Source organism: Syngnathus scovelli, chromosome 21, assembly GCF_024217435.2.
Source record: "Syngnathus scovelli strain Florida chromosome 21, RoL_Ssco_1.2, whole genome shotgun sequence".
Taxonomy (NCBI): domain Eukaryota; kingdom Metazoa; phylum Chordata; class Actinopteri; order Syngnathiformes; family Syngnathidae; genus Syngnathus; species Syngnathus scovelli.
Window position 1 is genome coordinate 57,172 of NC_090867.1, and position 72,089 is coordinate 129,260.

At 46.9% G+C, this 72,089-nt stretch overlaps 2 long non-coding RNA genes across 3 annotated transcripts; one reads left to right on the plus strand and one right to left on the minus strand.

Moving 5' to 3' along the window:
• The first annotated feature begins 30,781 nt into the window (after positions 1-30,781).
• Positions 30,782-39,381, plus strand: LOC137839817 (uncharacterized). Of its 2 annotated transcripts, none has more exons than XR_011086108.1 (2): positions 30,782-31,624; positions 39,251-39,381. It is a non-coding gene; the product is annotated as an uncharacterized lncRNA (long non-coding RNA). The 2 variants fall into 2 exon arrangements; XR_011086107.1 differs by lacking the exon at positions 30,782-31,624 and adding an exon at positions 38,253-39,169.
• A 28,122-nt stretch (positions 39,382-67,503) lies between these two features.
• LOC125991719 (uncharacterized) lies at positions 67,504-69,756 on the minus strand. Its single transcript, XR_007489432.2, has 3 exons — positions 69,338-69,756; positions 69,115-69,191; positions 67,504-67,587 (listed from the first exon to the last, which is right to left on the minus strand). It is a non-coding gene; the product is annotated as an uncharacterized lncRNA (long non-coding RNA).
• Between the last annotated feature and the right edge of the window lie 2,333 nt (positions 69,757-72,089).

Here is a 72,089-nt window from a genome sequence, read left to right on the forward strand (position 1 = left end):
GGGCCTGCGCCCTTCAAATAATTAAATTACTTTCAGTTCTACACCAAACCAATAATCCGATTCAAACACTTCCGTTAATTTATTCAGACGAAGCAAACTTTCAAACGGATTGAAATTCACTCGTGTCTCAAATAACTACGAAAGTTATTCAATTCTCTAAAATTGTCTGATGTTACTTTTTGTCACGCCCGTGCCACTTCGCTCGGCCACACCCCTTTCGTTACCATAATGTCTGTCACCTGCTTCCTATTGTTACCCTGTGTATTTAAGCCCTGCCCGTGTGTTTCTCCCTGTGGGTGTCTACTGTTGTGTCCATTCCTGTTCGTGCCCAGTGTTCCTGTTCGTGTCATCTGGTTTTCCCTCGGTCTGTCTGAAGGCTCACGGTCAGAATTTTAATCTTGTCCAAGGGGACTTCATGTCGGTCAGTCTGTCTGTTTTGCTGGCCGTGAGTCTTCCTCCCGTCTGTGTCGTTCGTTCCCCACCTGCCTCCCTTCCAACTCCTTTTCCCTGCAATAAATCCTGGTTCAAGCTGCATTTGGTCGCCCTGGCTCAACTCATTCCTGACAGAAGACACCGACCATCACAGCGACCAGCGCTTGGACCAACCTTTGCCGGCTCCCGCAACTGCTGCATGGTCGCCAAGAAGATGAGTTCAAGCGACGCAAGATGCACGGTTGCCCCCCCCCCCAAAACAGATCCGACGGCGCGGATGTTGCGGCCGCCACTTGTTCCGGCGGCGCGGATCCAGCGGCTGTCACCGTCGGCCTTCAACGGTGCATGACGCACGGCCGCCCCCCGACCCAGTCCCGACGGCGCGGATGCTGCGGCCGCCACCAGTTCCGGCGGCGCGGATCCAGCGGCCGTCACCCAGTCGGCTTCAACGGCGCATGACGCACGGCCGCCCCCCGATCCAGTCCCGACGGCGCGGATGCTGCGGCCGCCACCAGTTCCGGCGGCGTGGATCCAGCGGCCGTCACCCAGTCGGCCTTCGGCGGTGTGTGACGTGCGGCCACCTCCCCATTTCCTCCCGGCTCTTGTTGGACAGTCTTGGACTTTTTCTTTTTTGGGACGTCGGGAGCCGTCCCTTGTGGGGGGGGTACTGTCACGCCCGTGCCACTTCGCTCGGCCACACCCCTTTCGTTACCATAATGTCTGTCACCTGCTTCCTATTGTTACCCTGTGTATTTAAGCCCTGCCCGTGTGTTTCTCCCTGTGGGTGTCTACTGTTGTGTCCATTCCTGTTCGTGCCCAGTGTTCCTGTTCGTGTCATCTGGTTTTCCCTCGGTCTGTCTGAAGGCTCACGGTCAGAATTTTAATCTTGTCCAAGGGGACTTCATGTCGGTCAGTCTGTCTGTTTTGCTGGCCGTGAGTCTTCCTCCCGTCTGTGTCGTTCGTTCCCCACCTGCCTCCCTTCCAACTCCTTTTCCCTGCAATAAATCCTGGTTCAAGCTGCATTTGGTCGCCCTGGCTCAACTCATTCCTGACAACTTTTATTTATTACGGTCCTATATTATACCATAATAACCCCCCGCACATTAATCAAATTGTCAAATCAACCCCGAACCATCGATTGTACATTCAGTACAAATCAGCGCACAACAAAGTAGATGAATATACACAACACATTTATGGAAGAAACATGAAATAGAATTACAAATCTTAATCACTCCAGAAACCGAACAATTTCACCCACTGATACCCGTGTTAATAAAATCATTCAATCTGATTTAAACACTTCCTTTAATTTATTCAGTCGAAACAACTTTCGAACGGATCGAAATTCACTCGTGGCTCAGATAACTACGGAAGTTATTTAAGTCTCTAACTTGTTCGGAGTTCCTTTTTACGCGGCCCGTCTAAAAGGGGAAGCGGGCCTGAGCCTTCGGTTGCATATTCAGTACAAATCCGCGCACAACGAAGTAAGTAATATACAAAACACATTTATTGTAGTAACATGGAATAGAATTACAAATCTCAATTACTCCAGAAACTGAACAATTTCACTCACTGATACCCGTGTTAATAAAATCATTCAATCCCAGAACAATTCGATTGCAAAACACAGTTCATAAAAAAGGGAAGAGGTAAATACCAGCTGCGTGCTATTTTTGGTGGAAGCAAAATCGAGTGATCAGTTCGATCTTGCTTCTAAAATCCAAATTAGAGAAACAGGCTGGCCACGAGGAAGCCGGCGGCCCGATGACTATTCCCCCCTCTCGCTAAAATACATAAAAACGGTCATCCTCACCGATTTCTCCTATAAAGTTGTCCAGTCCAATTTTTGGGAGTAAATCCAAGTTAATTTCAGTCCAGCGATCCTGCGTCTCACACAAAGATCTTTGGGACTTTGGAAAAAAAATCTTGAAACTCCTCCGGGCCTCTTCACGTATGAGCGCTCTTTTGGGGGAAAAAGCCCTGAAGCTGCTCCTGCAGGACCTTTTATAGACCTCTCCGTCCCCCCCCTCCCCTTTCTTTTCTCCTGTACTTTCCCTATAGGGTAAGACTGCCCAGTTTTCCCACGCCTATAGAAGGGACTGGCCAGCTTTCTCACGCCTATAGAGGGAACTGGCCAGTTTTCCCACGCCCATAGAGGGAACTGGCCAGTTTCCCCACGCTTGGTTATCTGTGGCCTTCAGCAGCTGTTTCCGCCCTGACCACGCAGTACTTTCCACCAAATGCACAGCTAGTGGTAAAACCTTTCACTTCCCCTTTTCTTCTCTTTCTGTTACATGAAAATAACTTTTTAAAGTTACGCTTCAATTAACTCTGAAATAAAAATCCAAACCCTTGACCTACTTTTCTAAACAATTTATGTCACGCCACTATTCTCATAGTGACGGGTTTCTTGATCGAATTGACAAATAATATTGCTTAAAGCGGTTACAGAATACATTTTTAGCCAAGCAAAGAAATAAAAAAATAAGAATCACATTTGTGCTTCTCCAAACAATTTATGTCACGCCCCTATTCTCATAGTGACGGGTCTCTTGATCGAATTGACAAATAATATTGCTTAAAGCGGTTACAGAATAAATTTTTAGCCAAGCAAGGAAATAAAAAAAAAATAAAAATCACATTTGTGCTTCCATGCGTGACTCACACTCTGACACCGTGTTCCTTTTTTATATCTATTTTAACCGGTTCAGCTTATTCTGGCCCCTCTTTTGGGCTCACGTTTTGGTCTGGCGCCATCTTTTGGACAAATTTGGAATTTCAGCTCTGCCAATTTATTCCTGTGAACAATCCATATTCTACCATTTGCACCATCTCTACCCCCATGTTACATGACACCCCCTCTTTGGATTGAAAACAGGTATAAATTATCCCTGATCCCCAAGAGCGACACAGCCATGTCGTCGTCTTCGTCTGAGATATTCACAACCTCAGCGGTCGTTGAAGTAGGGCAGGCCGCTGCCATGTCTCCCTGTCGGGCGATCTCTGCGAGGGCGTTGATCAGGCGCGACAACCGACCAGCAGCGTTGTCGTCGTCAGCGTGGTTCTCCACGGCGAGGGCTCTCAGCTCCGGTGGTGTTGAACCCCCTGTGGCCACACTCTTGACATCTGCATCCTCATTTTCAGCCTCGCTCCTGCGTCCTCCGTCTCGAGCCTCATCGTCGTCCTCAGACTCAGAAGGAGCTGCATCCACATCCAGCGGGCTTATCAGCCGTACGGGGCTGATGGGTGAGTCGAGGGGAGGATCGTCATTGTAGCCAGGCCCTCCATACGCACGGCTGCCGTCTGGATCCCGACGCCCCATGCAACCCTCGCATGGCTCTCTGCACCGGACGTAAGACCCATCCAGGGTCCAATGTCCAACACACCGTCCTCCTCCCCGACGCGCAGGCCGGACAAGCCCCACAGGGGCCTCGCTGGGCATCTCCATAGGTCGGTGTAATCCATATCCTGCGTTTGGGTGCGTGTAAAAGTCAGCCGAGAGAAAGCGATGAGGAGCGCTCACTCCCGTCCCGAACACACGTGCACGAGCTAATTTGTCCAGCCCGTACATCCATGGTTGGTCCGATCTCCCATTGTGAAAAGAACACCATTCGTGTCAAAATGGTAATTCGACACTGGTGGCACACCATGGCATCCAATACTTTGACTGGAAGCTTGTCCTCATTTCTCTGGGCAAATTCCAGCTCTCTTACTTCGGTGGTCAGTACAGATGGCATCATGAAGCCTACTCCCGACCACATAGTAGGCAACAGGTTGGGTGTCAAACAAATGACACAAGCTTCGTCGACCCATGTCCAGTGAAAATGTTCTGGTCCACTGGGTGTGCAACCCCGCTTGGCCAATCTCACCAGATTTAGGGCCCTTCCGGTCTGGATCCCATTTAGTGTTCTTCTTACGATGACCGCACCTTTGTGTGCGGCCATGCGCACGAAGGCCGGGATTGTTCCGTGGTCCGTTGCCATATGTTATTTGAATTACTTCTTGGCTTGATTCGGGTCAGCCGATAACGGCTTCAGCTGTTCAACTCCTTGGATACCTTTCTTCTTTAGTCGTACTGTGTTTCTATCCAAAACTTCACTAACGATGTCCGAGCAGTCGTACTTGGCCTTCACTGCCGTGTTGCTGTTCAGGTCCCTCGACTTGATCCACACCTTCTGTCCAACGCTGAACCGACACTTCTCCTTATTCTGGGACGAGCCGTCTTGGGTTCTGCCCACTTCTTGTGACACAAAGAGTCGTTGGTTCAGCTCTTCGGACGGGGAGGGCCGGCTGCTTCTGCTCCTCCCGTTCAGGTCCGCAACCAAATCAAGCAGTTTAGTACTCCACTCTTTTCCGTTAGCATTTTTTCCCAACCAGGTTTTGACCAGACCAATAGTTCTTTCTGCCACCCCATTTGCTTGTGGTGTATAAGGAGGCGAATAGACTCTGACTATTCCCCACCTACGACACCATTCGTCCACCTGGGCGTTTTTGAAATGTGTTCCATTGTCTGTTCTCAACTCTTTTGGGATTCCTAGCCACATGCACCCATCTTCCAGTGTCTTGATCACACTGTTTGCATTGGCTTTTCTCACTGCTTTCAGCCCGACGTGTCCTGACATCGAGTCTACCAGCACAACCAGGTATTTCTCACCCTTTGCGCCACTTATTCCCATGGGGCCAGCCACGTCCATACAAACCGAGCCCCACGGCACAGTACTCCTAATCGTCAATCCATCCGTGCATCGTCCTCTTCACCCTGCGTTGTATTTGTTGCACGGATTACAATCCCGCAGGACCGCACGAATCGTCCGGTCAGGGACCCAGAGTTCCAGCATCTCTAACTTTTTTCGCGTAGGCAGTGGACCCGCGTGGCCTAGTGCTTCATGCACTGCCGACACGACTTGCCTCACGCTCTCATCTGGGACCACTTTTCCGCGTGGGGTCTTGTCCCATTTTTCTGCTCCTACAACTATTATTCTTCTTTCCTGGACGTATCGATCAACTTCGTTATTACCTCTCCAATGAGCTCCTTCCTTCACACGAGATTTCTGGTGAACCACATCCAGACTCAAATTTAGCCGTAACTCGGCTATCTTTTTCCACACTTCATAGTGGGCCACTAGTTTTCCTTTCGCGCCCTCAAAGCCATTCTCTTCCCAAATGGCTAGGTCGAATTTGAGAGCTTGTGCGCAATAATGACTGTCAGTTATAAGTCTTACGCGTCCAGCGTGACTTTTTTCCGCTTCTAACAGTCCTTCCAGCACTGCCGTGGCCTCTCCTGCTTGCGCGCTGCCGGGTGTCTTTCCTTTGCGGCGGCAACGCTCCACTCCATTTTGCTTCAGAATAAAACCCCAGTGGGCATTCTGCTCTCCTTCCTTTTTTGACCCATCGGTGTATAGAGTCCATTCGTAGGGCTTCTCTTCATCCATACTCTTTTTGAGTATCGGCTTCTTTGTGGAGGTTGTAGTTGGTCCAATTTCCAAGTCGGGGTCCAGTAGGATGTCTTCCCATCTGCCCCATCGAATGTTGGTCGCTTTAGTGCTCTCGATTGTAGTCTTTCTTAGAAAACGATGCACGTTACTTCCCGTCTGGACTTTGATACCTTGTCCTTGGGCCAGGTCTTTTAAATTACTCCAGTACCTTGCCAACACTGCAAGTTCTTTCTCCTCCTGGGGGAATTTTTTCTCGACGCTGGACAGGGTGTAGGTCCACAAGGCCACCAAACCGGCACCTTCGTTGCTGACCGACACCATTGCATCATTTTCTTCGCACTGCACCTTTGCGACCAGTCTTACTGTCAAACTTCGTGGCTCAAGCCGCACGGCTTCTCGGACGGCCTGTTTCAAATTATTCAAGTTCTGATTGTCACTGTCTGACCACTGCCACTTGGTTGGTTTTTGGCCCTCCGGAGTTTTCTTCAAGCGGCCGTACAGTGGCCTTGCATGCTTCTGATAGTGAGGAACATGATCCCGCACATAATTGCACAGTCCAAGTATTCGCTGCAACTCTGTTTCTGATCTCGGGGGCGAGATCTGTTCGATTTTCTGTCGAAATCCTTCTGAGATTCCTAAGTTCTCAGTCACTTGGAATCCCAAGTAATCCACTTAGAATCGGGCTAGTTGGCATTTCTTGAGATTCAGCTTGAGACCGGCAGCGGAGACTCGTTCCACCACTTTCTGCAGCAAGTCCAAATGTTCCTCCTCTTCGTCATTTGAAACAAACACATCATCGATGTACACCGTAACATCCAAACCACTCAGAACTTGTAAAACCGCTGATTGAAACACATTTGGGGAGTTTTTGTATCCTTGTGGCAATCTTTGCCACACGTATGATTTCCCTTTGTGCGTGAATGCTGTTTTTCCTTGTGATGTTTTGGCCAGTCGTAGTGAAAAGAACCCGTTTGCTAAATCAATGCATGATTTGTATTTCTTCACTCTTAGAGTCTTTAGGGATGCCTGGGGATTCATGAGGCTCGCTCGATTAGCCACCGTCCGGCGGTTAAGAGCTTTAAAGTTTATAACTGGCCTCCATCCTCCCCCAGACGCCTCTGGTTTTTTCACTGCCTGAATTGGGCTGTTGGTCACTGGATTTGATTCTTCCCGAATGATGCCAAGCTGTAGAAGTTCCTTCACGATTGTTTCCATTTCAGCCACTGCCTCGGGATTCAAGGGATATTGTCTCACCGGTGGATGCACTCCTCCTTCAATTGTGTGGATGTATTTTGATCCAAGGTCACCACAGTCGTTCTTGAAATGCGCCACAGTTGCCTTCTCCAATATAGCGGTCAGTTTCTGCTTCCCATCTGGAGACAGGTCGCTGTTTTGGACCAATTGGATCCGGACGGAATCCACATCCACAGGTTTGTACCATTCATTCAGTGGCATGGTTTTAGTTGGACCCACTCGGACTGTTTTTGCTTTTTTGGCAAAAAATCTTCCATCCCTTTCGATGGCTTCTTTCATCCGCGTCGAGAGGCATCCCGCCTCTATCGACGGGTTTGATCCCACTATGTACTCAGTCCATTTCTGAGGCCACTTCTCTAAGCCTCCTCCATACAATATTACACATGCTGGTTCTTCATGTCGTCTTGGAGAGTCTGGATTAGACCCCTCCTTTCCGGTTCCTTTCATAGGATTTCCAGGTTCGGGATCCGATCTCCTTCCACCGCTAGCCATCTTTTCAATGAATAGCAGTTTCTCTAGTTGTAGGGTCGAGCTGTCTCCTTTCGAAGCCTTTCCGTGTGCACTCGGAACAGGGTCGATTCAGCTCTTAGTTACTCAGCGGCACCCTTTGTGTCGCCTCTACTCAGAACACCAATATGAGAACTTTTGCCTCGCTTATTGATGCTCTCAACGGCGGGATGCACTTCTTTTTCTTTTTCTTTTTTCCCCACCAGGTTTTCTACTGACAGGAAATTCTAACAAGGGTACATTCAATTGCAAATTCTAATTCAAACTTTATTGTAGCGAACAGGAAATGACGACTAATCATCAGCCCGAAGCCACTCAGCCTTTCAATTCTTGGGAACCTGTAAGTCACAGAAGGTCTCCAACAGTTAAGAATCATGTACCATACAAGCCTTAGAAGAATTATCTTGGCTGTTTTTCTTCTGCCTGGAGAGTAAGTACAGTTACTACTCCTGGTCAGCCTTTATTGTAGTCTTCAACAGCAGGAAAAAAAAAAAAAGAGAAAAGGGCAGAAAGAAGAAAAATCCTTTTGTGAGTTCAGCGGTCAAAAATCTGTAATCCTCTGATGCGTCCGGGAACAAAAATCTTTGTAATCCACACAGGTGTCCGGGAACAAGAGAATTTGTAATCCACACAGGTGTCCGGGAACAAAAAATTTGTAATCCACACAGGTGTCCGGGAACAAAAAATTTGTAATCCACATAGGTGTCCGGGAACAAAAAATTTGTAATCCACACAGGTGTCCGGGAACAAGAGAATTTGTAATCCACACAGGTGTCCGGGAAAAAAAATTGTAATCCACACAGGTGTCCGGGAACAAAAAATTTGTAATCCACACAGGTGTCCGGGAACAAAAAAAAAAAAAAAATGTAATCCACACAGGTGTCCGGGAACAAAAAAATTGTAATCCACACAAGTGTCCGGGAACAAAAAATTTGTAATCCACACAGGTGTTCGGGAACAAAAAATTTGTAATCCACACAGGTGTCCGGGAACAAAAAATTTGTAATCCACACAGGTGTCCGGTGTTAGGGTTTTCCAGGTTATCTTTATCGTAGGATTATGTTGGAATGTAGACTATAATGATTAACCAATCTTGTCTTGCTCTCACAACGTAGTAAAGTAAAGTGGTTGCTTCCTCTGCTTGAGTGACCAGCTGCAGAGGAAGCAATCAAAGTTGTTCTGTTTCCCACAACATCGTAAAACACCCCCTGCTCTGATCTTACCAGAGGCCGGGGGTTCACCAAACCTGTCCACTCTCACCCCCACTCTATTCCTCCTAATAAATATGCCCTTGCAGGAAGGAGACTTTTCAGACTTCATTCGATAATCGCTGTTCAGACAGCGACGAATGGACTCTCCACCTGCAGGTGTCTAAAAGAACTTGCTTGTCTCCTGTTTGGTTCTTGCAAAATAAGTTGGAGTGAGCAAATCTCTAACATCCGGGAACAAAAAAATTGTAATCCACACAGGTGTCCGGGAACAAGAGAATTTGTAATCCACACAGGTGTCCGGGAAAAAAAATTGTAATCCACACAGGTGTCCGGGAACAAAAAATTTGTAATCCACACAGGTGTCCGGGAACAACAACAAAAAAAAAATTGTAATCCACACAGGTGTCCGGGAACAAAAAATTTGTAATCCACACAAGTGTCCGGGAACAAAAAATTTGTAATCCACACAGGTGTCTGGGAACAAGAGAATTTGTAATCCACGCAGGTGTCCGGGAAAAAAAATTGTAATCCACACAGGTGTCCGGGAACAAAAAATTTGTAATCCACACAGGTGTCCGGGAACAAAAAAATTGTAATCCACACAAGTGTCCGGGAACAAAAAAATTGTAATCCACACAGGTGTTCGGGAACAAAAAATTTGTAATCCACACAGGTGTCCGGGAACAACAACAAAAAAAAATTGTAATCCACACAATGTGTCCAGGAACAACGAAATCTTGCAAGGGAGAAATGAAGGTTTATTATCAAAGTCAAAGTCAAAGTCAAAGTCTCCTTTACTGTCAATTCCTCCGCATGTCAAGACACACAAAGAGATCGAAATTACGTTTCTCACTATCCCAGGGTGACAAGACAGAGTTCACAACGCACATACAAGTAAACAACACAGGAAAAATAACACAATAAGTCAACATCAATGAACAATAAGCGTGATAGCACGCTAGCCGCTCCCGATGCACGGCAGACTCCGGTAAGATGACAGTCAACCAGGCCACTGTGAACATGAGCACACAGCAGGCACGCACTGTCCGGTTCGTGGATCCTATCAGGCGAACGCAACCCATCTTGTCCCGCGAACGAACGTACGCCAGGAGAATGGAAGGCACGGCTGAGCGAGCTGGGTTGGCCGCAAGCCTGGCCCGACGTCTCCGCGCTGGCCCCTCTCCCGCTGCCTCGCAGACCCGCTGCCGACGCATCCCAACAATGCTCCAGGACGGAGCAGTCCGAGCTCAGGACGCAGTCCAACCGGGGGAGGAAGAGCAGGCCAGTCCGGCGTCGCTCCATGACGAAGCAGTCCGAACGCCCTTAATCTCTCTGCACCAAAGTCCAGAATGCCATAAAACCCACTTCCGCCGATGTTGAGCAGAACATGCCCGCCGCACTAGTAGCACGACGTATCACACGAGACGAATACACACAAAACTGCCGGACAAAAACTCAGTAAACACTCACAAAACACTGAACGGGACAGAGAGTGGCCGCTGCGTGTGCACGCGCCGCCATCTTATTATAAAGTTAAATTGAGAAAAAAAAAGGAAAAGGAAGAGGGGAGACAAGTCTTCTCTTTTTATCTTTCAAAATAAAAAGGCCTCTCTTCAGTCGGTCTCCTAATTGGTTGCCTTCTCTTTGGCCTTGGTTTTGGCATGAAATCTAAAACATTTGCAGGCTCCTCGTCGACTGGTTCATCTTCTTTATGTATACCCAATATCCGTGCCCATGTACCGGTCCCTCTTTCTTTTGCAAGTTCTGCCGCATACTCTGCGTATACTACAAACATTACTTTCAGCACCCCATACAAGTACAAGCTGTGAAGGATCTCCTCCTTACTCATGCTTAAAGTAATGTGCTGAGGGGTGACGGTCACCGTTTACCATGACACAATACAGTTCTAATCCTCCCGTGCTATCAAGGTTCTTTTCTAGGAAACTCTATTCCTTAAAGAGACTGTACTTATGTCACTCAAGGCCGTTCTGACATTTATTTGTATCAGTGAGCGGAATTAAGACAGTTTCTGGGAAGAAAAAACTGAAAAACTCCACACAGGTTCGTTTTGGAGCTGTGAGCAAAACAAAAAAATAAATGTTCTTCTATTGTCTTATTTTTATTTTTTTTCTAAACTTTTAATCACAACCCCCCTCCTACTCGTTGGGCGCCAAAATGTCAAACGCACCTCTCGGATTAAGGTGCCCCCGGCTTCCCGGTAACGGGTTTGTTTTAGCCGGGTTCGGAGAGTCGTCCGTAATCTAACCACCCGAGTTAAATTAACTCCACCGGAATCAATCTAATTTCTGTACGACGCCAATCCCTCTCAAGTCACCCGAAGCTCGTGCCGAGTAACTCAATTCGAGGCAGGACTTCGAAGTGACCGCATCGTATTGATGGCTCCCCGCTAATGTTTGAAGTTCTTATTCGTTACGGATATTTTTTAGATGTCTTTGTTAAGACCTCAGGGATTCGTTTGTATAGCGCACCCAAGCACTAGTTTTGCCGAAGTAAATGTTGATACGGGTCCGTTCCACTTGGTCGCTCATGCAGCGAGCCGACCAACTTTTTTATTCGAAAGAGAATCGAATTAATAAAAGTGTGACAATAATAGCATTTAAGAAGAAAATTAATGCACTTTATATGATTAATTCTAACTTCGTACACGTAGATCTAGCACTTAACCGTCGGAGTTCTTCACCCCTCTTAATTGCTTTAAAAAGAATAACAACTTTCTTAAACCGGATAAAAATGTCGTGCTCTATTTAGATTTGCCCAATAATTACTTTAGAAGGCAAGTCTATTTTTTGATCGTGTCCCGTTTAACTTTTTGACGCGGTCCGACAAATTTAGGAACTGGGCCGCGCCCGACGGACAATCGAAATACTTTTATCCTCCTCCAACTCCAATGATTTATTTTAACCGTCGTCGTTATGCTATTTAAAAAAAAAAATGAATTTTCAACCGAATTTACTTTTAACGAAATCCACTCTTCCGAAAGTTATTTAATCCTCTAACTTGCTCGGAGTTACTTTTTACGCGGCCCGTCTAAAAGGGGAAGCGGGCCTGAGCCTTTCAAATAGTTAAATAACTTTCCGTTCTACACAAAACCAATAATCTGATTTAAACACTTCCTTTAATTTATTCAGACGAAACAACTTTCGAACGGATCGAAATTCACTTGTGGCTCAGATAACTACGGAAGTTATTTAAGTCTCTAACTTGTTCGGAGTTCCTTTTTACGCGGCCCGTCTAAAAGGGGAAGCGGGCCTGAGCCTTCGGTTGCATATTCAGTACAAATCCGCGCACAACGAAGTAAGTAATATACAAAACACATTTATTGTAGAAACATGGAATAGAATTACAAATCTCAATTACTCCAGAAACTGAACAATTTCACTCACTGATACCCGTGTTAATAAAATCATTCAATCCCAGAACAATTCGATTGCAAAACACAGTTCATAAAAAAGGGAAGAGGTAAATACCAGCTGCGTGCTATTTTTGGTGGAAGCAAAGTCGAGTGATCAGTTCGATCTTGCTTCTAAAATCCAAATTAGAGAAACAGGCTGGCCACGAGGAAGCCGGCGGCCCGATGACTATTCCCCCCTCTCGCTAAAATACATAAAAACGGTCATCCTCACCTAATTCCTCGTTTAAAGTTGTCCAGTCCAATTTTTGGGAGTAAATCCAAGTTAATTTCAGTCCAGCGATCCTGCGTCTCACACAAAGATCTTTGGGACTTTGGAAAAAAAATCTTGAAACTCCTCCGGGCCTCTTCACGTATGAGCGCTCTTTTGGGGGAAAAAGCCCTGAAGCTGCTCCTGCAGGACCTTTTATAGACCTCTCCGTCCCCCCCCCCCTCCCCTTTCTTTTCTCCTGTACTTTCCCTATAGGGTAAGACTGCCCAGTTTTCCCATGCCTATAGAAGGGACTGGCAAGCTTTCTCACGCCTATAGAGGGAACTGGCCAGTTTTCCCACGCCCATAGAGGGAACTGGCCAGTTTCCCCACGCTTGGTTATCTGTGGCCTTCAGCAGCTGTTTCCGCCCTGACCACGCAGTACTTTCCACCAAATGCACAGCTAGTGGTAAAACCTTTCACTTCCCCTTTTCTTCTCTTTCTGTTACATGAAAATAACTTTTTAAAGTTACGCTTCAATTAACTCTGAAATAAAAATCCAAACCCTTGACCTACTTTTCTAAACAATTTAAGTCACGCCACTATTCTCATAGTGACGGGTTTCTTGATCGAATTGACAAATAATATTGCTTAAAGCGGTTACAGAATACATTTTTAGCCAAGCAAAGAAATAAAAAAATAAAAATCACATTTGTGCTTCTCCAAACAATTTATGTCACGCCCCTATTCTCATAGTGACGGGTCTCTTGATCGAATTGACAAATAATATTGCTTAAAGCGGTTACAGAATAAATTTTTAGCCAAGCAAGGAAATAAAAAAATAAATAAAAATCACATTTGTGCTTCCATGCGTGACTCACACTCTGACACCGTGTTCCTTTTTTATATCTATTTTAACCGGTTCAGCTTATTCTGGCCCCTCTTTTGGTCTCACGTTTTGGTCTGGCGCCATCTTTTGGACAAATTTGGAATTTCAGCTCTGCCAATTTATTCCTGTGAACAATCCATATTCTACCATTTGCACCATCTCTACCCCCATGTTACATGACATCTCCATAGCCGTTTTTTCTGCCATTTTGACCTTGTGTGGATGTTGTTGCATCCCTTGTCTCCGATCCCTAATTAACAGACTAATTACAACTGCTATCTCTCCACCAGCTGAGACTTTCCCATTGCTCCAAAGGGATGACCTTTCGATCGACGCGGGTTCCTTCTCTAGTGGCGACCCGGTCGGCGACTCTATTGTGGTAAACCTGTCCGGTTTGTTTCTTGACCCTAGCTTTGCCGATTATGACTCAGTTTCCTCCTGAGTGTAAGTTAGTTCTTGCGAAATGTGATCCCTTGGCTGAAAATCTTTTTGAAGTGGCCATATGGGTGATGGGTTGTTCTCCGGGTACTTATGATAAGACAGGGGGGAATTGTTAGATAAATTGTATATATATGTTATCATGCGTTCCCTAATGAGTACTTATTAATAAAGTTATTGCGCAGAATGCTTGCTGTTTCTTCTTGCAGACATCACCCAGTCCACAACAAGTCAAACGATGCTGTCTGGAGCTTCCTGACCTTCTCCAAGAAAGTTGTTGATGTCTGCACATGTCATTTTGTCTATGCACTCTTTTCACATGACTACTTTGTTTCCCATTGTATTTTGTCCTTGCACACTTTTCGTTTCTCATGGGATCCTGTCTGCGACTTCTAGTTTCACATAGAATCTCGTTTCTTCTCTCATGAGACAAAGCCCACGCTTTCCCCCCCACCTATCAGGGGCTAGTCTCACATTGTAGGTAGGGCATTCCTAAATAAAAAGAGAGGAGTGTAAACAAGACCTTTAGTGTATTTTGGATTGCTGTAAGTCTGGATGCACTCCTCGCGAGAAAAGACTCAACATTCTGTCTCACTGGTTTTGTCTGCTGATCCTTTTGCTGAACCTGAACCTAACAGCCGCTGTTATTTTTTTCCTTTGTCTTGTTGCTTTGCTTTGATGGCTTTTAACTTTCGCACTTACTGGCTTTCTTTGTGGCGCCGTTGTGTGGCAGCCTTATAGGAGCCTATTGAGTTGCGCTCATGTCATCTTTGTGTCTTTTATATACCCGCTCTGTGGTATGAATATTGCTGGGGCCTGAATATCCCCACCCCCGGGATCTATAAAGTTTCAATGAATCAATGAATGAATCAATCAATCAATGAATCAATCAATGAATCAATCAATGAATCAACCAATGAACGAAAGAATCAATCAATCAATCAATCAATCAATCAATCATCTGACTTAGCTCCCACAATAGCTCCTACAAGATGTCTCTTAGCTGGCTCGTATCTTTGTTTGTTAGCCTTGGAAACTCCTCTATTTTGTTTAGCAGTGTGTCCTCAATTGCTTCTGAGAAACGGTGACACTCTTCAAACCGTTCCCAAATCATCTTTACGCCTCCAGCGGGTAGTGCATGAACCCTTTTTGTCTGTTCTGCAGATCTTGGACCTAGCCACCTTGTTAGTAGGTCGAACTCCTCTGTTTCTGATAAATTTAAGTCTTTAGTTGCGCCAATAAATGATACTTTCCATGCCCAATAGTTTTGCGGTTTGTCGTCAAATTGCAGTAAACCAACGCTGACGAGTTACCGCATTTTCACGATTAAAACCTGCACCGTAATGAAAGGCGCAGTCTCAGTTATGTGTGCCATGACTGGGTTTAACACACATAGGGCGCACCGCATCATAGGGCGCGTGTTTTATATATACAATCCACGCCCACGCTCTCAACTACGTCCGCCTTACAACGACACACACATACGCATACACATACACACACGTACACACACGTACACGCATACACGCACACAAATACACACACAAACACACACACACACACACACACACACACACACACACACACACACACACACACACACACACAGCAGTGACTCTCCAATACACATCGATACCAAATGATCAGGTGACGCTTTCCCGCCTTTTCCGGACAGTATAAAACCTTCTGACCTGGAGATGGGGGTGAGTTACATCTGCTGAAGTTCCATGTGTATTGACCGCCATTAAACAACCCAAGATTTGCCAATAAAGAACCAACCGTTACCCCACATCTTAGTTTTCCTGACCCAACAACGGACATCATCAACACGCAACAGCCGTTGGTGGAATCGAACCCGCACTTTCTTAACTGTGAAGCGGATATGCTAACCAATTCACCAACGAGCCGCCAAAGAATATAAATATTACTATATTGAGTCAAATACAAACCAGATTACAGATACAGGGGAGCCTTGGTTTTCGAGCACAATCCGTTCCAGAAGGCTGTTCGAGAAGTGAATCGTTCGAATTCCGAATCATGTTCTCTCATTACAAATAATGAAAAAAACAAAAATCCATTCCAAGAAAAAAAAAAAAAACGCCCTTTTTAAGCATTTTTTCATTCGCACATTTTTGTCCGATCACGTAACTGCAGCGTGTCGCCGACTGCACAACTGATGGTCGCATTATTGTGACAGAGCTGTCACTAAAATTTAGAATATAGTTTGAAAGTCCTGATGTACTTTCCAAAATTTAAGTGGACCTCAGTGCGCAGGGAGCTTAATTTGGTCGGATCGCGCAACTGCAACTCACCGGGCGCTCACTGTCGCATTGCTTTAGGAGCGTCTTTGTGTTTTGGGATGTTTTTACTGCTCCCACTTGCTTCCTTTGGAGGCATGATTAGAGTTGATGCAATCCTCAGAGTAACGAGAATGTACCGTATTTGCCGGTGTATTAGTCGACCTTTTTCGATCCAAAATCGACTGAAAAAAATCGACCTCGACTTATACACCGAGTCATAAAATTTAACTTCGTATTCATCACTTCAAATGTGATGGTAACCAAGGCCGTTTCTCATGCATCTCATTGTGCGTGGGTGTGCGTCCGTCAGGCTCATCAAACAGCGAGAAACTGAATCATTATAAAGCGTTTGTTGCATTAACACGCATCCTCAGCAACAATTTCAAATATTCTCACCTCAATAATGGACATCGAAAGCCAGGCAGCGACGATGACTGCTAGGGGGAAGTACTGGGTATTGAGCGAATGTGCGAGTCATCGCGCGTCAAGCAACGACAATAACTACCGGTACGTAAACATTGAATCGCCATGTCTAAATGAATGTCATTGGCACTTTGAAAATATTCGGCAAACTTGGCCAGACTTCCAGGGGAAGAGACCGAATTTTCACTTGTTCTGGCCGACCGGAGGAACCAGCCGAGGCGGACACATTACGGCGGTTGAGTCGTTGGCACTTAGAAAATATTCGCCAAACTTGGCCGGACTTGCAGGGGAAGAGGCCGAATTTTCACTTGTGGTGGCCGACACAGGGAACCAGCCGAGGCGGACACTTTACGGCGGTTGAGTCGTTCGCACTTTGAAAATATTTGCCAAACTTGGCCAGACTTCCAGGGGAAGAGGCCGAATTTTCACTTGTGGTGGCCGACATGGGGAACCAGCCGAGGCGGACACTTTACGGCGGTTGAGTCGTTGGCACTTAGAAAATATTCGCCAAACTTGGCCGGACTTCCAGGGGAAGAGGCCGAATTTTCACTTGTGGTGGCCGACACGGGGGACCAGCCGAGACGGACACTTTACGGCGGTTGAGTCGTTCGCACTTTGAAAATATTCGCCAAACTTGGCCGGACTTGCAGGGGAAGAGGCCAAATTTTCACTTGTGGTGGCCGACACGGGGAACCAGCCGAGGCGGACACTTTAAGGCGGTTGAGTCGTTCGCACTTTGAAAATATTTGCCAAACTTGGCCAGACTTCCAGGGGAAGAGGCCGAATTTTCACTTGTTCTGGCCGACATGGGGAACCAGCCGAGGCGAACTCTTTATGGCGCAAGAGCCGTTGGCACTTAGAAAATATTCGCCAAACGCTCTCGATGGGACAGAAGACGACCTTATCTGGGAGGAGGAGGAGGAAACTGAGGATAGAGAAGACCAAGAAGATGCCCTTTATGACGACAAACTAAACGAAAACGAATGGAACGAGCTTTTCGGAAATAGCGACGATAAAGACGAATTTTGAACTCGATGTACCGGCAATCACTTTATAATTATAATTTGTTGTTTCTTAACTAAAAATAAACCAGTTTCTAAGAGTGTTCATTGTTGTTAGTCTCTCTCGGCGCGTAAAATCACAGGGTCATGAAGTAAATTTAAAATGGCGTATAGATCGCTCGCTACAAACTCGCAAATTTGAACACATTTCGTCAATAAATTTCGCATATTTCTGATTGAAATTTGAAGTTTAATATAATGCAACAATTGAGCTCGACTTATACAAAGGATATATCATAAAATCGTAAATTTCCGTCGAATTTTAGGGGGTCGACTTATTCACCGAGTCGACTTATACACCAGCAAATACGTTAATAACAAACTGAGTCAATTCTGCAGAAAAGATAATTGGAATCAACCTCCCATCTATCCAAGACTTGTACCTGTCCAGGACCAGGAAACGTGCAAGTAACATCTCAACAGACCCTTCGCACCCAGGTTGCAGCCTGTTTGAACTACTCCCCTCCGGACGCCGTTATAGAGCTCTGTACACTAAAACCAGCAGACACAGAGACAGCTTCTTCCCCCAGGCTGTCGCTCTGATGAACTCACACCACTCTTAGAGTCTCAGAGTCATTACTGTGCAATAACATCCCGCTTGCCACACTTTTTTTGTCTACACTGTTTGTACTATGTGTCCTCTCTGCATCCATTGCAGCCTGGTCATCCTAGATGAGGGACCCTCCCATCGGTGGTCTCTTCTCAAGGTTTCTCATTTCCCCTAGCTGGAGTTTTGAGTTTTTCCTTGCCCTCTTGGGAGTTTAAGATCAGTTGGTGTTTGAGAATATCTTTCGTTCTTCACATGTCCTGAGTGTTGTTGTTAGTCATCCAAATGTTGAACAGAGGCTGTGATTTACCGAAGTCAAATTCCTTGTTTGGCACGCTCAAACATGGCGAATAAAAAACTCTTGAATCTTGAATCTTGGCATGCGGGTCCTCTCGGTTCATCTCGCGAGGTTCGACAACCGAATTTTGTCCCACATCCGAAGCAAAAAATTCCGGAATTTTTTGTTCAAATAACGATTTGTTCGAGAACCGGGATGTTGGAAAACAGTTGTACCACTCCAAAACAATTTAAAGCAAACCTTCGATGAGAATGGGATTTGAACCCATGCGTGCAGAGCACAATGGATTAGCAATCCATCACCTTAACCTCTCAGCCACCTCATCTTGTGTTGACAAGTCATGTTACGTACGTTGTGCCAAGATACTTTGGATGTGAAGCTTGTGAAAATCCGACGAGGATGTGATATGAAATGATGAGTGGAGAGCACAATGGAGTAGCAACCCATCGCCTAAATATCTCAGCCATCGCATCTCATGCATGAGTTGAATAGGCGACATGATATGGTATGTACGGTGTAGTATATGCCGCAAGGTAAAATGATACGATACTTTGGCTGTGTAATGAAGAAAAGGTAAGCCACAAAATAAGTGACACTGTAAACAAAGAAAAACGTTTTTTCAATGTTGTCTCACCCCAAATCTTTGGGATCTGCACAGTTGAATAGTTCCACCAACATTTTAACATCAACATTCTTTCATGGTCTGCCTGGGTGTCTTGGCTGAAGATCCTAAAGAAAAGACCCTAAACTTATTGTATGCGATTGCATATTGGTCATGATCGTATAGCGTTGTGGCCGTAGCATCACCGGAACGAATCTGGGTCATGGCGTAAGTAAATTACCTTGCTGAATTTGTCCGTTGTTCACTGTTGCCAAACAGCCTTCTGTTGAACACAGACTTCCAGACACGTCCACCTATGTTTTAACATCAACATTATTTCATAAAGTTCGTCCAAATTCATCTTGGTGAAACTCCCGCAAGTGTTCCCATCTTTTTTTAGGCCTGTCTTGCACGAGGCAGCGGTAGACACAAAATTATGATCCTGAAAGGACACGCCCAAACTGGCTATATCAATCTGAATTCATTAATCACTAAAATGCAGTCCTCAGGTCCATGTCATATTCGCTACCAATCGGAATGTAACGGAGTCAGCTAATTTACTACGTGGCTCGTTGGCCTAGCGCAGGGGTCACCAGCCTTTCTTAAACCGAGAGCTACTTCCTGGGTACTGATTATGGCAAAGGGCTACCAGTTTGAAGCACACTTCTGAAATAGCCAATTTGTTCAATTTGGCTTTCACCATGTGTTATTATTGTCATTTCCAGTTCACATGTAAGTGTGATTTTAACAAGAATAGCAAAAATACAGTCAAACCTTGGTTTTTGACAACAATCCGTTCCAGAAGGCGGTTCGAATAGCGAATCGGTCAAATTCCGAATCTATTTTTCCCATTAAAAATAATGGAAAAAAATAAATTTCGTTTCAAGACAAAAACCCACGCCTTTGTTTAAAGCATTTTTTCATTTGCGCATATTTGTCTGATCGCGCAACTGCAACGCACCGCCAAAGGCGCAACCGTAGAGCGTCGCCCACCGCGCAACTGCACCGCGCTTGTTGCAATAATGTGACAGAGCCGTCGCTGAAATTTAGAAAATATTTTTGAAGTTCTGATGGACTTTCCAAAATTTAAGTGGACCTCAGTGCGCAGGGAGCTTAATTTGGTCCAATCGCGCAACCGCAGCGCGCCAGGCGCTCGCTGTCGCATTGCTTTAAGAGCGTCTTTGTGTTTTAGGATGGCTTTACCGCTCCCACTTGCTTTCTTTGGAGGCATGATTAGGGGTTATATATTACTCAAAGTAACGAAAATACAATAACAACGAAGTCAGTCGGCATCCGGGCCACACGGTCGAGTTTTCTCGGGTCCTCCCGGCTCATCTCGCGAGGTTCGACCTCCGAATTTTTTTCGACAACCGAAGCAAAAGAATCTCAATTTTTTTTTTTCGAATTCCGATTTGTTCGAGAACCGGGACGTTCGAAAACCGAGGTTTGATTGTAAAATAAATAGATGCAGTTCACTGACAAGTGTTGCTATTTGAGATCATTTTAGAGCAGTCCTGCGGGCGACTCATGCGGTCCTCACGGGCGACCTGGTGCCCGTGGGCACCATGTTGGTGACCACTGCTCGACAGTGTAGAGCGCACGTAGAGTGCTTGGAACATAAGCACTCACAGCACAAAGCAGGTGATAAAAAGTGCAGTGGGACACCATGGAAAAATATTTAAGAGGGTTGAAAAAAACGGCAGAAAGAGACGGAGATACGAGAATTGAGAGTCACACGAAAGCTAAGGCAAGGCAATACTATGACGAAGCGTACGTAGCGCTCGGCTTCAGTGTGACTACGATGGGAGACGAGGAAAGACACCGGTGTGTTTACTGTACCTTACAATGTATGAAGCGGACAGTATGAAGCCAAATAAATTAAGGTGGCACTTATGAAGTCATTGCACCCCAATCACGCTGATAAGATGTGTCAAATGCACCTCTTTCCATAAGGTGCCCCCGGCTACCCGGTCACGGGTTTGTCTTAGCCGGGTTCGGAGATTCGTCCGTAATCTAACCACCCGAGTTAAATTAACTCCACCGGAATCAATCTAATTTCTGTACGACGCCAATCCCTCTCAAGTCACCCGAAGCTCGAGCCGAGTAACTCAATTCGAGGCAAGACTTCGAAGTGACCGCATCGTATTGATGGCTCCCCGCTAATGTTTGAAGTTCTTATTATGTTACGGATATTTTTAGATGTCTTTGTTAAGACCTCAGGGATTCGTTTGTATAGCGCACCCAAGCACTAGTTTTGCCGAAGTAAATGTTGATATGGGTCCGTTCCACTTGGTCGCTCATGCAGCGAGCCGACCAACTTTTTTATTCGAAAGAGAATCGAATTAATAAAAGTGTGACAATAATAGCATTTAAGAAGAAAATTAATGCACTTTATATTATTAATTCTAACTCCTTATATGTAGATTTTGCACTTAACTGTCGGAGTGCTTCACCCCACTTGATTGCTTTAAATAGAGTAACAACTTTCTTAAAACGAATAAAAATGTCTTACTGTATTTAGATTTTCCCCGTAATTAATTTGGAAGGCAAGTCTATTTTTCGATCGTGTCCTGTTTAACTTTTGACGCGGCCCGACAAATTTAGGAACTGGGCCGCGCCCGACGGGCAATCAAAATACTTTTATCCTTCACCAACTCTAATAATCCATTTTAACCATCGTCGTTATTTTATTTAGAGGAAGTACATTTTCAAACAAATTCACTTTTAACGAAATTCACTCTTCCCTTAAATATCTACGAAAGTTATTTAATTCTCTAATATGTTCGGAGTTACTTTTTACGCGGCCCGTCAAAAGGGGAAACGGGCCTGCGCCCTTCAAATAATTAAATTACTTTCAGTTCTACACCAACCCAATAATCCGATTTAAACACTTCCGTTAATTTATTCAGACGAAGCAAACTTTCAAACGGATTGAAATTCACTCGTGTCTCAAATAACTACGAAAGTTATTCAATTCTCTAAAATTGTCTGATGTTACTTTTATTTATTACGGTCCTATGTTATACCATAATAAACCCCCGTACATTAATCAAATCGTCAAATCAACCCCAAACCATCGATTGCACATTCAGTACAAATCAGCGCACAACGGAGTAAATAATATACAAAACACATTTATTGAAGAAACATGAAATAGAATTACAAATCTCAATTACTCCAGAAACCGAACAATTTCACTCACTGATACCCGTGTTAATAAAATAATTCAATCCCAGAACAATTCGATTGCAAAACACAGTTCATGAAAGAGGGAAAAGGTAGACACCAGCTGCGTGCTATTTTTGGTGGAAGCAAAGTCGAGTGATCAATCCGATCTTACTTCTAAAATCCAAATTAGAGAAACAGGCTGGCCTCGAGGGAGCCGGTGGCCCGATGACTATTCCCCACTCTCGCTAAAATACATAAAAGTCGTTTTCTCTCACCTAGTTTCTCCTGTAAAGTTGTCCAGTTCAATTCTTTGGAGTAAATCCAAGTTAATTTCAGACCAGCGATCCTGCGTCTCACACAAAGATCCCGGGACTCTGGAAAAAATCTTGAAACTCCTTCGGGCTTCTTCACGTATGAGCGCTCTTTGGGGGGAAAAGCCTCGTTAGCTGCCTCTGCAGGACTTTTTATAGACTTGTCTGGTACCTATATCCTCTCTATAGGGTAAGACCGCCTAGTTTCCCACGCCCTATAGAATTTGGTCAGTTTTCCCACGCTGTATAGGGTTTGGACAATTTTCCCCCGCTCGTACACCTGCTGTCCTTCAGCAGATGTTTCCGCTTTGACCACGCATTACTTTCTCCGAACCCGGCTAAGACAAACCCGTTACCGGGTAGCCGGGGGCACCTTATAGAAAGAGGTGCGTTTGACAAAACATATATACTTCATCATATCAATCAATGTGTAAATAATTTATTTATAATTTAGCTAGGTTGCTCAATGTACCTACCCAATACAATAGTAAGGTTTTTTGTACCACAGTGGAGGTTGAATGGTCAGAAAGTTAGGTATGTTCAATTTTGACATTCACACAATCATGCATAGGAGTCACAAGGTGACAGTTAACAAGATAATGACTGCAATAGGGGCCACCTACGACTGCACCGACATGAAAAAGTAGAAGCGAGAGAGCAGAGTATGGGATTACATGCTAAAACGTCTGCTATACAGTTACCGATAGGAGATTCTATCAAAAGAAGCTACATGAGAGATGGATTAGAATCCCTTTGTCTGTGTGCTCTGTGTTTGTGCGTAATCTCTGTAAAATTGTGAGTCTTTTGTCGTTCGTCTGAACTTTGTATGCCGTTTTTTGTATGTGTGCGTGCAGATGTGTGTGTGTGTGTGTGTGTGTGTGTGTGTGTGTGTGTGTGTGTGTGTGTGTGTGTGTGTGTGTGTGCGCGCACACCCTGTGTGGGTGCGGGCATGTGAGGAGAAAGAAGACATGGGTAAGACAATCTCTTTTAAACCAGGAGGCAATAAATGGGAACGCCCCTGTCATAAGTAGTCTTTGGTTAAAGGGAATCATTAGGAGGTGTTCAAACTCTTCCCGCAAACACTCCTATTTGCCAGTTAAATGGGCACTGCAATTGACTACGAGAGTTGCAAACAACAGATGAAGAGCAGTTCTTGGCAGATTATATGATCAGGATGCTCAAACTGTGTCAAAGACAAATTTACTGCCGCTTGATCTTTACTCCTCACAGGTCGACAACCCCATCAATCCAGGAGACTGGGTCTACATCAAGGTCATCAAAAGAAAGAACTGGGCCAGCCACGGCGGGGGGGGGACCATTCCAAGTCTTGCTGACTACAGCAGTGACGATCGCTGTACGACCCAGTTGGATTCACCTCAGCCACTGCAAGTTGCAGAGAGTGCTGGACCCCTAATTCGGAGTAGTGGGGCGTCTCAATGATGGTGAAGCGAACAACGATCCCCACTCCGCTAGGCGAGGGGATGTCCCGGTGTCTCTGCTAACCAGTAGCAATGGGGAGCCATATGCCAGATCGATCCTCTGCTGCGTTGTGGTTGGAGCGTGCTATGGTCTATGGACTCATCTGAACAGACCAAGTGACAATATTGACCATGGAAAACGATGGTCACACGATGAGAATTTTGAAGCCATACAAAACCAACACTTGGTACCAGTATGTAAAGGTCACTGTGAGAGCTCACACATGGGACGGGTGTTATGTGTATTCGAAACTCCCCTCTTCCTCCACACAAGGTCACTTGGAGGCCAGACCAATGAATGTCACTGAAGCGAAACGTATGGCATCCATGGGAGGAGATGGATATCAACACCGAGCTGTCACAATCACTGATGCCGACCCATCCCACAATGGACTTGCAGACTATGATGAACACTTCTGGGCAAATCTCAATGTGACTGTTAGAGGATGAACAATACCACAAGTGGCCTACACAGAGAGACCAGCTGGAGTGAATTACACATGTTACATCCAAGGTAACAGGACCCACAAATGCATTAACGACGACTGCTCTCCAGGAGGAAACTGGATGGGAGTTTTGGACACCACCGCTGTGTGCCAGGATGAGAGAGCCGTTTTCAAGGTGTAAGGGCTCTACTACCAACATGGCTGCACCATCGGACGGGACCTACTTCATCCAGAAGTTCAGAAGCACTGCCTCACCTGCATCCTGTGAGTGCACGTGCCTGTTCAGAACGGATCGTGGTTTTGTGGTCACCAGAGTTGTCCGATGCTGCCTGCCAACTGGACGTGAGTGTGTGCGCCAGTGTGAGTGACAGACCACACCTACAGACTAGAACATCATCAGCTGACGACAACGCGAGCACATATACAACTTCTTTGACGTGACAGATGTGATAATAATAACGAGACGTGGATTGCGTAGATGCTGTTCTGTTGAGCATGTTTTACGGAAACTTGTTGATTTGACCATCAAAATTGCTTTGCAAGTAATGGATACAATGATGTACTGTTTCTGTGTTTTTCTTTTTATTTAATTTTTTTATTGATAGCATTCTGGTCGCCTAAGGCAGAGGGACCGTGTGAGAATTTTTCCTGCTAATAACATCTGGCCAGCAGGTTTTTCGCTTACACAATAAGTTTGATCTGGGGTATTAAGGTAATACCTAATCTTCACTGGAAAGTGTTGCTATCATTGTTTGTTGTTTTTTTTATTTTTACTATTCTTCTTTCTTCATTATACATGTATATATGTTTTTTTTACTTGTCTTTGTTGTTTGGGGTGGCATAATCATATGATAAAACAGGAGGGAGATGTTAGGGTTTTTCAGATTATCCTTATCGTATGATTATGTTGGAATGCAACCGGTAATAAATAGCCTATCTCGTCCCATCCTCCACAAGGTCGTAAAACATCCCCTGATATGTTTTGACTAGAGGACAAGGGCTTTCTATTCAGCCTACTCATACCCCCACTCTGTTTCTCTTAATAAATATGCCCTTGCAGGGTGGAGAGTTAAGACCTCCATTCGAACATCGCTGCACGCACAGCGACGAATGGACTCTCCACCTGCAGATGTCTAAAAGGACTTACTTGTCTCCCGTGTGGTTCTTGCAAAATAAGTTGGAGTGAGCGAATCTCTAACAGTATTCACGGGCTCGGCTCGGCAAACTGAGGTTCAATTCCCTGACGCGGAGTCTATTTCTTTGTGTTTGAAAATTTCTTTTGTTGCACAGTTTTGAAGAGCAAATCAAAAGGATCATCAGACTTGTTTCCATCCAGTTTCAATCCAGGGACCTTCAGGGTGTGAGGCGAATGTGACAACCACTGTCAGGCTGGGAACAAGGCGGAGGACTCGGATGCAGAGTCGTTTCTTTCTCTGATTTATTCCAGCACACACACTGATCAAAAGTACAATTCAAAACGCCTCTTGCGAGGGAAAACACGTGGCAAAAAGTACAAACAAAAGCGTCGCACTGGGGCGAGACAAAAAGGCTATGGGGATCACGGCACTAACAAAAAGTGTCGCTCGGTGGCGAGACAAAAAGGCTATGGGGATCAAGGCACTAACAAAAAGTGTCGCTCTGTGGCGAGACAACAAGGAGGAGTCTTACTGAGAGCTCGGACGTCAAAGAATCGCTGGTGGTCGGGACGAGGCAAGATACACTGGCACAAGACAAGGGGAAGACACGGACTAAATACACACAAAAGGGCGGGGACACAGGTGCTGACAATTAGTGTCAACTACACAGGTGCACACAATCGGGATCAGGGAAGACAAGACAACCAAACACCGAGGAAGGAAACACGAACTGAAACGGAAGGGATGACAAAATAAAACAGGAAGTAAAGTTACGACACCGACGAGAAAGAAAACCGGGAAAATAAACGTGACCGCATGACATAACCCCCGCCCCCCCTAGGGCCGGATCCCAGACGGCCCAGGAGCCTCAGGGTGAGCTGCATAAAAGTCCTCAAACAGTCCCGGGTCCAAAATATAACTAGGCGGCACCCATTGCCGCTCCTCCGGCCCATAACCCTCCCAGTCTACCAGGTACTGCCAGCCCCGGCCTCTTCTGCGCACGTCCAATAGTTCTTTCACGGTGTAGGCCGTCCCACCTCCCACAGTCCGCGGAGGCGGAGGCGGCGCAGGATCTGGCACCAATGGACTGTCCACAACCGGCTTGACCTTCCCAACGTGAAAGGTGGGGTGGACTGCAAGGGACCTGGGCAAGCGGAGACGCACTGCGGCCGGGTGCACGACCTTGGCGATGGGGAACGGACCCACGAAGCGAGGCGCCAGTTTCCTGGAGTCCCCCCGGTGGGGAAGATCCTTGGCGGACAGCCAGACACGTTGACCTCGCTGGTACACGGGCGTCGGACGTCTCCTCCGGTCAGCCATCCGCTTGACCCGGTCCCCCTGTCGGACCAGCGTGGCCCGTGCCGCCGACCAGACGCGACGACAGCGGCGCACCAAGGCGTGGGCCGAGGTCACCGTCACCTCCGGCTCACTGTCAGGGAAGACTGGGGGCTGGTAGCCATACACACACTTGAATGGGGACATACCTGTAGCCGTGGTGGGCAGGGAGTTGTGGGCATACTCCACCCAGGTGAGGTTCTTGCTCCACGAGGAGGGGTTCTGGGAGACCAGGCAGCGGAGACTTGTCTCCAACTGCTGGTTGATGCGTTCCGTCTGCCCGTTTGCCTCCGGATGATAGCCTGACGTGAGACTCACGGTTGCCCCTATGAGCCTGCAAAACTCCCTCCAAAACCTGGATATGAATTGGGGCCCCCCTATCGGAAACAATGTCTTTCGGGAACCCATGAACCCGGAATATGTGGTCCATCATTACTGTGGCCGTTCGTTTAGCGGACGGGAGCTTGGGCAAGGCGATAAAGTGAGCCATCTTTGAGAATCTGTCTACCACCGTGAGTATGGTGGTTCGCCCATGCGAGGCCGGAAGCCCGGTGACGAAGTCCATGGATATCTCTGCCCACGGACGCGAACGAATGGGTAGGGGATGCAGCAACCCCATACGGGCGCCGCGGGAGTTCTTATTCCGGGCGCAGACGGGACAGGCTACAACGTATTCTTTGACGTCTGCCCTCATGGAGGGCCACCAGAATCGCTGCTGGATGACAAACAGGGTTCTGCGCATGCCCGGATGACAGGAGAGTCTGGAGGTGTGAGCCCAATGGACGACTTGGGATCGTAATTGATCGGGGACAAAAAGTCTGTTCTCCGGGCAACCACTAGTGGGTGGCTTGTTACCATTGGCCCGCTGTACCCGGCCTTCGATTGGCCAGGTCACTGCTCTCACCAGGCAATGAGGAGGCAGAATGGATTCGGGCTTCTTAATTTCTGGATCTGAGTTGTAGACACGGGAGAGGGCGTCAGGCTTGGTGTTTTTGGTTCCCGGTCTGTAAGACAGAGAAAAGTTAAAACGATTGAAAAATAGTGACCAGCGGGCTTGGCGGGAATTCAATCTCTTAGCTGACTTTATGTATTCTAAATTCTTATGGTCTGTCCAGACCAAAAAAGGCTGCTGTGCTCCCTCCAACCAATGTCTCCATTCTTCCAATGCCAGTTTTACTGCCAACAGTTCGCGATCTCCCACATCGTAATTCTGTTCGGCAGGCGTCAGCCGTCGAGACAGGAACGCGCACGGATGGAGCTTGTTGTCGCTCTTACTCCTACTCCTCGATTGGAGGCGTCCACCTCCACCACAAACTGTCGTGACGGGTCGGGAAGCGTGAGGATGGGAACGGTGCTGAAGCGGTTCTTCAGCTCCTGGAAGGCCGCCTCCGCCTCCGCCGACCAGCGGAAGGGAACCTTAGGAGACGTGAGCGCGTGCAAGGGAGCCGCCGTGGCACTGAAGCCCTTGATGAACCGCCGATAAAAATTGGCAAAGCCCAGGAATTGCTGCACCTTTCTGCGTGAGTCAGGGGTAGGCCATTCCGTTACCGCGCTAACTTTCGCCGGGTCCATCTCAACTTTGCCCGGGGCTACGATGAAACCGAGAAAAGATACGGTGTTCTTGTGGAATTCACTTTTCTCGGCCTTTACGTACAGTTGTTGTGCAAGGAGTCGTCGCAGCACCGTCTCGACGTGAAACCTATGGGTCTTCAGATCCGGGGAATAAATCAAAATATCATCCAAATATACGTACACAAAACGGTCCAAACAGTCTCTCAAAACATCATTTATCATGGCCTGAAACACAGCGGGAGCATTGGTGAGGCCAAATGGCATGACTAGGTATTCAAAGTGTCCTCGATGGGTGTTGAACCCTGTCTTCCATTCGTCCCCTTCCCGGATGCGCACTAGATGGTATGCGTTGCGCAGATCTAACTTTGTGAACACCCGGGCTTGCTGTAATTGGTCGAACACGGTCGACATCAGTGGGAGCGGATACCGGTTCTTGATTGTGATCTGATTGAGGGGACTATAGTCAATACAGGGACGTAGGGTGCCGTCCTTCTTGCCCACGAAAAAGAACCCCGCCCCCGCAGGCGACGATGATGGTCGAATCAGTCCTGCTTGCAGGGAGGAGTCTATATATTCGTTCAAGGCTTGCTTTTCAGGTCCCGAAAGAGAATAAAGCCTCCCCTTGGGTATAGTTGAACCCGGCAGGAGTTCAATGGCGCAATCATACGGACGGTGGGGAGGTAGGGAGGTAGCCTTGGCCTTGCTGAATACCTCGGCCCATTGGTGGTAACACGCAGGGACCCCGGTTAAGTCTGGGGTTTGCGCGTCTAGAGCAGGAGGCACAGCGCGCGGGTTAGACTTGATACAGGAATCATGACAGTCGGGCCCCCATCCCGTTATTTCCCCTGATCCCCAGTCTATAGCGGGGTTGTGGCGTTGAAGCCATGGATACCCGAGAATGAGAGGGTTCATTGGAGAGGTCACGACATGTAGCCGTATATTCTCCTGGTGGGGCCCAATCGACAGCGAAACAGGTTCTGTTATGTGAGTTACCTCAAAAAGTGCCTGTCCATTGAGTGCCTTAGCTTTCACGGGAGTGTTCAGCAGGTCAGTCTTTACCCCCCCATCGGTGAGCAAATGGCCAGTCTATCAAGCTTTCATCCGCTCCTGAGTCTATTAGCACTTCAAGTTCTATTTCTTTTCCCAGCTGTGTAATCCTGCCCTTGGGGAGCACTCGCCCCGGGGACAGAGCCGCAGAGAAGGCGCTTACCTTCTGGGTCCTCCTCACCGGACAAGAGAGAAGGAGGTGTCCGAGCTCACCGCAGTAGTAGCATCTTCCTTCCCGGCGTCGCCGTAACTTCTCCTCCTCTGTTAACTTAGCTCTGCCCAACTGCATCGGTTCTGGCTCCTGGCGCTGCCGATCAGGCAGCAGTAAATTTGTCTTTGACACAGTTTGAGCGTCCTGATCATATAATCTGCCAAGGACTGCTCTTCATCTGTTGTTTGCAACTCTCGTAGTTCTTATCGTTCTTATGTTCCTGTTAGCCTGCAATTGTCCAAATCAAAAATGTTTTCTTTTGACTGTCTTTCTTTTGAACCTCTAAATCTCTTGTGTTGCTAACCTATCTACACCAGAATAAAAAAAAAAATTACCACAGTATAACACCAAATGTATTCGAAAATTCATTGTCATAAAGTGTTGTATTATTACTATCTTCCACTATCTGTCCTACTCACTCCCTCCTTTTGAGGCTTGGCAACGCCCATACCTCACACCTTGACAATCTTTTTGGGAGAATGCGTTCTTTACTACATACGATTCCATCATCATTTAATTTGACTTTCTGTCCAAAACGCTTCTCAATTTCCCAGTTCACACATCTTCTACATGTGTTACTGGTTCTCCAGTTTTTTTTTTCTGTAGTTAATTATCAATCCAAAAGCTAAGTGTTTCTTTCTAACATTCAACCTGCTCAAAATCACTCTTTCATCAAAGTCGCTCTACTAATTTTCCATAGTAGTCGCCAACAAATTCAACCATTCAACCTGTAATTTCTTTTCATTCAGGCTATCATTCATCAATGTTCATTTGCATCTCACACATAGTCTCCAAAAAGGAGTCTTTCTATCACATTGGTCCCAATTCATCCAAGCTCACCACACAACATTCATATATCATTTTCAACTCAGGTTTCCTGGTAGAACAATCCACCAATTCAAAAAAAACTTAACTAAAACAAACAATTGGCAAATTAATCTGAATTTTTTCTTTGTTTTTAAATTTGAAGAACTCAATCTCTTAGATTGTTGGAAATATAACAATATATATATTATTATATTATATGTTACATATATATAACAAATATAATGATTAGTTGATGTTTTGTTTTCCCATGAATTCCAATGTTAAAAACAGGAGGGAATGTTGGAAATGATATACTTTTTATCATTGGATTCTATGTATCTACTTTTGTGTGCAAGACTCTCCGCAGTATGTGACCATCTAGCCTTGTGAAAATGATTTGGGGGCATATGGCCGGCTAATGACTGGAGTCATTAGCCACGCTATACAATAAGCCCCATAGTTAGCTAGACATGTTCAGATCATGAGATTGTCATGGGATGGCTGAAGCAGACAGAGGTCTCATTTAAGTTGAAGTCATGAGTACGACACCGGGATGTATTCCCAGGGCCACTAAAGACTACGTTTTTGTTAAGCTAATAGTCATGAGACGTCCAATACTGCTCCGTCCACGAGAGTATCCCCTTTGTTCTGTGGTAATGAGATATAACTTTGGAATGTATTTCCTGCCTGTGAACCTACCCGATCATGTACACTTGCCCAATTGTTTCTTTCTCAATAAAAAGGTCGGCAAAACTCAGAGCAAAGCGCGAATCTCAGCCACACTTGCTGTGTCTGGGATGCGCCCTTCTGCGCAGGAGAAAACGCTAAGCCAAGAAAGACCTACCGTCTCCGAGATTGATTTCAGATAAATGTTGTCAACCCAACATTTTTGGGGGCTCGTCCGGGATTTCCTGAAAATCTGCTCGCTGATCCGAAGAGTGTTGAAGACGCCGAATCCGTGCACGGCAGAGGTCCCAGGACGCCTGAAGGAAAGCCCTGGGGAACAATGTTCATCCACCAGGCCGGCGTCCGGTTCAGCACCTCTCGGCAGCGAGGATTGACGGAAACTTCAAAAGAAATCTCTCAGAGACTCGGTGAGACCTCTTTGTTGGCTGCGTGGTTGGGGTATTTTAGTCCCCAGAAAAAGGGTACCTGGGTAAGGACGGCGGAGTCCTTGTTGTGAATTCCAAGTGATAGGAATTCAGTCTACAGATGGAACTTGTAGACGGAAATACACCTCGTTGTGTTAAGAAAATTCCGCGGTGTGAATGTGTGTGAATGGTAGCACGTATGACTCGCTATTGTGCTGCATGTAACATGGTGGGAAGAAATGGCAAATTTCTGTGGAATTCCTCACCAGAAAACTGGTCAAAGCAGGAATTACCACAGAAAGTTGTTATTGCACTAAAGAAACATTCCATCTTTAGAAATCCCTATGATTTAAATGTTGAACTAAATTGATTACAATGGGGGGCCGTCAAAGTGTTACTGACAAAGTATCAGGGGATGAGAAGTATACGTTAAATAAGTTACCAAACTTGAGGCCGCAAGTATGATTGTCAGACAATGAAGCTATAGTGCGTAGGCGCACTGTTAGGCGTGGCTCAAGAAGAGGAGCCTGAGGCAGAAGCTCCTTCTGCTCCTATGCAAAACATGCATCTAATTTAAAAGACCTGAACCCCCCCCCCCCATATAATAGCAAAATATATTATGGTCAGTCAATAAGAACTCCTACCAAACAAGAAGCATGACCAAGGCTGTTAAATTTCCCCAAAGTATAAATGACGCTGATGTATGCGAATGATACAGTTGTCAAACCTTATTGAAAGGCCAGTAATGTGAGAAAAAATAAATAAAAATAGTAAAACCAGAACATCAAATAGCGGAAGACGTTTGCACAGCATTGTTTGTTGATGTTGTTTGTGCACTGTGTTTTGTTGTGGGCCTTTGTGTTGTCCTTGTGTTCTCTGTGTGTTTATGTGTCTATGTGTTAAAATTTTGAAATTGGCTAAAATAGTGTGCAAGGAAAGTTACTAGACTGGGGTCTATTCGATTTGCACTGCAAGAAAAAATAAAATAAAAAAGGAGACATTGAAACTGGAAAATGCATTTTTTGGAGAAATTGGTGTAAAGACAGGCGAAAAAGATGAATAAATATTTAGGAGATGCAACAGAATGATGTTCGAGCAGAATTGAATCAGTTGAAACATGTAGAACTTAGAGGTGAAATATGAATTTTGTAAAATTTTGCAGAAATTTTAATCAACTGTCATGCGGTCGCGTTTATTTTTCCGGGTTTCTGTCTCGTCGATGTCGTAATTTTACTTCCGGTTTTATTTTGTCGTCCCTTCCGTTTCAGTTTGTGTTTCCTTCCTCGGTGTTGGTTGTCTTGTCTTCCCTGATTCCGATTGTGTGCACCTGTGTAATTGACAATAATGGTCAGCACCTGTGTCCACGCCCTTTTGTGTGTATTTAGTCCGTGTCTTCCCCTTTTCCTGTGCCAGTGTGTCTTGCCTCGTCCCGACCACCAGCGATTCCTTGATGTCCAAGTTCTCAGTAAGACCCCTCCTCTCTGTCTCGCCACCGAGCGACACTTTTGTTTGTACTTTTTGCCGCGTGTTTTCCCTCGTAAGAGGCGTTTTGATTTGTACTTTTAGCCTTTTTTCTCGCCTCAGTGCGACGCCTTCTGTTTGTACTTTTTGCCACGCGTTTTCCCTCGCAAGAGGCGTTTTGCTTTGTACTTTTGATCAGTGTGCTTGCCGGAATAAATCCAAGAAAGAAACGACTCTGCATCCGAGTTCTTCGCCTTGTCCCCTGCCTGACAGTACACACTGGCCAGACATGGACTCGGCAGAGTCGGAGCACCTGTGCGCCGCAGTGCGCTCCCATGCCTCACTGCTCGCCCAGCACCAGAGGGAAGTGGGCGACTTGGGAGAAGAGATCCGAGGACTCGCTAAGAATCAAGAAGATTTCAGAGGAGCGGTCGCCACCCAAGTAGCAAAGCTGGGTCAGCAAATGCAGGAAGTGCTCTCGTTCTTAAACGCGGGACCAGCAGCGACCTCTAGTACACCCGTTGCTTCCCCCGTTACTCCCCTTGCAATAGCTCCCATGACTGGCGGTGCCAGACTGGCTCCTCCAGAGCGCTACTCCGGAGAACCCGGCCTTAGCCGGGCCTTTATTACAGAATGCGAGATGCATTTTGAGAGTTCCCCAGCAGATTTCCCCACCGAGCGCTCCAAGGTGGCCTACATGGTATCATACCTGACGGGAAGGGCCCGCACGTGGGCCACCGCGGAATGGGCCAGGGATTCCACCTCCTGTCGCTCTCTCCCCGCTTTCATCCAGGCCCTGCGAACGGTGTTCGATCCAATCTCCGCTGACCGAGACAAGGCTCGCCAACTCTGTCAGATAGTCCAGGGACAAGACACCGTCGGAGACTACGCCATCCGGTTCCGCACGCTGGCCGCGGTGTGCGGTTGGAACGCGGCGGCACTATATGACATCTTCCTCCGGGGCCTGTCTGGACCCATACAGGATCAGCTAATCCCCTTAGACCTTCCCACCGACCTCGACGCCCTCATCGCTCTGGCTATCCGCACTGACAATCGGCTGCAAGAGTGGAGGAAGCACCGAAGCAGCAACGCCCCCGCCTTCGTCCCAGTAGCCGGCCCTGACGTTCACCACTCCAGGCTGTACGGGGATCGGCAGCGCCAGGAGCCAGAACCGATGCAGTTGGGCAGACCTAAGTTAACAGAGGAGGAGAAGTTACGGCGGCGCCGAGAGGGAAGATGCTACTACTGCGGCGAGCTCGGACACCTCCTTCTCTCCTGTCCAGTGAGGAGGACCCTGAAGGTAAGCGCCTTCTCGGCGGCTCTGTCCCCGGGGCGAGTGCTCCCCAAGGGCAGGATCACACAGTTGGGAAGAGAAATAGAACTCGAAGTATTAATAGACTCAGGAGCAGACGAAGGCTTGATAGACTGGGCATTTGCTCGCCGGTGGGGGGTAAAGACTGAGCTACTGAACACTCCCGTGAAAGCTAAGGCACTCAATGGACAGGCACTCTTTGAGATAACTCACATAACAGAACCAGTCTCGCTGTCAATTGGTCCCCACCAGGAGAACATACGGCTACATGTCGTGACCTCTCCAATGAACCCTCTCATTCTCGGGTATCCATGGCTTCAACGCCACAACCCCGCTATAGACTGGGGATCAGGGGAAATAACGGGATGGGGGTCCGACTGTCATGATTCCTGTATCAAGTCTAACCCGCGCCCTGTGCCTCCTGCTCCAGACGCGCCAACCCCAGACTTAACCGGGGTCCCTGCGTGTTACCACCAATGGGCCGAGGTATTCAGCAAGGCCAAGGCTATCTCTCTGCCTCCCCACCGTCCGTATGATTGCGCCATTGACCTCCTGCCGGGTTCAACTATACCCAAGGGGAGGCTTTATTCTCTTTCGGGACCTGAGAAGCAAACCTTGAATGAATATATAGACTCCTCCCTGCAAGCTGGACTGATTCGACCATCGTCGTCGCCTGCGGGGGCGGGGTTCTTTTTCGTGGGCAAGAAGGACGGCACCCTACGTCCCTGCATTGATTATAGTCCCCTCAATCAGATCACCATCAAGAATCGGTATCCGCTCCCACTGATGTCGACCGTGTTCGACCAATTACAGCAAGCCCGGGTGTTCACAAAGTTAGATCTGCGCAACGCCTACCATCTGGTGCGCATCCGGGAAGGGGACGAATGGAAGACAGGGTTCAACACCCATCGAGGACATTTTGAATACCTCGTCATGCCATTTGGCCTCACCAATGCTCCCGCTGTGTTTCAGGCCATGATAAACGATGTTTTGAGAGACTGTTTGGACCGGTTTGTGTACGTATATTTGGACGATATTTTGATTTATTCCCCAGATCTGAAGACCCATAGGGTTCACGTCGAGACGGTGTTGCAACGACTCCTTGAACACCAACTATACGTAAAGGCCGAGAAAAGTGAATTCCACAAGAGCACCGTTTCTTTTCTCGGCTTCATCGTAGCCCCGGGCAAGGTTGAGATGGACCCGGCGAAAGTAAGCGCGGTAACGGAATGGCCTACCCCTGACTCACGCAGGAAGGTGCAGCAATTCCTGGGCTTTGCCAATTTTTATCGGCGGTTCATCAAGGGCTTCAGTGCCACAGCGGCTCCCTTGCACGCGCTCACGTCTCCTAAGGTTCCCTTCCACTGGTCGGCGGAGGCGGCCTTCCAGGAGCTAAAGAACCGCTTCAGCACCGCTCCCATCCTCACGCTTCCTGATCCGTCGCGGCAGTTTGTGGTGGAGGTGGACGCCTCCAATCAAGGAGTAGGTGCCATCCTTTCACAGAGAGCCAAGAGCGACAACAAGCTCCATCCGTGCGCGTTCCTGTCTCGACGGCTGACGCCAGCCGAACAGAATTATGATGTGGGGGATCGCGAACTGTTGGCAGTAAAGCTGGCATTGGAAGAATGGAGACATTGGTTAGAGGGAGCACAGCAGCCTTTTTTGGTCTGGACAGACCATAAAAATTTAGAATACATAAAGTCAGCTAAGAGACTGAATTCACGCCAAGCCCGCTGGTCACTTTTTTTCAATCGTTTTAACTTCACTCTGTCCTACAGACCGGGAACCAAGAACACCAAACCTGACGCCCTCTCCCGTGTTTTCAACTCGGATCCAGAAATTAAGAAGCCCGAAACCATCCTGCCTCCTCATTGCCTGGTTAGATCAGTGACCTGGCCTATCGAAGGCCGGGTACAGCGGGCCAATGGTAACAAGCCACCCCCTAGTGGTTGCCCTGAGAACCGACTATTTGTCCCTGCTCAATTACGATCCCAAGTCATCCATTGGGCTCACACCTCCAGACTCTCCTGCCATCCGGGCATGCGCCGAACGCTGTTTGTAATCCAGCAGCGATTCTGGTGGCCCTCCATGAGGGCAGACGTCAATGAATACGTTGCAGCCTGTCCCGTCTGCGCCCGGAATAAGAACTCCCACGGCGCCCGTATGGGGTTGCTGCATCCCCTACCCATTCCTTCGCGCCCATGGGCGGAGATATCCATGGACTTCGTCACCGGGCTTCCGACCTCGCATGGGCGAACCACCATACTCACAGTGGTGGACAGATTTTCAAAGATGGCTCACTTTATCGCCTTGCCCAAGCTCCCGTCCGCTAAACGAACGGCCACCGTGATGATGGACCACATATTCCGGGTTCATGGGTTCCCGAAAGACATTGTTTCCGATAGAGGGCCCCAATTCGTATCCAGGTTTTGGCGGGAGTTTTGCAGGCTCATAGGGGCAACCGTGAGTCTCACGTCAGGCTATCACCCGGAGGCAAACGGACAGACGGAACGTATTAACCAGCAGTTGGAGACAAGTCTCCGCTGCCTGGTCTCCCAGAACCCCTCCTCGTGGAGCAAGAACCTCTCCTGGGTGGAGTATGCCCACAACTCCCTGCCCACCACGGCTACAGGTATGTCCCCCTTCAAGTGTGTGTATGGCTACCAGCCCCCTGTCTTCCCTGACAGTGAGCCGGAGGTGACAGTGTCTTCGGCCCACGCCTTGGTGCGCCGCTGTCGTCGCGTCTGGTCGGCGGCTCGGGCCACGCTGGTCCGACAGGGGGACCGGGTCAAGCGGATGGCTGACCGGAGGAGACGTCCGGCGCCCGTGTACCAGCGAGGTCAATGTGTCTGGCTATCCGCCAAGGATCTTCCCCACCGGGGGGACTCCAGGAAACTGGCGCCTCGCTTCGTGGGTCCGTTCCCCATCGCCAAGGTCGTGCACCCGGCCGCGGTGCGTCTCCGCTTGCCCAGGTCCCTTGCAGTCCACCCCACCTTTCACGTTGGGAAGGTCAAGCCGGTGGTGGACAGTCCGTTGGTGCCAGATCCTGCGCCCCCTCCGCCTCCGCGGACTGTGGGAGGTGGGACGGCCTACACCGTTAAAGAACTATTGGATGTGCGCAGAAGAGGCCGGGGCTGGCAGTACCTGGTGGACTGGGAGGGTTATGGGCCGGAGGAGCGGCAATGGGTGCCGCCTAGTTATATTTTGGACCCGGGACTTTTTGAGGACTTTTATGCTGCTCACCCTGGGGCTCCTGGGCCGTCTGGGATCCGGCCCTAGGGGGGGGGTTCTGTCATGCGGTCGCGTTTATTTTTCCGGGTTTCTGTCTCGTCGATGTCGTAATTTTACTTCCGGTTTTATTTTGTCGTCCCTTCCGTTTCAGTTTGTGTTTCCTTCCTCGGTGTTGGTTGTCTTGTCTTCCCTGATTCCGATTGTGTGCACCTGTGTAATTGACAATAATGGTCAGCACCTGTGTCCACGCCCTTTTGTGTGTATTTAGTCCGTGTCTTCCCCTTTTCCTGTGCCAGTGTGTCTTGCCTCGTCCCGACCACCAGCGATTCCTTGATGTCCAAGTTCTCAGTAAGACCCCTCCTCTCTGTCTCGCCACCGAGCGACGCTTTTGTTTGTACTTTTTGCCGCGTGTTTTCCCTCGTAAGAGGCGTTTTGATTTGTACTTTTAGCCTTTTTTCTCGCCTCAGTGCGACGCCTTCTGTTTGTACTTTTTGCCACGCGTTTTCCCTCGCAAGAGGCGTTTTGCTTTGTACTTTTGATCAGTGTGCTTGCCGGAATAAATCCAAGAAAGAAACGACTCTGCATCCGAGTCCTTCGCCTTGTCCCCTGCCTGACATCAACCTTTTATTGGCCAAGTTTGAGCATGCCATAGCATTACAAAGAAGTAATAATTTAACGTGAAAATATGAATTTCTTAATTTTGCAATTTCGGGAATGTTTAAAAACGTTCCCAGTGTGATTTAAATGGGCTGAATGATGTGAATTTCAAACTGGGACAATGTAAAGGTGAAATGTAGAATTTGCCTGTAAGAATGAGTGGAAGGAAAATTGCCCTAAATCTGCAAATTTTTTGGAAATGAAAAGCTTATGGAATTAATTCAATGCAAGCATCTCTTGAGTGAATTTTTGGAATATGTCAAAATCGGAATGAGTGGGTTGTTTTACCAAGAACCTTGAGATAGGACAGATTCAAATGAGGACTGTGAATTAAAAATGATGTAGTATGACTGTGTGGACAGCTTGAAGAGAGCTTGAGGAGAGTGAGAACAGTGCATGCCTGCGTGCCTGTGTGTGTGTGCGCGTGTGTGAGATGCAAATGAGCAGGAATGAATGACAAGATACAGCTTGACTGGTTGACGTTGTTGGAGACTACTATGTGAAAAGTAGTAGAACAACTTTGAAGAAAGAATGATTTTGAGCATATTTAATGCTAAGAAAAGAAAATAGGCCTTATTTCACAGTGGTTGACTGATTATCATGAATTGAATGGCTCGTTTTAGGCTTTCATCTAAAAGTCAAGTCAAGTTTATTTGTATAGCCCTAAATCACAAACAGTCTCAAAGGGCTTCAAGTAGACAAAAGTTCAAGTTTTCGTCTACAATGATGATAATTGCTTTTGAAACAAAGGAAGTGTAAGGATGAGATTCCTTTCTCCTCATGCAGCATTTAGGCCAGAGAGGAAGTGAAGTCAAGTAACAGAAGTTAGGATGGGTAAAAACCAGAAGTAAACTATCTTGGTTTACTCTCAGCGAAAGGGAGAGCAGGTAACAGGTTATATTAGACACACCACGACCTGCCACGAAGAACAACTGATGTTTTTTTTGTTTTTTTTTTTGTCATTACAGCTGAGCTTGGGCTCCATGCTATGCTGAAATTGCTAAGCCACTAACAGGAGTGGCTCATGGACAGCCGTTAGCAGTCAAAGATACATTCGCGTGGACACCAAAAGTAGAAGAAGGATTGACAAGATTGAAAATGATATTAGTTCAAACAACAAAGGGTGTGATAATGGATAAGGTGCTATTGACGATGTCAATAACGAAACTGTTTTGCCAAAATGACTTTTAAGGCAACGCCTGTTGTGTCACTTATGTGACAACAGGGGGGAGATGAGTTATTAGTTACCTATTAGTTACCTTTGGTTTAGATTCTTGAAAAAAAATTTGTTTAAGCATGTCCTGTTTGTGTGAAACATGATCCACACAGGAACCTAAAAGAAACTCTATATGAAAATTCGAAGATTCGAATAGTGGAGCCTAACAGGAACATGGAAAAAGTGAATAGCTGAGAAATGGCCTTCGATGTACTGGCAGTGAATTATAAATTCAGGACAGTTCAGTAATATCTGTAAAGTGAGCATAACACCATTAATACTGAGGTCAAAATAGAGATGATACTAGGCAAAATTTGGAAACTAGATCAGAAATTGAAGGCTCAAATCAGGAAAGGTGGAAAGGTAATAGAGAGAATGGCATAAAATCAAAGTTAGGAAAACAAAAGATAGATAGTAGCCTGAAAATAGGAGGAGTTTCTGGAAATTACAGTATAATTGAGAGAAATAACAGTTAAGACTTGCAATTTAAGTTTAGGGTAATCTGTCAATTTAAAATGGTTCAAATGAGGTCCATCACAATACATCCGAGCGCTCATGAAGGAAAGGCGCTGTCCTTCTCAGGTAGATTAGATTATTGATAATAGTAGAATTTGAAGTTTGATTAACAGAAGGCACTATGGAATTTATGTCAAATTGGAAGATGATATTTAAGTTTGGTATCCCAGTCTGTTTTTTCAGTATCCATCAGTGACTCTGAAACTCGATCCCGAGACTCCACCGACATCTGAGAACATCAAGACAAATGGTGCATGGCTCTAAGGCACCTTTGACCTTTGCAAGAGCAAAGAAGGACTATATTTGTGCTTGGGGGGAGCACAACGCCCTGGAGGAGAACGACATCCTCGGAGGCGGAGTACAAAGAGTGAAGGAACTCACAAGATGAGAATGGACTCAGTTGAAAATGGACTCATCCAAGAGTGAGGGATGAGTTGACTCTGAGACTACAACCAAAGATAACAACCTGACAATGAGGTGCGGCGAAAGACACACAAGACCTGAAAGATGCACCAAGCTGCTGAGACGTTATCAAACTTGGTGGAGCTTGGGTCAGAGTGGATGGAAGCTTGCTTGGGCACTGAGTTTGACACAACTGAGGAGTCTTGCTAAAAGATAAACAAATAAGGAACAAATTGTGTAGTGTTACGAAGAAAGAAAAAGTATCATAGTCACAGGATAAATTTGGATGAAACAGATAGGCTAAAATTGTAAGAGATAAGAGTAGAATCACATTTAGCCCATCCAGCTTAACAATTAGACATTTAGTCATTAACAGTTCGGAGAAGGAAAAATAGGGCATTAGGATCTACTAGGATGCAGTCAAAAGGTGATTAGATTATTCAATGGAGGTAATTAATAAAGTAGAAGTTAATCACACCTCATAGGGAAATTCTGGTGTCAAAACAAAAAGTTTGATAAGATCAAGGAATAACAGCCATGAAAACTTTTGACAGTTAAGAATAACACTGCATGAGACTCACACCAAGTAACAGTGAACGCGATGACAAATGTGATAGGACTCGGAAAACAAATGCCTTAACATGGCAAAGTGAAAATAATGTAGTGGAGTAGACTGTTGGAGGAAGACTTTTGAGTATCTTTACCCAGGTGCTCGATCAGAACGATGGATTAGGACAAGATTATTTAAGGACCTACTGAGGCTGCTTCTTTCCCCATGCTCACCCATGAACATGCTCAGCAGTACAAATGACTGAATTTTTAGGCATTTAATTGGCAATTTTACAGTAAAGGTCCGGTACGAATGTACGAAATATTCACTTGGGAAGGACATCCAGAAATGAAGGGTTTACCGTTAATATTCGCTGATTGCCTGTTCACTTACACATACTAAATTTGTTTGTTGTTGTATGAGTGATAGATGCAAATGGGTTGGCGCTTGTGTGGTTACGAATATGTGTGTGTGTGTGTGTGTGTGTGTGTGTGTTGAGGGCAGTATGAAAGGCCAAAGTATTTTGTAGTTGGTATGAAAGGGTCACAGTTGAGGGTAAGATTCCTCTCACCTGAGACGGGAACACCCAAGTGTGATGACTAACAGCCGATGGTTAATCAAAGGCACCATGAACAACAAAAATAGTTCATGGAGAAGGCCGAATTCAGCAACACGGATGGACAAGACAGGACTGATATTGAACACTAGGACGATGGACATATGACATGACGAACCTGGACTCACCCGACAAGGTGACAGACTATGTAGATGACAACCATACATATGGAACTTAAGCTTGCTTGTGGCAAGTGCGAGCTTGGCTTTGTTTCTGTGTGTCACTTGACTTATTGCAGCGTCAACCGCCAGCCGAGGAGCAGATTGCTGGTTGTTTTATAACTTGTATTACTTTTGCAGGTTGTCGATTGCAGTCTTGGAAAGTTTATGTTGAATTCACGTGAAAATGTTAACCCTAACCCTTTTGATTTTTATGATGATTGATGATTTTCAGGACGGAATCCCCGTGCGCCATGATTCATTGTGTGTCTATTTTCATTTAGTAGATACTCGATGCCTGTGTAGTTTTGTGAGCACAAGTGTCCGTTGTTGGTATTGCCGAGTGTGAGGTGCACAGTCAATTTTCAGGAACTTGGGGATGACGATCCTGGATGACTGCAAGGTTCGACAGGACTGGCTGCAAGGCGTGATGATGTGGTAGGACGTTTGCCGGTTCCTTTTTAAATGCCTAATGACACATTGGGCGAATGTGTTAAAGGGGGGTGGAGTTACGTTTGAGTGCGTAAGTAGATACATATAAGATTTAATTGTGACATTCAATGCTTTTTTGGATTCACTTGTTTTGGAGGCTTTAACAGGACGTGCCAGAATTCAACAGGCAGCAGTCACAGGAGAAATCGTGCGAGACTGACAGCACGATGAGAAATAAGGAAGATTATTCATAACTCCTGGGGGGAGTGTTGTTGTTTGTTTGTTTGTTTGTTTTAGGTTCACGCGGGCCTCTGGATCGTAGGAGTAGATGCAGGGACGCTTGGAGGTTCTATTGAACAACGACCACCAATCATCCCCGTGCCCCAAACAACCACAAAGGAGAAGAATTGTTTGCTGACGACTGGTTATGGAGATGTCGATTACTAGGGAACTCCTGAACGCTGACCGGGGCCTGGGAAGAGACTCTGAGGACGGTGAAGTGGACATAAAGATCTTGGATGGACAGCAGGCCCTGGGCAGTGATCCCAGAGCAATTCATCGACAGACACATACATATGCAAGGGGGGCAAAACTAAGAGCATTTCAACTTTGCAGTATGCTGTGATATTGTGTCAATATTATGTCCTTCATTACTTTATCAAACGACCACATGCGGCATTATTTTAATTAGTCACATGACTAAAAGGTTGACATCAGCATCTGCTGTCCAGAATATCATGTTGGCCCAGTGTGAACAAGATGAGTGGGACCGCCTTGCGTAAATCGCCTACCTGTCTATTTTTCTTGACGATCCAGAACAAAATACATTCCATTATAACGAACATAGCCAAAGCCGGATGAAGGGCTGTAGTTCTGATAAACTCTGGAATGTAAATTTTCATGCTTTTTGATGGTACTATACTATATTGTGTAAGCATATACTCATTTATACACATATGTAGTTATTAGTTGATGTTTTGTTTTCCCATGAATTCCAATGTTAAAAACAGGAGGGAATGTTGGAAATGATATACTTTTTATCATTGGATTCTATGTATCTACTTTTGTGTGCAAGACTCTCCGCAGTATGTGACCATCTAGCCTTGTGAAAATGATTTGGGGGCATATGGCCGGCTAATGACTGGAGTCATTAGCCACGCTATACAATAAGCCCCATAGTTAGCTAGACATGTTCAGATCATGAGATTGTCATGGGATGGCTGAAGCAGACAGAGGTCTCATTTAAGTTGAAGTCATGAGTACGACACCGGGATGTAAGCTATTAGTCATGAAACGTCCAATACTGCTCCGTCCACGAGAGTATCCCCTTTGTTCTGTGGTAATGAGATATAACTTTGGAATGTATTTCCTGCCTGTGAACCTACCCGATCATGTACACTTGCCCAATTGTTTCTTTCTCAATAAAAAGGTCGGCAAAACTCAGAGCAAAGCGCGAATCTCAGCCACACTTGCTGTGTCTGGGATGCGCCCTTCTGCGCAGGAGAAAACGCTAAGCCAAGAAAGACCTACCGTCTCCGAGATTGATTTCAGATAAATGTTGTCAACCCAACACAGATTTAGCTTGCATTTAGAATTTTGTATAATCTTATAACACAACCAATCAATTATTCCTATTAAATGTAGCATTGCAAAATCTTAAATTCACAATTTAGCTTCTTCCAATTCCTGAAAGCATGTTCTGTCATTTTTTTTTCTTCGAATTTCTCATGTGGGCTCGACACTTAACATGCACTAGTGTGGATTAGTTTCTGCTTGCAAACAGATTTCTCTCTTTTTCCTCTCATTTTTATCTTTCAAAATAATTTCTGTTCTGCGGTGCAAATTGGATAGACCACAGTCTAGCAAATTTTTTTTTATACTAAAATTTTAGCCAATGTTCATCATTTTAACATATACACACACACATGCACAGCTCTCGCACGCAAAAGGTAGTTCCCAGCACCAATGATTCGTCACAGGCTGGCCATTTCCTGTGGTCGATCATGAGCTGGTCCCTCCCATGCACACGAGGACAGCACATTCTTATTTTATTTATTTATCTTCTAGAAGCAAGTTGCATTTCTTTACCACTTGATTTCTCAACTTCCTTTCTACTCCATACTTTTTCTTCCACTTCGGCATATATTGCATACAATTAAGAAATCTACTCGCCATGTACTTCTCATCTCCGTCAAGAGGTAGAGATTTACCGTTTTTATTTCCCATCTTAATTCTAGTAATTTTAGGTTTTACAATCTCTTTGTCTCAAAAAATATTATTATTATTATTATTATTACTATTATTACTTATTTATTTCTTTGAGGATCCTCAATGCAGGTTTAAATTGACCTTTCAACAAATTACTAGCCTGTATTATTGCCGTGGATCAATGCTAGAACTGCTAATTAGTCAATTTATCCTACCAGTCACACTCTCAATTACACAAACTCCAGCGCTTTGTATTTTTCTCATGGCTCGGACAAACCAAAGCCGTATCTCATAGCTCGGACAAACCAAAGCCGAATCTCATAGCTCGGACAAACCAAAGCCGAATCTCATAGCTCGGACAAACCAAAGCCGAATCTCATAGCTCGGACAAACCAAAGCCGAATCTTATAGCTCGGACAAACCAAAGCCGTATCTCATAGCTCGGACAAACCAAAGCCGTATCTCATAGCTCGGACAAACCAAAGCCGAATCTCACGTGCACCTGTGTTTTTTTTTTGTTTTCTTTTTTTTATACGCGTTTCACAACAACACAATCACACAACTTCAGGCCTTTAACTTACTTGTCCCCTGGTTCGTTGCACTGCCGGGTCCCGTCAATCCACCTCTGTCAGACGAAGGCAGACCTAAGATGCTGGCCCAGCGAAGAATTTCCTTCCCAGGTCTTTCTTTACCAGGTCCGGCTAATGGACGCTGGCCCGTCGATGGTGTACAGCGCGTCGTCCTCCGTCAGCCAGATGATGGGTATGAGGGATCCCGGGTTTCGGCACCAAAATGTTAGAGATTTGCTCACTCCAACTTATTTTGCAAGAACCACACGGGAGACAAGCAAGTTCTTTTAGACACCTGCAGGTGGAGAGATCACTCGCTACAGGAATGAAATCTAAAAGTCTCCTCCCTGCAAGGGCATATTTATTAGGAGGAACAGAGTGGGGGTGGGAGTGGACAGGTTTGGTGAACCCCCGGCCTCTGATAAGATCAGAGCAGGGGGTGTTTTACACTGTTGTGGGAAACAGAACAACTTTGATTGCTTCCCCTGCAGCTGGTCAATCAAGCAGAGGAAGCAACCACTTCATCTTACTCTGCATTGTGAGGGCAAGACAAGATTGATTTAATCATTATAGTTTACATTCCAACATAATCCTACGATAAAGATAACCTGGAAAACCCTAACATCTCCCTCCTGTTTTATCATATGATTATGTCACCCCAAACAACAAAGACAAGTAAGAAAATACATATATATATATGTATAATGAAGAAAGAAGAATATTAAAAATAAAAACAACAAACAATGATAGCAACACTTTCCAGTGAAGATGAGGCATTACCTCAACACCCCAGACCAAACTTATTGTGTAAGTGAAAAACCTGCTGGCCAGATGTCATTAGCAGGAAAATCCTTACACGGCCCCTGTGCCACAGGCGACCAGAATGCTATCAATAAAAAATGAAAAGAAAAACACAGAAACAGTACATCATTGTATCCATCACTTGCGAAGCATTTTCGATGGTCAAATCATCAAGTTTCCGTAAAACATGCTCAACAGAACAGCATCTACGCAATCCACGTCTCATTATCATTATCACATCTGCCACGCCTAAGAAGTTGTATATGTGTTTTCGTCAGCTGATGATGTTCTAGTCTGTAGGTGTGTTCTGTCACACACACTGGCGCACACACTCGTGTCCAGTTGGCAGGCTGCATCGGACAACTCTGGTGACCACAAAACCACGATCCGTTCTGAACAGGCACGTGCACTCATAGGATGCAGGTGAGGCAGTGCTTCTGAAACTCTGGATGAAGTAGGTCCCGTCCGATGGTGCAGCCATGTCGGTAGTAGAGCCCTTACACCTTGAAAACGGCTCTCTCATCCTGGCACACAGCGGTGATGTCCAAAGCTCCCATCCAGTTTCCTCCTGGAGAGCAGTAATCGTTAATGCAGACGTGGGTCTTGTTACCTTAGATGTAACATGTGTAATTCACTCCAGCTGGTCTCTCCGTGTAGGCCACTTGTGGTATTGTTCATCCTCTAACAGTCACATTGAGATTTGCCCAGAAGTGTTCATCATAGGCACCGTCTGCAAGTCCAGAGTGGGATGGGTCGGCATCACTGATTGTGACTGCTCGGCGTTGATATCCAACTCCTCCCATGGATGCCATACGTTTCGCTTCAGTGACATTCATTGCTCTGGCCTCCAAGCGAACTTGCGTGGAGGAAGGGGGGAGTTTCGAACACACATAGCACGCCTCCTGTGTGTGAGCTCTCACAGTGAACCTGACATACCGGTACCAAGTGTTGGTTTCGTATGGGTTTCTGGGGTCCCATGACCAGTCTTCAAAGTTCTCATCATGTGACCATCGTTTACCACGGGCAACATTGTCATTTGGTCTGTTCAGATGAGTCAATAGACCATAGCACGCTCCAACCACAACGCAGCAGAGGATCCATCTGGCATATGGAGCCCCGTTGCTACTAGGATGGCAGAGACACCGGGACATCCCCTCGCCTAGCGGAGTGGGGATCGATGAATTCTTCACCAACATTGAGACGCCTCACCCTAAACGATGGGGCCCCTTTGTAGTCAGCCTTCCCCACCACTCCGAATTAGGGGTCCAGCACTCTCTGCAACTTGCAGTGGCTGAGGTGAATCCAGCTGGGCCGTTGAGAAATTTTTACCGCCGTGGGAGTAGCAAGAAAAACTTGGAACGGTCCCTCCCACCGCGGGCTGGCCCAGTTCTTTCTTTTGATGACCTTGATGTAGACCCAGTCTCCTGGATTGATGGGGTTGTCGACCTGTGAGGAGGAAAGATCAGGCGGCAGTAAATTTGTCTTTGACACAGTTTGAGCGTCCTGATCATATAATCTGCCAAGGACTGCTCTTCATCTGTTGTTTGCAACTCTCGTAGTTCTTATCGTTCTCATGTTCCTGTTAGCCTGCAATTGTCCAAATCAAAAATGTTTTCTTTTAACTGTCTTTCCTTTGAACCTCTAAATCTCTCGTGTTGCTAACCTATCTACACCAGAACAAAAAATTTACCACAGTATAACACCAAATGTATTCAAATTCATTGTCATAAAGTGTTGTATTATTACTATCTTCCACTATCTGTCCTACTCACTCCCTCCTTTTGAGGCTTGGCAACGCCCATGCCTCACACCTTGACAAATTTTTTGGGAGAATGCGTTCTTTACTACATACGATTCCATCATCATTTAATTTGACTGTCTTTCCAAAACGCTTCTCAATTTCTCAGTTCACACTTCTTCTACATGTGTTACTGGTTCTCCAGTTTTGTTTTGTTTTTTTGTAGTTAATTATCAACCCAAAAGCTAAGTGTTTCTTTCTAACATTCAACCTGCTCAAAATCACTCTTTCATCAAAGTCGCTCTACTAATTTTCCATAGTAGTCGCCAACAACTTCAACCATTAAACCTGTAATTTCTTTTCATTCAGGCTATCATTCATCAATGTTCATTTGCATCTCACACACAGTCTCCAAAAAGGAGTCTTTCTATCACATTGGTCCCAATTCATCCAAGCTCACCACACAACATTCATATATCATTTTCAACTCAGGTTTCCTGGTAGAACAATCCACCAATTCAAAAAAAACTTAACTAAAACAAACAATTGGCAAATTAATCTGAATTTTTTCTTTGTTTTTAAATTTGAAGAACTCAATCTCTCAGATTTAGCTTGCATTTAGAATTTAGTATAATCTTGTAACACAACCAATCAATTATTCCTATTAAATGTAGCATTGCAAAATCTTAAATTCACAATTTAGCTTCTTCCAATTCCTGAAAGCATGTTCTGTCTTTTTTTTTTCTTCGAATTTCTCATGTGAGCTCGACACTTAACATGCACTAGTGTGGATTAGTTTCTGCTTGCAAACAGATTTCTCTCTTTTTCCTCTCATTTTTATCTTTCAAAATAATTTCTGTTCTGCGGTGCAAATTGGATAGACCACAGTCTAGCAATTTTTTTTTTATACTAAAACTTTAGCCAATGTTCATCATTTTAACATATACGCACACACATGCACAGCTCTCGCACGCAAAAGGTAGTTCCCAGCACCAATGATTCGTCACAGGCTGGCCATTTCCTGTGGTCGATCATGAGGTGGTCCCTCCCATGCACACGAGGACAGCACATTCTAATTTTATTTATTTATCTTCTAGAAGCAAGTTGCATTTCTTTACCACTTGATTTGCATATTTTAACTTTAGTGTAACACACATTTGAGCTCTAGTCATTTGTAATTTGGGCATACAAACAGCATTGTCATACTTCTTGGATGGACAGGACTTCTAATAATCTAAAAAAAATTCTAATAATCTGACAATGACATGTTTTGCTGTCATATGGGCATCTATTCTTTCTTTCTCTGTATGAGCATAAGCGGTCAAAGAGGAGGAAGCTTGTCATGCTAAAAATTTGGCTTTTCCTCTGCTCCTTCCTCCACCCTTTGATTGGTATTGTTTTGCAAAACGACACTCTCGTGCAAAGTGTCCTCGTCTCCCACAGTTCCAACAGTTGTCTGAATCTGATGGGGTTTTTGATTTGAATGGCAGCTCGCGACGTTGTTGGTATCTAACTCTTCCTCTGCCCCTTTGGGAACTTTGGTAGAAGATTGTTGTATCTTTATTTAGATCATTATCAACATCTAGATGAAATACATCAGAACTTTTGCCTTTCTCAATCCCTTTATCAGCGTCTCTGGGCCACTGCATGTTTTTTGTAAACCAAGCAGTGTCCGCTTCCACCAAGTGTTTCCTCACCCAACTGCCCAAGTCAGGGGGGAAACCAGTGAGGAGCGCAATTTTAAGATGTTGCTGATAAGAACTCTCATCTGCATCATTGAATGGGATGCCACTATGTACCCAGAATTCTTTTTCAAATCTCAATTGAATGGCGGCCTCATCACTTTTCAACTTTCTATCTTTTGTCTTTTGGATTTCTTCTCTTCTTTCTTGTGAAGCTTTCGACCACATTTTAGCACAATCCAATTCACTCTCTTTTCTTTTCTTTTTCAGTCCATTTTTCTTTCTATCCACACTCTCTTCTAAAACATCAACTACTATCTTCCACACTTCAACTCTCAACTTCCCTTCTACTCCATACTTTTTCTTCCACTTCGGCATATATTGCATACAATTAAGAAATCTACTCGCCATGTACTTCTCATGTCCGTCAAGAGGTAGAGATTTACCGTTTTTATTTCCCATCTTAATTCTAGTAGTTTTAGGTTATACAATTTTTTTTTCTCAAAAATATTATTATTATTATTATTATTACTATTATTACTTATTTATTTATTTAACTATGTCTTTGAGGATCCTCAATGCAGGTTTAAATTGACCTTTCAACAAATTACTAGCCTGTATTATTGCCGTGGATCAATGCTAGAACTGCTATTTAGTCAATTTATCCTACCAGTCACACTCCCAACCACACAAACTCAAGCGCTTTGTATTTTTCTCATGGCTCGGACAAACCAAAGCCGTATCTCATAGCTCGGACAAACCAAAGCCGAATCTCATAGCTCGGACAAACCAAAGCCGAATCTCATAGCTCGGACAAACCAAAGCCGTATCTCATAGCTCGGACAAACCGAAGCCATATCTCATAGCTCGGACAAACCAAAGCCGTATCTCATGGCTCGGACAAACCAAAGCCGTATCTCATGGCTCGGACAAACCAAAGCCGAATCTCACGTGCACCTGTGTTTTTTTTTGTTTTTTTTTTATACGCGTTTCACAACAACACAATCACACAACTTCAGGCCTTTAACTTACTTGTCCCCTGGTTCGTTGTACTGCCAGGTCCCGTCAATCCACCTCTGTCAGACGAAGGCAGACCTAAGATGCTGGCCCAGCGAAGAATTTCCTTCCCAGGTCTTTCTTTACCAGGTCCGGCTAATGGACGCTGGCCCGTCGACGGTGTACAGCGCGTCGTCCTCCGTCAGCCAGATGATGAGTATGAGGGTCCCGGGTTTCGGCACCAAAATGTTAGAGATTTGCTCACTCCAACTTATTTTGCAAGAACCACACGGGAGACAGGCAAGTTCTTTTAGACACCTGCAGGTGGAGAGATCACTCGCTACAGGAATGAAATCTAAAAGTCTCCTCCCTGCAAGGGCATATTTATTAGGAGGAACAGAGTGGGGGTGGGAGTGGACAGGTTTGGTGAACCCCCGGCCTCTGATAAGATCAGAGCAGGGGGTGTTTTACACTGTTGTGGGAAACAGAACAACTTTGATTGCTTCCCCTGCAGCTGGTCAATCAAGCAGAGGAAGCAACCACTTCATCTTACTCTGCATTGTGAGGGCAAGACAAGATTGATTTAATCATTATAGTTTACATTCCAACATAATCCTACGATAAAGATAACCTGGAAAACCCTAACAGTGTTGTTAAGTGCGGCATGGTGTAGTTCAGTGCGGCATGGTGTACTTCAGTGCGGCATGGTGTTGTTCAGTGCGGCATGGTGTTGTTCAGTGCGGGATGATGTTGTTCAGTGCGGTATCATGTTGTTCAGTGCGGTATCGTGTTGTTCAGTGCAGTATCGTTGTGTTGTCCGTATTGTGTTGTGTTGTCAGTAATGTGTTGTGTTGTTCGTATTGTGTTGTGTTGTTCGTATTGTGTTGTGTTGTTCGTATTGTGTTGTGTTGTTCGTATTGTGTTGTGTTGTTCATATTGTGTTGTTCGTATTGTGTTGAGTTGTTCGTATTGTGTTGTGTTGTTCGGATTGTGTTGCCTTTAACACTTAGCCTCTAACACTTAGCCTCTAACACTTAGCCTCTAGCACCTAGAAGGTAAATAAATAGGAAGGAAGTGTCACGTGCTGGTGTCACCTGCGACGCGACCACGCCCCCCCCCTGTCAGTGGAATCACCGTCACCTGCCACGGGTTCATGGACAGCGCTATATCAGCGCCGCAAGCGCAGAACCGAGTGCCAGTCTGTCCCTTGATGCTGCTTCGCTCATCAGTCCCGGAGAAACTTGACTCGCTTGACTATTCGAAACCCCCGCAGAACCGTTTGTCCTCTCCAGCCCGATCGCCGCTCCAGCGCCGGCTGTTCCGATCATCCCCTTCCAATAAAGTCCGTCGTCACGCACTTGGCTGTACTGTCCGATCCTTAACAGTACAGACTGGCCAACGCTATGCAGTCAGCGAACGACGAGACGGCATTGAGCCGACTGGAGCGAGCCGAGACCGCCATCAGCAGCCTGTCCGCCGACATCCGGAACCTGATCGAGGTTGGTCAGCAACAACAGCTGCAGCAGCAGGAGATGGCCCAAGCCCTCCAGAGACTGTCGGTGGCTGCGTCCCCGGCTGTCACGGCACCCCAGCACCGCCCGTCTGCCGAGGCCAGGAGGCTCGTGGACGTCCCGGAGCCCCGCCTCGGCAACATCGAGAAGTTCAACGGTGATCCCAAGCACGTGAGGGCGTTTGTGACCAACTGTCGCATAATGTTCAGCCTCCAGCCCGTCATCTTTGCGTCAGAATCAGCCAAGGTCGGGTTCGTTCTAACCCACCTCACGGGCGAGGCGCGGCTATGGGGTTTGGCAGAGTATGAAAGGATGGCCCCGGCATGCGATTCCTTCGACGCCTTCGCAGAGGAATTGCTCTGCCTGTTCGACCTGGGATCCGCCGCCGAAGACGCCGCCGAGGAACTGGCGACGCTGCGTCAAGGTAGCCGATCGGTCGCGGAGTACGCCCTTAAGTTCCAGACGTTGGCCGGCAGCAGCGGATGGAACGTGCCAGCGCTCGTTAGCACATTCCTAAACGGCCTCGCCGAGTATATGAAAGACGAACTGGTGTCTTACGATCGCCCGCGAACCCTGAAGGGCGCGATGGACTTGGCGGCCCGAGTAGACCTGCGGATCCGGACGCGGCGGCGCGATCGGAGGTCCCCGCGGAATCCGCGTGGCCACATTCCTCCGTCTGCTGGGGACCCGTCAACCACACCACCCGCCGAGCCCATGGATCTGGGAGGGGCTCGGGTTCCCTCGGAGGAGCACCGTCGACGCCTCTCGCTGGGCTTCTGTTTTTACTGTGGGGAGGGGGGCCATCGGGTGGCGGGGTGCCCGTTAAAAGGCCGGAGCTCACGCGGCGTCGGGGGATCCGCGTGAGCTCGACCAGCACCGGCTCTCCCAGTCCCAGCACGCTCACGCTACAGGCACGTGTCCAGCTTGCGGCGGGCGACCAGAACGTGGCGGCCTTGGTGGATTCCGGCGCGGAGGGGAACATCATGGACATTAGCCTGGCGCGTCAGTGGGGTGTCGGCTGCCTCCCGCTGAGCCCGTCCATTCCCGCGCGTGCCATTGATGGCCGTCTGATTGGCGAGGTGGCTTTCGTGACGGAACTGGTTAAGGTAATGCTCTCCGGCAATCACCACGAGACCATCCAGTTTTTTCTTCTTTCCCTCCTAGGACAGCAGCTCACCCTGGGGCACCCTTGGTTGCGGCAGCACAACCCAGTGCTGGACTGGGAGGTGGGGGTGGTACGGCAGTGGAGCGAACGCTGCCATCGAGTGTGCCTGAAGGCGGCCACTAGCCCATTCGGCAGAGCCCCGCCCAGGTACAGTCCCGACATCTCCAATGTCCCAGCAGTTTATCACGAACTCAAGGAGGTTTTTAGTAAAGCCAGGGCCGCTTCTCTTCCTCCACACCGGTCCTACGATTGCGCCATCGACCTGTTGCCCGGCACCTTCCCTCCCAAGGGACGCGTCTACTCCCTGTCCGCTCCTGAGCGCCGGGCTATGGAGGAATAAATCCGGGAGTCCCTGGCAGCCGGTATCATACGGCCGTCCTCTTCACCTGCGGGAGCGGGGTTTTTCTTCGTGAAGAAGAAGGAGGGCACGCTCCGCCCGTGTATCGACTACCGGGGAATAAACGAGATCACCGTAAAGAACCGATACCCTCTGCCTCTTCTTTCTTCCGCCTTTGAGAGCCTTCAGGGTGCCACCATCTTCACAAAGCTGGATCTTCGCAACGCCTACCACCTGATCCGCATCCGGGAGGGAGACGAGTGGAAGACGGCTTTCAACACCCCGAGCGGACACTACGAGTACTTGGTGGTTCCGTTTGGGCTCACCAACGCCCCAGCAGTTTTCCAGTCCCTGATAAACGACATGTTACGAGACATGCTGGACAAATTTGTGTCCGTTTATTTGGACGACATCCTCATCTTCTCCCGCTCTCTTCCTGAGCACATCAAGCATGTTCGGGCGGTGCTGCGACGCCTCCTAGAGAATTCGCTCTACGTGAAGGCAGAGAAGTGCGAGTTCCACGCCCCCTCTGTCAAATTCCTCGGCTACGTGGTGCGTGAGGGATCCATCGAAATGGACCCTGGGAAGGTGGAGGCGGTCACGTCATGGCCTGTTCCCGAGACACGCAAGCGGCTGCAACAATTCTTAGGTTTCGCGAACTTTTATCGACGTTTTATCCGTGGATACAGCACGGTGGCCGCGCCACTCACCGCCCTTACCAGCCCCGCCTCCCCATACAAATGGACAGAACGGGCGGAACAGGCATTTCAGGAGCTTAAGAGGAGGTTCACATCCGCTCCCATCCTCAGAGTTCCCGATCCCGACAGACAGTTTGTGGTGTCGGGGCGGTGTTGTCTCAACGTAGCCGCCAAGACGATCGTCTCCATCCGTGCGCCTTCTTTTCTCGCCGTTTGTCAGCCTCAGAAAGGAAGTATGACATCGGTAATCGTGAGCTCCTCGCCGTCAAGTTCGCTTTGGAGGAGTGGCGACATTGGCTGGAGGGCGCCACCACTCCGTTCATTGTCTGGACCGACCACCGCAACTTGGAGTATCTGAGATCGGCTAAGAGACTGAACGCGAGACAAGCACGGTGGGCTCTGTTCTTTGACCGGTTTGAGTTCTCTCTTTCCTACAGACCGGGTTCCCGTAACGCGAAGGCGGACGCCCTGTCGCGTTTATTTCCTGGTGGGGAGGAGGGACAGGGTCCGCCTCCCACTATCCTCCCGAGCTCGGTTCGGGTGGCGGCTCTCACATGGGAGATCGAACGCCAAGTGGAAGCCGCATCACGCGATCAACCCGGCCCCAGCAACTGCCCGGAGGGTCGCCTGTTCGTCCCTGAAGGCCTGCGATCGGCCGTGCTGCAATGGGCGCACGACTCACGCCTGGCCTGTCATCCCGGCGCTGCACGCACGAGGTACGTGGTGGCACAGCGTTTCTGGTGGCCCACCTGGCAAGTGGACACCAGCGATTACGTCAGAGCCTGCTCAATCTGTAACCGCTACAAGACGTCTACTCGTCCTCCGGCCGGGCTGCTTCAACCCTTGCCGGTTCGCCAGCGTCCCTGGTCTCACCTGTCAATTGACTTTGTCACAGGCCTCCCCCCCCTCAGAGGGAAACACGGTGGTCCTCACGGTGGTAGACCGTTTTAGCCTAAGCTCCCATCTGCGAAGCAGACGGCGTCCATCATGGTGCGGGAGGTGTTTCGTCACCACGGTCTTCCACAAGACATCGTGTCAGACCGAGGACCTCAATTCGCGTCCACCTTCTGGATGGAGTTCTGCCGACTCCTCGGCGCCACGGCCAGCCTCTCCTCGGGGTTTCACCCTCAGTCCAACGGTCAAGCGGAGCGCCAGAACCAGGAACTGGGCAGGGCTCTCCGATGCATGGCCGCCGGGGACCAGCGCGGGTGGGTTCAACAGCTTTCCTGGGTAGAGTATGCTCACAATTCCCTTCCCAGCTCGGCCACGGGACTTTCGCCTTTCCACTGCGTCTTCAGGTACCAGCCACCCTTGTTCGCCCACCAGGAGCGTGGTGCGGCGTGCCCGTCGGCCCAGGCTTGTGTCCGCCGTTGTCATCGTGCCTGGGCGAGGGGCCGGGTCACTCTTCTCCGCTCTGTTTCAGGCTACGCCCGCCAGGCGAACAAGCACCGGACGCCGGCTCCGGAGTACAGAGTGGGGCAGCGTGTGTGGCTCTCGACGCGGGATTTGCCGCTGCGAGCGGGATCCCGCAAACTGGTGTCAAACACACCTCTCGGATTAAGGTGCCCCCGGCTTCCCAGTAACGGGTTTGTTTTAGCCGGGTTCGGAGATTGGTCCGTAATCTAACCACCCGAGTTAAATTAACTCCTCCGGAATCAATCTAATTTCTGTACGACGCCAATCCCTCTCAAGTCACCCGAAGCTCGTGCCGAGTAACTCAATTAGAGGCAGGACTTCGAAGTGACCGCATCGTATTGATGGCTCCCCGCTAATGTTTAAGTTCTTATTCGTTACGGATATTTTTTAGATGTCTTTGTTAAGACCTCAGGGATTCGTTTGTATAGCGCACCCAAGCACTAGTTTTGCCGAAGTAAATGTTAATATGGGTCCGTTCCACTTGGTCGCTCATGCAGCGAGCCGACCAACTTTTTTATTCGAAAGAGAATCGAATTAATAAAAGTGTGACAATAATAGCATTTAAGAAGAAAATTAATGCACTTTATATGATTAATTCTAACTTCGTATACGCGGATCTAGCTCTTAACCGTCGGAGTTCTTCACCCCTCTTAATTGCTTTAAAAAAAAATAACAACTTATTCTAAACCGGATAAAAATGTCGTGCTCTGTTTAGATTTGCCTAATAATTAATTTGGAAGGCAAGTCTATTTTTTGATCGTGTCCCGTTCAACTTTTGACGCGGCCCGACAATTTTAGGAACTGGGCCGCGCCCGACGGACAATCGAAATACTTTTATTCTCCTCCAACTCCAATGATTTATTTTAACCGTCGTCGTTATTTTATTTAGAAGAAGTAAATTTCCAACAATTCACTTTTAACGAAATCCACTCCTCCTTTAAATATTTACGAAAGTTATTTAATTCTCCAACTTCCTCGGAGTTACTTTTTCCGCGACCCGTCAAAAAGGGGAAGCGGGCCTGAGCCTTTCAAATAGTTAAATAACTTTCCGTTCTACACAAAACCAATAATCTGATTTAAACACTTCCTTTAATTTATTCAAACGAAACAACTTTCGAACGGATCGAAATTCACTCGTGGCTCAAATAACTACGGAAGTTATTTAAGTCTCTAACTTATTCGGAGTTCCTTTTTACGCGGCCCGTCTAAAAGGGGAAGCGGGCCTGAGCCTTCGGTTGCATATTCAGTACAAATCCGCGCACAACGAAGTAAGTAATATACAAAACACATTTATTGAAGAAACATGGAATAGAATTACAAATCTCAATTACTCCAGAAACTGAACAACTTCACTCACTGATACCCGTGTTAATAAAATCATTCAATCCCAGAACAATTCGATTGCAAAACACAGTTCATAAAAAATGGAAGAGGTAAATACCAGTTGCGTGCTATTTTTGGTGGAAGCAAAGTCGAGTGATCAGTTCGATCTTGCTTCTAAAATCCAAATTAGAGAAACAGGCTGGCCACGAGGAAGCCGGCGGCCCGATGACTATTCCCCCCTCTCGCTAAAATACATAAAAACGGTCATCCTCACCAATTTCTCGTTTAAAGTTGTCCAGTCCAATTTTTAGGAGTAAATCCAAGTTAATTTCAGTCCAGTGATCCTGCGTCTCACACAAAGATCTTTGGGACTTTGGAAAAAATCTTGAAACTCCTCCGGGCCTCTTCACGTATGAGAGCTCTTTTGGGGGGAAAAGCCCTTAAGCTGCTCCTGCAGGACCTTTTATAGACCTCTCCGTCCCCCCCCTCCCCTTTCTTTTCTCCGGTACTTTCCCTATAGGGTAAGACTGCCCAGTTTTCCCACGCCTATAGAAGGGACTGGCCAGCTTTCTCACGCCTATAGAGGGAACTGGCCAGTTTTCCCACGCCCATAGAGGGAACTGGCCAGCCTCCCCACGCTTTGTTATCTGTGGCCTTCAGCCGCTGTTTCCGCCCTGACCACGCAGTACTTTCCACCAAATGCACAGCTAGTGGTAAAACCTTTCACTTCCCCTTTTCACCCTTGACCTACTTTCTTAAACAATTTATGTCAAGCCACTATTCTCATAGTGACGGGTTTCTTGATCGAATTGACAAATAATATTGCTTAAAGCGGTTACAGAATACATTTTTAGCCAAGCAAAGAAATAAAAATAAAAATCACATTTGTGCTTCCATGCGTGACTCACACTCTGACACCGTGTTCCTTTTTTATATCCATTTTAACCGGTTTAGCTTATTCTGGCCCCTCTATTGGTCTCCCGTTTTGGTCTGGCGCCATCTTTTGGACAAATTTGGAATTTCAGCTCTGCCAATTTATTCCTGTGAACAATCCATATTCTACCATTTGCACCATCTCTAACCCCATGTTACATGACACTGGCGCCCCGCTTTGTTGGACCGTTCCCTATCCAGAAGGTGATTGGCCCGGCCGCAGTCCGTCTGCTCCTTCCAGACTCCATGAAGGTTCATCCCACGTTCCACGTGTCCCGTGTGCGGCCCATCCATGAGAGCGCGTTGGCGCCGGCGCCCGTTCCGCCGCCGCCGCCCCAGCTCGTCGATGGGGGCCCGGCTTACGCTGTCCGCTCCCTGCTCCGATCGTGGCGGCGTGGTCGGGGCCTACAATATCTCGTGGACTGGGAGGGTTATGACGACGCGCACCGCTCCTGGGTTCCGAGCCGCTGGATACTCGACCGTTCGCTCATCACGGAGTTCCATCGCTGTCATCCGGACCAACCGGGTCAACGGCGCGGGCGCCCGAGGAGGGACGAGGGGACCAGGGGTGAGGGTCCGGGGAGGTCTTGCCCACCGGTACCGGGGTCTTCTGCCCCCGCGCCCGTCGAGCCTGCGTCTGGCGAGGTGTCGGACGTTTCAGCGGTGTGCTGACCCCTCCACCTGGCCGCCCGGGGTATTGCCTTCCTTTTTTTTTTTTGTTGTTTTGTTGTTTTCGGTTCCTGGGGACGTCGGGAGCCGTCCCTTGTGGGGGGGGTTCTGTCACGTGCTGGTGCCACCTGCGACGGGACCACGCCCCCCCGTCAGTGGAATCACCGTCACCTGCCACGGATTCATGGACAGCGCTATATCAGCGCCGCAAGCGCAGAACCGAGTGCCAGTCTGTCCCTTGATGCTGCTTCGCTCATCAGTCCCGGAGAAACTTGACTCGCTTGACTATTCGAAACCCCCGCAGAACCGTTTGTCCTCTCCAGCCCGATCGCCGCTCCAGCGCCGGCTGTTCCCATCATCCCCTTCCAATAAAGTCCGTCGTCACGCACTTGGCTGTACTGTCCGATCCTTAACAGGAAGGACTCACCGGTGACGTCTTTGCCCACGTCCAAGCGTTGTACTTTGTATTTTCATCCTTCTGACAGTGGAAAACATATAGCCAACAAACACCGTGGAACCTAAACGAATGAAAGAAAACTATCATTTGGCCACAACCAACATTCACAGATACAACACAATGTGACGTGCGGGGTTGAGGTTAAAGGTTGAGTGAAGGGCCCTCGTTTTAAACAACTTTTTTGAAAAGGATTGGGAACAAGTAAGACATATTTAATTTATTTAATGGGAAGTAGTAAGAGCTATTGAATTTAATATATGTATTACATTCTATTGTATTGTATTCTGTTGTATTCTTTTGGATTGTATTCACACTAACCCTACTAAAACTTCAGCCCACAAAAACTCGCCTCTGGCGCCTAGCCTCTGGCACTTAGCCTCTAACACTTAGCCTTTAACATTTAGCCTTTAACACTTAGCCTAGAAGGTGAATAAATAGGGTTAAAGGTTGAGTGAAGGGCCCTCGTTTTAAACTACTTTTTTGAAAAGGAGTGGGAACAAGTAAGACGTATTTAATTTATTTAATGGGAAGTAGTAAGACTTATTAAATTTATTTAATCTACTTTTCTTCCCAGGCAAAATTTGATGTGCTGCAATTCCAAATTTCCAAAGTGAATGAAGGAATGAAATCCTTTAAATTATGATTTTGTATAAATACTAGGCATAGACACAAAATCTACGGCACAAAATGGGCAGACTTTACTTGTTTGAAGAGGACTGGTTACAAGACAAACTTTTCTGATGTATTTAATGGGAAGAAGACTTATTTAGTTTATTTAATCTATTTTTGTTCCCTGGCAAAATTGGATTTGCTGAAATTGTATTTTGCCAAATCTTGACTTGAGACCTGATAGGAAGTATTAAACGCTTAGTTAAATCAATACAAATTGGTAATAAGAGCGAGTAATGTTGGTTGAACCGATGAATGAAGGTTGAAAGCAATTTAAATTATGACTTTGTATAACTACTAGATATTAACAGAACATCTACTGCGCAAAATGGGCAGAGTTTACTTGTTTGAGAAGGAGTGGCTTATTCAAAACTAAGATTTATTTAATCTGTTTGTTCCCAGGTAAAATTGGATGTGATGCAATTCCAAATTTCACCACATGATGGTGCCCAATTTTGACTTCATAGGACATATTAAACACTTAGCTTGTTACTATGTTCAAAGTAATCAGATTTGTTTATTATTCTAATGGCCTTTTCAAAACTATTCTGGATTACTACTTTGGATCTATTCTACATTACTTGGCAACAACATACTCTGTAACAGATTAGGCAGTATAATCACATATGTTAACTTGAGAGTGCCCACACTCAATCTACTTATCGTGATGTGTTAAATCAATTACTGTTAGACATTATTTGTCTAATAATCTACCAAATCTTTGAGTTGAAGAATTTGTGATTTAATTAATAGCTTGTTATTATGTTCAGGGTAATCAGACTTGTATATAATTCTAATGGCCTTCTTTTGAAAACTATTCTGAATTACAAATTTGGATCTTATATTACTTTGCAACAATATACGGATTAGGCAGTATAATCACATATGTTAACTTCAGTGCCCACACTGTATTTATGTATGGTTATTTGTTAAATCAAGTACTGTTAGACGTGAAATAGGAAGTGTTTAACATAAATGTTATGGCTACTCACCATTGTAGCTCGCTCCTGGTCCATCCACGCCCACGTCCCACATCCAGCCCCAGAGCAACCTGTCCGTCGTGGCTGCGCCAGCCATGCTGGTCAGGCCAAGTTGGGCTTAATAAACATGTATTTGCTTTGTATTTGTTGTTTGTTTTTGTGTTTGCACTTTGCCTATCCGGTCGCCTTTGTTATATATGTAATAAATGAGTCTCGACTTGGCATGATAGATTGACAGCTGCATTTGCGGTCAAATTAGTCGTACCTCGCACTTAATTCATCGACTCCCCTATCTGGGTGGAGCGAGAGCATCTTGCTCTGTGCGGCATCCATCCGCTCTCCTATCTGGGTAGAGCGTGGGTAAATTATAATTTTGCGTCTAATTGTTTTCCTATCGGCGCTAGTTTGCGCTCCCTTTTATTTCCTCCGTGTGGCCATCGACAACGTTTCGGCATCTTTTGTGCCTTCCTCAGGTCTGGCACACGGGAATGGAAGTTAAATTTAGTTTTGTTGCATGTGGAGCTGTTTCCTCCTTCATGGCCGCATCGAGACTGAATTTCCTGCTCCGAGCGGTCCTTATATGTGTTTCATGTCAGCAATTTGCGTTTCGTTCCGGATAATTTTCCATCTACTCATTTTAGCTTATTAACTTGTTGTTTTTGCTCTTTTCTTGCAGGTACCGATTGGGTGTGAATATGTGAACTCGGCATAGGTAAGTATAACTGTGTGTTTTTCTGTTTCAGGTTATCCAGGTAAGTATTGTTTTTTTGATAGTGTAAACTTTTACTTTCAACCACTTTTTAGTTTATGTCAGGTGCAGAGCAGGGAGAGGATTCGAATGCAGAGACTTCAATGTCCAAAAAGGCTTTTATTGTCTCCACTGATAGTCGAACAAAAAACGCCTCAATAGGAGGGAAAAAAGGGAAAACTAAGGCGCCTCGAACCGAGGGAGAAAAAGGGGAAATCAAAGCACCTCGAACCGAGGGAAATACAAAAACAAGATAGCGATGTAACCAAGTTAACATCGGGGATCAAAGTCGCTCAAACAAGGCTTGTACGTGGAACTCGAGGGTTTCGTGATCGCTAGTGTTCTTACAAGGCAAGACGCACTGGCACTGGATACTGGGAAAGACGCGGGTTATATGGACACAGGAGGGGAACACAGGTGAAGACAGTTGGTCATTGACGCAGGTGCACACACTTGGAATCAGGGGTTCACGTGACCGGACGCACAGGGGAAGGACACACCGACTGGAACGAGAGGAAAATCATACAATAAAACAGGAAGTGATCCGGACGACACATGACAGCATGACATAACCCCCCCCCTCTAGGGCCGGATCCCAGACGGACCCGGAGCATCGGGGTGAGCCGCGTAAAAGTCATCTAGTAGCCCGGGATCCAGGATATAGCTACGCGGCACCCATTGCCGCTCCTCTGGCCCGTAACCCTCCCAGTCCACCAGGAACTGCCAGCCCCGGCCCTTCCGGCGCACGTCCAGCAACTTCTTAACTGTGTAGGTAGGCCCACCCCCCACCGTCCGCGTAGGCAGGGGTGCCGCGGGAGCCGGCACCATCCCACTCTCCCTAACCGGCTTGACCTTCCCGACGTGGAAGGTGGGATGCACCGCAAGGGACCGAGGCAGACGGAGTCGCACAGCCGCTGGACCGACGACCTTGGAGATCGGAAACGGCCCTACAAAACGGGGGGCCAGTTTCCTGGAGCCCACCTGGAGGGGAAGGTCCCGGGCGGACAGCCAGACCCGCTGGCCGGGCCGGTAGACAGGTGCCGGACGACGTCTCCGGTCAGCCATCCTCTTCACCCTGTCGCCCTGGCGGACCAGTATGGCCCTTGCCGCTGCCCAGATGCGCCGACAGCGTCTCACCACGGCGCACGCCGAGGTAACTGACACCTCCGGCTCGCTGTCGGGGAAGAGCAGGGGCTGGTATCCAAAGACGCACATGAAGGGGGACATCCCGGTCGCCGTGATGGGAAGGGAGTTATGGGCGTACTCTACCCAGGTCAAGTTTTGACTCCACGACGAGGGGTTCTGGGTTACCAAACAGCGGAGGCCCATTTCCAGCTGTTGGTTAATGCGTTCTGCTTGGCCGTTCGCTTCCGGGTGGTAGCCCGAAGTGAGGCTCACGGTGGCCCCTATAAGCTTGCAGAAAGCCCTCCAAAAGCGGAACACGAACTGGGGGCCCCTATCTGACACGACGTCCGAGGAAATCCATGAATCCTGCAGACGTGGTCCATGAGAACTACTGCCGTACGTTTGGCCGAAGGTAATTTGGGCAGGGCAATGAAGTGGGCCATCTTGGAGAACCTATCCACGACGGTGAGTATCGTCGTCTTACCGCTAGACACCGGCAGTCCCGTGACAAAATCCACAGAGATGTCGGCCCATGGTCGAGAGGGAATGGAGAGAGGCTGCAGCAACCCCACACGGCGGCCCGGAGTGTTCTTACTCCGCGCACAGATGGAACAGGCTGCAACATACTCCCGGACGTCCGCCCCCATGGAGGGCCACCAGAATCTTTGTTGGATGACGTGCAGGGTTCTTCGCACGCCCGGGTGACACGTGAGCCGGGAGGTGTGCGCCCAGTGGATCACTTGGGATCGTAGTTGGGGCGGAACAAACAGTCTATTCTCGGGACTTCCCCTAGGGGGTGGATCATCGTGGTTTGCCCGCTTCACCAAGTCCTCTATGGGCCAGGTTACGGCTCCCACCACGCAGTGAGGGGGGAGAATGGGCTCTGGCTCTGTGGACACCGGGTCTGGGCTGTAGATGCGTGACAGCGCATCAGGTTTGGTGTTCTTGGCCCCCGGTCTGTAAGACAACGTGAAATGGAAACGGTTAAAGAAGAGGGACCAACAAGCCTGGCGGGAGTTCAATCGCTTGGCCTCCTTGATATATTGCAGGTTCTTGTGATCGGTCCAAACCAGAAAGGGGTGTTGGGCTCCCTCCAGCCAGTGTCTCCATTCTTCAAGAGCCTTTTTGAATTTGCTAACAATTCCCGATCTCCGACGTCATAGTTCTGCTCCGCGGGGGTCAGCCGTCGGGACAAAAAGGCGCATGGATGGAGCTTGTTGTCGACCTGGGATCTCTGAGACAGGATGGCGCCGATTCCCTGACTGGAGGCATCAACCTCCACCACGAACTGACGAGATGGGTCGGGCAAGGTAAGGATTGGAGCGGTGGTGAACCGCCTCTTCAGCTCCTGGAAGGCGGCTTCAGCCTCCGCCGTCCAGCGAAACGGAACTGTCGGGGAGGTGAGAGCGTGCAGGGGAGCCTCGGTGGCGCTGAAGCCTCGTATGAATCGTCTATAAAAGTTAGCAAATCCCAGAAATTGCTGCACTCTTTTGCGGCTATCCGGTACCGGCCATTGGGTCACCGCGCTTACTTTGGCTGGGTCCATCTGGACCTTCCCTGGGGCTATGATGAAGCCAAGGAACGATATCGTTTCTGCATGGAACTCGCTCTTTTCGGCCTTTACATAAAGTCGATGGTCCAGGAGCCGTTGCAGGACCGACTTAACATGACTCTCATGGGTCCTCAAATCTGGTGAATAAATTAAGATGTCATCCAAGTAAACGAAAACAAAGTGGTCTAAGAAATCACTCAGAACGTCATTGATCATGGCCTGGAAGACCGCGGGGGCATTGGTGAGGCCGAACGGCATTACCCGGTATTCAAAGTGTCCCCGGGGGGTGTTGAAGCCCGTCTTCCACTCATCACCTTCCCGAATGCGCACGAGGTGATACGCGTTACGCAAATCTAACTTGGTGAATACCCGAGCCTGCTGCAACTGATCAAACACGGCCGACATGAGTGGGAGGGGGTACCGATTCTTTATAGTGATCTGGTTGAGGGGACTGTAATCTATGCAGGGGCGCAGGGTTCCGTCTTTCTTCCCCACAAAGAAAAACCCGGCCCCTGCAGGCGATGATGACGGCATGATCAGACCCGCTTTAAGTGACGCGTCAATATAGTCATTTAAGGCCTTCTTTTCGGGGCCCGAAAGGGAATAAAGTCTCCCCTTGGGGATCGAAGCACCGAGCAATAGGTCTACGGCGCAGTCGTAGGGACGGTGGGGTGGTAAGGAGCTCGCCTTGGCTTTGCTAAATACCTCCGCAAGTTGATGGTAGCATTTGGGTACTTGGTTTAGATCCGGAGCTCTGAACTCTGGTTCAGGAGACGCAAAGTCCGAGGGAGAAGTGCATGGGGACTCGATCGAAGGGTTCGGTTTGACACACGATACTTGGCACTGGGATGCCCACCCCTTTATCTCCCCTGACTCCCAGTTTATTGCAGGGTTGTGGTGTTTTAGCCACGGATAACCGAGGATAAGTTTTTAATCAACGCAATAATTTACAACTGTTGACCAGTCGAAATAATCGTCGAAATTTGGCATCTGTGGCTGGAAGCAGACGCCGAGTTCGACGTTCCTCCCAAACGCCACACTCCCTCGCTTTTCAGGGCTACACAAAAAAACATATTTTTCAAAACAACGAGTTGTAATTACCTTGTACGCTCTAGACGGTCAAGTTGCAAGCTGAAAACAAAAATATTTGTCTTGTTAGTTGTCGTGTTACTAACCGCTGTGTCTTGTTTGCAAGCATTGCCGCTTTCCTACTTCCTGTTGCAAGTCACGCCCACGGATTATAATTTTGCCGTGAGTTCCGCCTATTGACATCATGTCCGCGTCACATGACTGCGACATAATATTATCTAAAACTGTTTGTGCGGTATTGTGTTGTTTTGTGCGGTATTGTGTTATTCTGTGCGGCGTCGTGTTGTTCTGTGCGGCGTCGTGTTGTTCAGTGCGGCGTCATGTTGTTCAGTATGGCATGGTGTAGTTCAGTGCGGCATGGTGTTGTTCAGTGCGGCATGGTGTTGTTCAGTGCGGCATGGTGTTGTTAAGTGCGGCATGGTGTTGTTCAGTGCGGCATGGTGTAGTTCAGTGCGGCATGGTGTTGTTCAGTGCGGCATGGTGCTCTTCAGTGCGGCATGGTGTTGTTCAGTGCGGCATGGTGTTGTTAAGTGCGGCATGGTGTAGTTCAGTGCGGCATGGTGTTGTTCAGTGCGGCATGGTGTTGTTCAGTGCGGCATGGTGTTGTTCAGTGCGGCATGGTGTTGTTCAGTGCGGGATGGTGTTGTTCAGTGCGGCATGGTGTTGTTCAGTGCAGGATGGTGTTGTTCAGTGCGGGATAGTGTTGTTCAGTGCAGGATGGTGTTGTTCAGTGCGGCATGGTGTTGTTCAAAGCGGCATGGTGTTGTTCAGTGCGGGATGGTGTTGTTCAGTGCGGGATGGTGTTGTTCAGTGCGGCATAATGTTGCTCAGTGCGGCATAATGTTGCTCAGTGCGGCATGGTGTTGTTCAGTGTGGCATGGTGTTGTTCAGTGCGGCATAATAATGTTCAGTGCGGCATGGTGTCGTTCAGTGCGGCATGGTGTCGTTCAGTGCGGCATGGTGCTGTTCAGTGCGGCATGGTGTTGTTCAGTGCGGCATGGTGTTGTTAAGTGCGGCATGGTGTAGTTCAGTGCGGCATGGTGTTGTTCAGTGCGGCATGGTGTTGTTCAGTGCGGCATGGTGTTGTTCAGTGCTGGATGGTGTTGTTCAGTGCGGCATGGTGTTGTTCAGTGCGGCATGGTGTTGTTCAGTGCAGCATGGTGTTGTTCAGTGCGGCATGGTGGTGTTCAGTGCGGCATGGTGTTGTTCAGTGCGGCATGGTGTTGTTCAGTGCGGCATGGTGTCGTTCAGTGCGGCATGGTGTCGTTCAGTGCGGGATGGTGTTGTTCAGTGCGACATGGTGTTGTTCAGTGCGACATGGTGTTGTTCAGTGCGGCATGGTGTTGTTCAGTGCGGCATGGTGTTGTTCAGTGCGGCATGGTGTTGTTCAGTGCGGCATGGTGTTGTTCAGTGCGGCATGGTGTTGTTCAGTGCGGGATGGTGTTGTTCAGTGTGGCATGGTGTTGTTCAGTGCAGCATGGTGTTGTTCAGTGCGGCATGGTGTTGTTCAGTGCGGCATGGTGTTGTTCAGTGCGGCATGGTGTTGTTCAGTGTGGCATAATGTTGTTCAGTGCGGCATGGTGTTGTTCAGTGCAGGATGGTGTTGTTCAGTGCGGGATGGTGTTGTTCAGTGCAGGATGGTGTTGTTCAGTGCGGCATGGTGTTGTTCAAAGCGGCATGGTGTTGTTCAGTGCGGGATGGTGTTGTTCAGTGCGGCATAATGTTGCTCAGTGCGGCATAATGTTGTTCAGTGCGGCATGGTGTTGTTCAGTGCGGCATGGTGTTGTTCAGTGCGGCATAATAATGTTCAGTGCGGCATAATGTTGTTCAGTGCGGCATAATGTTGTTCAGTGCGGCATGGTGTTGTTCAGTGCGGCATGGTGTTGTTCAGTGCGGCATGGTGTTGTTCAGTGCGGCATGGTGTTGTTCAGTGCGGCATGGTGTAGTTCAGTGCGGCATGGTGTTGTTCAGTGCGGGATGGTGTTGTTCAGTGCGGGATGGTGTTGTTCGGTGCGGGATGGTGTTCAGTGCGGCATGGTGTTGTTCAGTGCGGCATGGTGTTGTTCAGTGCGGCATGGTGTTGTTCAGTGCGGCATGGTGTTGTTCAGTGCGGCATGGTGTTGTTCAGTGCGGCATGGTGTTGTTCAGTGCGGCATGGTGTTGTTCAGTGCGGCATGGTGTTGTTCAGTGCGGCATGGTGTTGTTCAGTGCGGCATGGTGTTGTTCAGTGCGGCATGGTGTTGTTCAGTGCGGCATGGTGTTGTTCGGTGCGGCATGGTGTTGTTCGGTGCGGCATGGTGTTGTTCAGTGCGGCATGGTGTTGTTCAGTGCGGTATCGTGTTGTTCAGTGCGGTATCGTGTTGTTCAGTGCGGTATCGTGTTGTTCAGTGCGGTATCGTTGTGTTGTTCGTATTGTGTTGTGTTGTTCGTAATGTGTTGTGTTGTTGGTATTGTGTTGTGTTGTTCGTATTGTGTTGTTGGTATTGTGTTGTGTTGTTCGTATTTTGTTGTGTTGTTCATATTGTGTTGAGTTGTTCATATTGTGTTGAGTTGTTCGTATTGTGTTGTGTTGTTCGTATTGTGTTGCCTCTAACACTTAGCTTCTAACACTTAGCCTCTAGCACCTAGAAGGTAAATAAATAGGAAGGAAGGACTCACCGGTGATGTTGTCGCCCACGTCCAAGCGTTGTACTTTGTATTTTCATCCTTCTGACAGTGGAAAACATATAGCCAACAAACACCGTGGAACCTAAACGAATGAAAGAAAACTATCATTTGGCCACAACCAACATTCACAGATACAACACAATGTGACGTGCGGGGTTGAGGTTAAAGGTTGAGTAAATGGCCCTCGTTTTAAACTACTTTTTTGAAAAGGAGTGGGAACAAGTAAGACGTATTTAATTTATTTATTGGGAAGTAGTAAGACTTATTAAATTTATTTAATCTACTTTTCTTCCCAGGCAAAATTTGATGTACTGCAATTCCAAATTTCCAAAGTGAATGAAGGAATGAAATCCTTTAAATTATGATTTTGTATAAATACTAGGCATAAACACAAAATCTACGGCACAAAATGGGCAGACTTTACTTGTTTGAAAAGGACTGGTTACAAGACAGACTTTTTTAATTTATTTAATGGGAAGAAGACTTATTTAGTTTAATTGATCTATTTTTGTTCCCTGGCAAAATTCGATTTGCTGCAATTCCAAATTTCCAAAGTGAATGAAGGAATGAAGTCGTTTAAATTATGATTTTGTATAAATACTAGGCATAGACACAAAATCTACGGCACAAAACGGGCAGACTTTACTTGTTTGAAAAGGACTGGTTACAAGACAGACTTTTCTGATTTATTTAATGGGAAGAAGACTTATTTAGTTTATTTAATCTCTTTTTGTTGCCTGGCAAAATTGGATTTGCTGAAATTGTATTTTGCCAAATCTTGACTTGAGACCTGATAGGAAGTATTAAACGCTTAGTTAAATCGATACAAGTTGGTAATAAGAGCGAGTAATGTTGGTTGAAGCGATGAATTAAGGTTGAAAGCAATTTAAATTATGACTTTGTATAAATACTAGATATTAACAGAACATCTACTGCGCAAAATGGGCAGAGTTTACTTGTTTGAGAAGGAGTGGCTTATTTAAGACTAAGATTTATTTAATCTGTTTGTTCCCAGGCAAAATTGGATGTGATGCAATTCCAAATTTCACCACATGATGGTGCCCAATTTTGACTTCATAGGACATATTCAACACTTAACTATTATGTTCAAGGTAATCAGATTTGTTTATTATTCTAATGGCCTTTTCAAAACTATTCTGGATTACTACTTTGGATCTATTCTACATTACTTGGCAACAACATACTCTGTAACAGATTAGGCAGTATAATCACATATGTTAACTTGAGAGTGCCCACACTCAATCTACTTATCGTGATGTGTTAAATCAATTACTGTTAGACATTATTATTCTGATAATCTACCAAATCTTTGAATTGAAGAATTTGTGATTTAATTAATAGCTTGTTGTTATGTTCAGGGTAATCAGACTTGTATATAATTCTAATGGCCTTCTTTTGAAAACTATTCTGAATTACAACTTTGGATCTTATATTACTTTGCAACAATATACTCGGTGACAGATTAGGCAGTATAATCACATATGTTAACTTCAGTGCCCACACTGTATTTATTTATGGTTATTTGTTAAATCAAGTACTGTTAGACATGAAATAGGAAGTGTTTAACATAAATGTTATGGCTACTCACCATTGTAGCTCACTCCTGGTCAATGATACGAGCCTCTTCTTGCAGTGGAAAACTTGCAGCCAACAAACACCGTGGAACTTAAAGGAATGAAATTAAACATTAACATTTCGCCTGGACCAATATTCACACGTACAACGCAACGCGGCTACACTTCTGCTAGCGCCTCAGCTACACGTTGCTATTACAAACGTAAATCTCTTTAAACACAATGAGTGTTACTTACCGTGTGCGCTGTAGACGGTCCAGTTGCAAGCAGAAAATAAAGATATTTCTGTTGATATTCGTCGTTGCTCAGTGGCTCACGGCCATCGCGCCAACAGATTTGAATTTTGGTGGAAGTTCAGCCAATTACGTCATATCCGCGGCACATGACTGCGACGTAATACCCGCTTATCTGAAACGGCAGTTAAAAGTAGAGTTACATCAAGTTTTCTTTTTTAATCAACGCAATCATTTACAACCGCTGACCAGAAAGAATCGTCGAAATTCGACGTTCCCCCCAAACGCCACACTCACTCGCTTTTCAGGGCAACAAAAGTACTTCTTTTTAAAAACGATTAGTTGTACTTACCGTGTACGCTCTGGACGGTCCAGTTGCAAGCAGAAAATAAAAATATTTCTCTTGTTAGTCGTATGTTACCATCCGCTGTGTCTTTGTCAACATCGCCATTTTCCTACTTCCTGTTGCGAGCCACGCCCACGGATTTAAATTTTGGCGGAAGTTCCGCCCATTGGCGTAGTTTTCGCGTATAGCAAATCCGATTGGTTGGGAAGGGGGCGCGGTTATGCAGCCGAGGGGTCCTGTGATCGGTGGGATGTAAAGTAGGCGTCGACGTCACGTCCGCGTCACGTGACCACGACGTGGCAGACGTCATATAGCAACCGCTGTTTTGTTTAGTAGACTTACAGTTGTTATGCATTGACATAATGGCGCACACTCCAAATAGATTTAAATAAATTAAATAATTCTTCTGCCCACTCCCTTTTAAACAAGTTAACTCTCCCCGCGGATTTGAATTCCGGCGGAAGTTCTGCCCATCACGTGACGTCTGTCACGTGACCACACGCGGCAGATGTCATATAGCAACCGCTGTTTTGTTTAGTAGATTTACAGTTGTTATGCGTTGACATAATGGCGCACTGGTTAGCATGTCCACCTCTTAAGCATGATGTTGCGGGTTCGACGCCTGATCAATGTTAGCATGGAGTGAGCTGAAGTGCATGGCGCTGAAGATTTGAATCTTTGAAATGCGCTGAGGTCTGACGTATCAGGCAGAATGGTTTGCCATCACGTTCAACAAAAAATAGAAACTTTCCCACTCTGATAAAAACGTCCTGTGTTCATCTACATATTTTCGTTTTGCTGTGCATCTTTTCCCTGCCATTTCGAGAGCCCAATTGACACTAATAGTTTACTGGAATGTGTTTGCCCATCCTACTTTGTGGAATTTCACCACATGCGCTTTTGACGAAAATACTAAATTGAACTCAAGTGAAGCCAACACGCACAACCCCCCCCCCCCCCCATGCATCCGTCCGTCCGTCCGTCCGTCACATCTCTGGCCTCAACACGCTTGTGCGAGTCTTCCCAACCTCCAGCTCCAGGATGCGGAACTCAAGCAGTTCGTTTTGGTCTCGGATATCCTGGATGTGCTCTTTCAGACGCGCTTCTTCCGCCTCCATCCGCCTGACCTGAAAAGACAGTCAGACCTCATCTGCGGGGCTTCCGGACGGGTGTGACGCCAAGCGACTCCGCCCAGCGCCTTTCTTTCCGTCACCTTTTCGGCCAACTGCTGATTGCTCTGACGCAGCAGCTGCTTCTCCTCCACCCACTTGACATTCTAGAAGAGACAAACGCGTGGACAGCTTTGGAATGTTGTGTCATTTTCATCCACAAATTCTTTGGTTGACTGGAAAATGACATTTGCTTTTCTCCACATTTTCCCAGCCACGTTCAGGGGGGGGGGGGGGGGGGTTGGTCCAGTAATGCCAGACGAATGAGTGACTGAAGAATGTAGCTATTTTGTCTGAGAAAAAGGTGTGCTCATTGATAAGCTTACCTGTCCTTGTTGCTTCAGCGCTGACTCCAGATCTGCTACTCTGCTTTGATAGTGACCCATTTCTACTGTCATGTAACATGGGGGGAAGAGATGGTGCAAATGGTAAAATATGGATTGTTCACAGGAATAAATTGGCAGAGCTGAAATTCCAAATTTGTCCAAAAGATGGCGCCAGACCAAAACATGAGACCAAAAAAGGGGCCAAAATAAGCTAAGCAAGTTAAAATAGAAATAAAACAGGAACACGGTGTCGGATTGTGAGTCACGCATGGACGCACAAATGTGATTTTTACTTTTTGATTTCTTTGCTTGGCTAAAAATGTATTCTGTAACAGCTTAAAGCAATATTGTTAGTCAATTCGATCAAGGGACCCGTCACTATGAGAATAGTGGCGTGACATAAATTGTTTGGAGAAGCACAAATGTGATTTTTACTTCTTGATTTCTTTGCTTGGCTAAAAATTGATTCCCTCTTTCATGAACTGTGTTTTGCAATCGAATTGTTCTGGGATTGAATGATTTTATTAACACGGGTATCAGTGGGTGAAATTGTTCGGTTTCTGGAGTGATTAAGATTTGTAATTCTATTTCATGTTTCTTCAATAAATGTGTTGTGTATATTCATCTACTTTGTTGTGCGCTGATTTGTACTGAATGTACAATCGATGGTTCGGGGTTGATTTGACAATTTGATTAATGTGCGGGGGGTTATTATGGTATAACATAGGACCGTAATAAATAAAAGTAACATCAGACAATTTTAGAGAATTGAATAACTTTCGTAGTTATTTGAGACACGAGTGAATTTCAATCCGTTTGAAAGTTTGCTTCGTCTGAATAAATTAACGGAAGTGTTTGAATCGGATTATCGGTTTGGTGTAGAACTGAAAGTAATTTAATTATTTGAAGGGCGCA